Source organism: Arvicola amphibius, chromosome 3 (assembly GCF_903992535.2).
Source record: "Arvicola amphibius chromosome 3, mArvAmp1.2, whole genome shotgun sequence".
Classification (NCBI taxonomy): domain Eukaryota; kingdom Metazoa; phylum Chordata; class Mammalia; order Rodentia; family Cricetidae; genus Arvicola; species Arvicola amphibius.
Genome location: NC_052049.1, coordinates 119,642,782 through 119,714,870, shown reverse-complemented (window position 1 = coordinate 119,714,870; position 72,089 = coordinate 119,642,782).

Sequence of the window (72,089 nt, the reverse complement as noted above, 5' to 3'; positions counted from 1 at the left end):
ACGTAGATTGAGTACATGCAGAGAGAAGAATCACCAACTAAGACCTGGCAGCCGCTCATGCTTTAGTTAATCAGCCTAGCTTAGTTTGCTTTGTCCAGATCTAGTTAAGCAATAATTTTAATTGTTCAAAAGACTTGTATTGCAATGAATCCTCATGACCTTTCTGAGACATAGGCAAGGTAGGTAACATTAGTAAATTTCTCTGCCAGTTAGGAGAACAAGAATTTAGTTGAATTAGTTCACTTAATCCCTGGAGGTCACTCAAACCATAACTACTGGAGACTCTTGACCTGATGTCTTCAATTTCCAAGTTAACTATCCGTTACTATTCTATTCCCGTTACCCACAATGACCCAACTTCCGGTGATCTACCAGAAAAAAAAAGAGCAATCATAATGAATTTAGTAGTTCTTTCATGAACAATCTCAAAAATAGTTCAAATGCTGGAGGAGACTCTTGCAACAGCATTTGAAACCTAAGAACTCAGCTTGCACAATGGGTATGACTCTCTTGCTATTAAATGAAGCAAAGGGGCACAGATAGCATCTCTTGTGCTGTGAGCCGAGCTTTAATTTACAGACAATCAGTCTCCACTGGGCACCCAGCTGGATTCCTGAAGCACTCACCTTGGCAGAGACTGCAAACTGCTGTCTTCCTCATCCTAGCCTGTTCTCTTGCAGGGTGAGCATGACTGTGCAGCTCTCTCAAGCTCCACCCACTTGTTCTGCTTCTCAAAGCCCTTGGACCTTTGAAGCCTTCTAACTTTACTCCTGTACTGGCTGTTTGCTTTTGTGTGTGTGTGTGTGCGCGCGCGCGCGAGGGGGTAACATCTTTATATAACCTAGATATATCTGGGAAGAAGGAATCTCAGCTGAGGAATTTCTACCATCAGATGGCCTGTTGGGCAAGTCTGTGGCCATTTGCTTGGTTAATGATTGATGCTGTGCAGGAGAACACAGTGGGTGGTGCCATGCCTGGGCAGGTGGACCTGGGTTGCATAAGAAAGCAGGCTGAGCAAACCTCAGGGAGCAGGCCAGTAAGAAGAGTTCTTCCATGGTTTCTGCTTCAGCTCCTGCATCCAGATTCCTGCCTTGAGTCCCTTCTCTGACTTCCCGCCATGGTGGACTATAAGCTGTAAGCTGAAATAAACTCTTTCTTTTTTTGAAATAAACGATGATTATTACAGCAACAGAGCAAAAACTAAGACAAACTGCTAATTGTGTGTTTGAATCCTAAAAATTCCCCCCTCCAAAAAAAAAAAAACCTAAACAAACAAGGCTCAAATGTTATCCTCTCTAGAGATGGGATATCTCTTTAATTTCTTTTTCTTTAAGTGCCAGTATTAGATCTTCAGTAATTTTTAGGAAGAATGTGAACAAATGAGAAAAAGTAAAAAGATAGGGAGACAAAGTCTAGAGAAAATGGAGTTAGGAGTGAGGGGGTATAGGGAGGGGTCAGGAGGGGTGAGAGGTGTGGGCCGGGTCAGGAAGAGTGAGGGGTGTGGGAGGGGTCAGGAGGATTTCTTCAATCCTGGCCTGGTCTTCCTGAGCCTTGGCTCTGGGACTGTTTCCTTGACTTTTCCACAAGGCAAGAATCAAGACTCTCAATGTAAATCCCTTCTAGTTTGCTGACCTGTTTTCAACCCTTGATGCTTTCAGTGAATAACTATTATTAAAATACTTTTTGATTAGTTATACTAAAACTGCCAAGAAACAAAAGAAAAATGAAGACAAAGAATAGCTTCTACCCAGAGGCATTTTAACCATTGGTCACTGCAGTGGGAAATACACTCCTACACTTGTAAAGATTTTGTTAACTCATATTGATTTAATAAAACACTGATTGGCCCATGGCCAACAAGAAGAATGTGGTGGAGCACCAGACTAAGAATTCTGGGAAGAGGAAAGGCAGAGTCAGTCCCACCAGCCAAACACAGAAGAAGCAAGATGAGATGCCTCACTGATAAAAGGGTACCAAGCCACGTGACTAACATAGACAAGAATTATGGGGTTAATTTAAATTGTAAGAGCTAGTTAATAAGCCTGAGCTAACAGGCCAAACAACGTTTATAGTTGTTATAAGCCTCTGTATGTTTCTTTGGGATGAATGGCTGCAGGACCAGGTGAGACAAATTCTGTTTACAGATCATTAACCTGCTTCTCTCTCTGAGCCATGACCACCTTGGGAGATTTCACAGAGATAAACAGAGGTTTAAAATAAAAAATAAACTCCTCATAGGCCTTGAGATGTTTGTGAGCCAGATGCTATCTTCTGCAGGAGTTTCCTAAGACAAGGTAGATGTTATTCTTTCAGGACAAGTGCCAACTTCTCTGTGACATCCGTCAATATGCACCAAGGCTGTGTCAGCATGGTTATCTACTGTCAGCTAGATCCCACACAGTGGCTTACAAAGGTTTCCACCTCATGCCTTCAATGGAATAAGGTTTTTATTGATTGCTTATCTGACATGGTGTTAACTTCTCCTGCCTCCAGAACAAATGGTACCTGGAAGACAGTAAATGTTTATGGCTAGGCATTAACCACCATTTGTTCATTTAGTGTGTTCTGGGCTTCTTTCCAGTCCAGGGGGGTCTGCTGAAGACGAAAGACCATGGTTCTCAGGGTTTGGGGGCACGGTAGGGTAGGGGTTTGGTATCTGTGGTATCTCAGGAGTTGGTATCTGTGGTGGGCTCTGGTTCTTAGGGGGTTGGTGTCTGTGGTGGGTTTCTGGGTTTTCAGGGGTTGGTGTCTGTGGTGGGTTCTTGATTCCCAGGGGTTGGGGTCTGTGGTGGGTTTCTGATTCCCAGGAGTGTGGTCTATGGTGGGATCTGGTTCTCAGGGGTTGGCATCTGTGGTGGGCTCTGGTTCCCAGGAGTTGTGGTCTATGGTGGGCTCTGGTTCCCAGGGGTTGGCTTCTGTGGTGGCCTCTGGTTGCCAAGAGTTGTGGTCTATGGTGGGCTCTGGTTCCCAGGGGTTGGGGGTCTGTGATGGGCTCTGGTTCCCAGGGGTTGGCATCTGTGGGTGGGCTGTGACATACTAACACATGGGTTAAGACTGTTTCCTGACTCTTGAAACTCTTTTCATATATCTGTCCCAGGGAAGCCTTTCTCTAGAAAGAAAAAAGTAAAGAAAGCAAACTGTGGATGGATGGGAGAAAAACAGTTGAAAACTATAAATACCTGTTAAGAGGTTTAACTGATAAAAATACAAAGGAAGCACTTAATGGGATGGCAAAAAAGAGCAGAAAAACTTTCAATTTAATAAAATAAGCTAAGGACTTTAAAGGCAGTCTCTTAATTGGTTGCCCACAGCTGATGGTTAGCCCTAAAAACACACATACAGGTACCAGTATATGGACTGAACAGGTTCTATTTAGGACATATATCCATGTAAAATAACAATTAGCAAAAGAGATTGAACATGGATTTAAAGGAGAGAAGAAAGGGGTATATGGGGGGGGGGCTAGAAGGATAAAGGGGGGAAGGAAGAAATGTACTTTAGTTTAACTTATTTTATTTAAAAAATTAAAAAGCTATGCAACCAGCCAAGGGCATATGAATGAAGAAAGTATATCTAAACCCATTACAAAATAGTCTCTCCTATTTGTCAGGATGGCCACCACAAATAAATAAGTGCTGGAGCATGTGGATTCATGGGCCCTGGGAACTTTCAAAGATAAATTGGTTTTGTCATTATAAAAAAAGCAACGGTGGCTCTTCTGAAGAATTGATGGTTAGCACGTGATTCTGCAATCCTCCATGTAGCTATTTACCGGAGAGACTAGAAAATCAGCATCTCAGGACTCCCACATTCCCTCTGATACTGTTTATATTAACCAAGGTAAAAAAAATAACCTTAGCGGCCACTGATAGAGGCAGCAGAAAACCGCTGTGTATATGCAATGAAATATCACTCGAACTTAAGGAAGGTAGAACAGTCTGCAGTGTGTGACAGTTTGGTTGAATCTGAGTGAAATAACCCAGCCACGGAAAGACAAAACTACAGAATGGTGACACATAGTATTGGAATATCCAAAGGATTCCACGTCACAGAACTAGAGGCTGGAATGGTGGCTACCAATGCAGAAGGGGAATTTGTAATCAATGGTAAAAATTCCAGTTATGCAAGATGAGTAAATTCTATGAGCAACTGTACAGTATTGCATAGATAACCAATTATTGTACTCTTGAAAAATGCTAAGCAGGGATGTGAAAGTAGAGACATGGAAGGAATTGGAAGGGGAAAGAGATGACCTAAATGCACTGTATTCATGTTTGAAATTAGCAAGAATAAATTAAAAAATAAAGGGGGATGGGCTGTTGGTGCCCACGACTTTAATCCAGCCCTTGGGAAGCAACGCAGGTGGATCTCTGTGAGTTCGAGGCCAGCCTGGTCTATAAGAGCTAGTCCGAGTAAAAAAAAAAAAAAAAAAAAAAAAAAAAAAGCTACAGATTAAACCCTGTCTCGAAAAAACCAAAAGAATATGTGAAATATTTTGGCCGGGCAATGGTGGCGCACAGCCTTTGATCCCAGCACTCGTGAGGCAGAGGCAGGCAGATCTCGTGAGTTCAAGACCAGAATGGTCTACAGAGCTAGTTCCCGGACAGTCTTCAAAACCACAGAGAAACCCTGTCTCGGAAAAAAAAGGAATAAATCTCATATTAAATGTTATTCACTAAAATAAGTGATATTTTGAAAGAAATTAATTTCAAGGTCTTGTATACTTTATCAACTTTAGAAACACCTTTATGATGGGGCGTACACACCTTTAAATGCCAGCACTCAGAGGCAGTAGCAAATCTCCATGAGTCCAAGGCTAGCTTGGTCCTACAAAGTGAGTTCCAGGGACAGCCAGGGAAACCTTTCTCAAATAAAAAGCAAGCAAGAGAAGAAAGACAGAGGAGAGAGAGAGAGAGAGAGAGAGAGGAGAGAGAGAGAGAGAGAGAGAGAAAGAGAAAAAAAGCAAGGACGGAAGGAATGAAGAAAGGAAGGAAGGAAAGGAAGGAAGGAAGGAAGAAGGAAAGAAAGAAAGAAAGAAAGAAAGAAAGAAAGAAAGAAAGAAAGGAAAGATCCTTCAGACTATACTACCCAAATCTGCATGTAAGTACCATGCAACATCTATTACCTGAATTCAACTGAGGAAGGCTAGTCTTCCTCGCAGCATCCTGTACAGCTCTGAAATGTCACTATGTATGGGGGTGGGAATATACTAATGCTTTCCTGCCTTTGCACACCTAGCAGACCTGATCCAGCTGTTTGCCTAGTTGGGGGTGCTGAGTGGCAGGCATGCTCTCAGATATTTTTCTCTTAACTTCAAGTTGGCATACAAGCACCCAGACCCGATGTGTGTGGCTGTCACATGGGTTAGCCCCAAACATATGGGTGCCATTTGTAGAAGAGACTGCTCTTTCGTTTCCCCTGGCTGCCCAGACCTAAATAATTACATAGAGATTATACTATTTTTAAACGCTGCTTGGCCTATTAGCTCAGGCTTCTTATTAACTAACTCTTACACATCTTAAATTAACCCATTTCTATTAATCTGTGTATTGCTACTAGGCTGTGACTTACTGGGTAAAGTTATGTTCTGGCAATCTTTCAAAATGGCATCTTTTTGACTCTGCCTACTCTCTATATATCTCTTTCAGCCTGACTATTATTCTGCCCTCCCATGGTCCAAAGTAGCTTTTTTTCATTAACCAATAAAATCAACACATATACAGGAGGGCATCCCACATCACATGACCCATATGGGTTTGCGTCAAAAGGAAACCCTGTTAGTTTGGTAGAGCTGAAGCTATATATATGATATTTACTTGGCATGAAAATGAAGTGGTCTGAGGTTGGGAGGAACACGATAAATGGCTTCTTTGGTTGACTGGATTTTTCAAGAAAACTGAAGATAGGAGGCAAGGACATTGAAGGAAGTAAAATACACATGGGTCAATGAAAAGGAACACTACATATGCATATCTTTGTTACTGCATGTATTGCCACCAGAGAGGAGAAACCCAACAAGCGGTAAAGAGGAAAGCTTGCTACATGGATGTCAAACTGCCTTTCTTTGCTTCCCTCAGCTATCCTATGCTTGTTGAATGGGCCATTATGGATTCTAGAAGCTATGCCTAAAAGCATAGATAGAAATATTTTAATCAGTTGTTATCTGGCTATTACATAGGTGGAATATCCAAATTGACAGCAACATAAAGCTGCTGTAAAGCCTTCAATACAATATCACCAATGTGGAAACCATCCAGTCACAGGATACAGCCCTAGAGGGCGTAGTTTCTTCACTCTGAAAGAAAGGCTAATACCTGCTCAGTGTATGAGTCTATAACCTCCTGGCTTTGGTACCGTCTGATGGAACTCCATCCTGGGGACTTAGAGATGCCTAATCAGCAGACAAGACCTTGCACAACATTGCTTCAGACTTGTGACAATAGACACATGCCACAGCTTCACAATGATCCTCACTACCTGCATTCAGCTTGCCAAAAGTGATGGCCTACTAGGCTTGGTTAAGACAATGGTACTAAGATGGTTTCTCATCATATTTTGGAGATATTCTCAATGACAAAATAAACACATTTAATTACTAGTTAGCATACATTGTGGGATATCCAATAGCTAGAATGTTCATGTCACAAGACAAGGCTGATATAAGACTGGGCCCTTTAAAGCAGCATCTCATATATCCTCTATGGATTTCTGTGATTTCTATTCTCACACATCTGTATGCTTCCAGAGTGAATGTCTGGATCATTGGGTTGAAGTGAAAGAGACTTCTACTAGGAGAGGTTTAAGGACTCCAAGTTATGATTGTCTATGGGTTCTTCATACCAGTGGGCCAATAACAAAGAAAAGTTTGTAGTGATTATATTCAATTCTAATTAACTGTGAGAGGCTAGACCTTTGTTTGCATTGTAGGAGAGACTTGGAAAGGTTCCTTATGGTGAATTAAAGACAATTCTATGCCAGTCAATAATAATAACAAACAAGAGAAATATCCAAACCCAAAGTGGCTAAACAACTAAGATGTCACACTTTAGGGATGACAACTGTCATTTTGTAAGCAAAATTGCACCAACTGGGTGTGTGTGAATTGCAAATGGAGCAGACTTTGTGATAATAGCCTTAGAACTTTCTGGAGTGCTGGGAATTCCTCTTGTCCCACCCACTCACAAAAATTGTAGAGACTAAAAGTGGTTATAAATGGATTTTGTTTACTACAAAGTGGAAGAGGTCCAAAGGTGACCTTCATAAGGTATGGATATTATTGATTGCCTCTTTTAAAGGTCTCAAACCTATTCTTGTTTTCAGTATCCTGTGGGCTTCTGTCCACTTTGTATTGACAAAACTTCTCAGGTATGTATGCTGGCCATCACTGAAGGATAGTTAAAAGAAAGCTATTGAATAGCTTCTGGTATGACACCAAGACAGGGAAGAGTTACCACCCATGAGGCAACCCTAAACAAATGGAGAGTAGTAACCAAAGGATAACAAGCTCACTCCCCTTTTTCTTTCAGGTTGGTTGCTTCAGGCACATGGCAATACAGCCCTAAGATGATCCCAGAGGGATTCAACACCACAGTAAATAGACTGGAGTTCTAAAATATCCTTCCATCTGCATTCTCCCTCTTGTTCATGATCCCTCGTCTCTCACACTTCTTTCCCTTGGAACACATCCCAAAATAAACCATCTAAACAAGAGTCCTTGTTTAAGACAGAATTTGCAAGACAGCCTAGGCTTAAACACCCCCACAGGTACCTCTTCTACCTTAACTACCTCTCCCTTACAGTGTAATTCCAACATCACAATAGTCTCATAGAAGCTTTAGACTCAACATCTCTCAATTTTGTCCCATTTGTTTCTCTCCCCCACCACAGTGACACAGCAGCCCTTTGATCATCCGATCACCATTCCTTTGAAACACTCACCTCTGGGTTTTTCCTTCCGGGGTCCTCCCCAAAAGTTCTCAGGGAAAGACTTTCACAGTTTCACTCCCAGTGCCCATCTATTTCCCTTGCTACTAACGACGGATTTCTCCACCCCTCTCTCTGAGAGCCATCCCTTTCCACAGCTTGGTCCATTGGCACAGGTGAAACATGTGACCTGAAGCCAATAGATTTATTTCCTTACCTCTGGTCAGAGTGATCAACTCAAGAATCAACACATAAACCAGTCAAGATGAACCGGAACACATGGCAAGGGTTTTTACTAGAGAGACAAGAAGGGAGGGGAGTTTCTGCTAGGGAAACGACAGCCCGATTCAGAAGGGAAACATCTTAGAGGAGGCAGAACTGAGAAACATCCAATCCTTGTTACAGCCAGAAAGCCTCTATATCCATCTACAATAGCCAGCTAGGCAGGTAGGCTGTTCAGTTCTTCAGCTAATCTATTAGTTGCTTTAAGCTCCATTGGGTCCAGTTTTCTGTCATTTGCAATTAGAGTCCTAATTCCTCTCTCCTAGACAGGTCACAGTCCAGCATCCCAGCTTCAGTTCATGGAGATGCTTCAAATTCAGTTTCCAAAATTGGGCTGCTCTTAATACCACCTCATGGATTCTTTTCATTTATGTATGTAAGACATATATATCTCACAAATATGTGCATTGCATACATAATAAACATGTGTATATCTCTTATTAAACTTTTATATCCTTTATGGGTTTTTTTCTTCTTTAAATAGCTGTTTGTAATATTTCCAACTCTCATCTAAGCCTTCTTTTTTTTTCTTCCTTTTTTTTTGGTTTTTCAAGACAGGGTTTCACAATAGTTTTAGAGCCTATCCTGGAACTAGACCAGGCTGGCCTCGAACTCACAGAGATCTACCCTGCCTCTGCCTCCCTAGTGCTGGGATTAAGGTGTGTGCCACCACTGCCCAGCCCTTTAAGCCTTCTTATTTTCTCTTCTCAATATTCAGGACACACTTAACTGACAACTCATTAAGTAAATCATACTTATCTTCCTAAAATCTATGATGTCACGCTAAAACATCAATAGAGAAGAGAAACTTCATTGATATTTTGTTTTTTAGAAACTATGAACTATAACTCAGCAAAAAAGCCTAGTGTGTTGTCAATGTTCAGAAAATATTTATTCAATGAATAAATGATTCTTTATCTAAATATAAGCCACATTATAATAGATATATACAGTGTATATAGAGATATGCACATCCTCATATTATTATAAATGCTTAGTGTATTATTAAAATTCATCAACACCTTTCCTATATAAAGAAATATATATGTATATACACACATACATATATATACATATATGTATACATATATATGGAACATAGTTATGTTTTCCTCTCATAATATACAGAACACAGATTGCAGCCAGGGTTTTTGTTTGCTTGCTTGTTATTTGCTTAGGGTGTGGGTGTTTATTAACAATTTCACCCAGAGCCTCATGTGTATGCTTTAAATTCGTCAGCTGTGGAGTGAACGATCTCCTTTATAGAGTCCTCCCCATCTTTAATTCTTTTCCTGACACCTCGCTGCCCCTCTGTTGAGATTACTCCATTTTGGAATAAAAGCTCAAGGCTGTACTAGATGAGTAAATTAAACACACACCACACACACACACACCACACACACACACAATTTCTTCTATCTCTGTCCTAGAACTAAGAACCATAGCTGTCTAGAGCTGACCAGGACCTCAGGAGGCCAATCTATTCCAATACATTGATAAACGAGGAAAACAATACTCAGGGAAGTTAGATGTCATTCCTCAGGGTCACTTGGAATAAATAGATCAATTCAACTTCCAACCCCAGGGTCCTTGTGATATTACTACTTCCCTTCACGTGGCCTAATAACCCCTTAGGCTCTTATAGGACTGGAACAGTTTTGGAAAAGCTGGACTTAGTCATTTGCCCTGCTAAGTCACCAAGTTGGAACACAGAATACAGTGAACAATCATGTTGACTGTGATCCTCTTTTGAGTCTTTCTGTTTGCTTACCTACTTCAGACCTTCATTTACACTTGTAACAGGAAGTGGCTGGAAGAGGAAATGATGAGGACACAATCGATATTCTTTCTCTTGTCTCACCATGTTGTTTGCACAGGCACCAATTCCAAATGTTAGCGCAATAAATAAGGGTGTGCTTCTACCCGTGACCCAAGCTAAGCACTGAAATCCAAACCAGCCTAGAAAAGCTATTAATTTAGAGGCTGAAACTGTCTCAACCTATAAACTTTTAAAAATCAAAGAACTGTGGAGGATATAAATGTTTATTTGCTCATAATAAAATGAGAAAAAATATTTAGAACTAAAATATACTTTAAATACAGGTTTAAAAGAAAGCTTGTAATATAAAATAGCCATTTCTGAGGCTATCTGCAAGCTATAACATGAGATAAGCCTTCCGTTTATCAGTAGTTATTAAGGGTCTACCTATGTGCTGGGATTGTGGCGAGGATGCTAAGGGGAGCCCTCTGTGAACTTCTACAGTGCTGATGCTGTTTTCTCTACTGGGTTTCATTACAAGCTAATGGCCTATCTTCTATTCCTCATCAATTCTTTATCTCATTCCTGTCACATTCTATTTAATCCTCAGTCATTTTTCCCTGGGTTTGTCGTTTGCTCTTTTGATTGGTTTTAGAGGTAGCAGTCTGTGGTTCTGAGATAGAGCCTCATGTAGCCTCTAACTCACTATATATGTAGACAAAGATGACCCTGTATTTCTGATCTCCTGCCTCTACCTCTAGAGTTCCCAGGACTATATAGTCTTGATCCATGACACCTGGGCACCTGGGTTTATAAGGTACTGGGAATCGAACTTGGGGTCCTTTTTCATGCCAAGCAGGTACTCAGCCAACTGAACCACATCCTGAGGCCAGTGGGGTTTTTTGTTTATTAATCATTAGGTTAAGCATCTCTTCCCTGAATCTTAATCTATAAATGTAGTGTGTTCTTGTCTAGTTATAGCCCAGGCTATGCTAGTTTTCTCTCCAAGCATTTTTTGTTGATTTTTTGTTTGTTTTGTTTTGTTTTGTTTCTCTGGCTCCCTGCCTGACCAGCCTCTGAGACTGCTTTTCTTTAAAACTCAATTGCCCTCCTGTCAGATTCCATCCCCCTCTCCTCCTCTTATCTATTCCATGGTCTCAAGAGCCTAAAGTTAAAGTAACTCCTAAGAGATTCGACTCCCTTTTCCCATTCTCACTCCAAGAGTTTTCTTTCATGTTTCCAGAGTTTGGAATTACTGCATCTTCAGGCTGCTTTCCTCTGGTTCTTTCTAACACGCAGCCCTAGAATTGCTCACCATCTGTATCCAAGAAAAGCTACCTGGCCATTCCCTGCCAAGCTAGAGCTGACCTGAGACAGAGACTAGTCATCAAAATCAGACAGCTTCAGGGACAGAGTCAAATAGTAGGTGTTGCAAAGAGGGTGCTCCAAGGAGTCGCCTGGAGCCCCCTTTCCTCTTTGTGTGGGATCATCTGGGTTTTTCCAGGCCATGCTGGCCCTGGCATAAAATGGGATGATAACAGGAAAACAAAATCCCTAGGATTTCCCCACATTTGATCTTTAAACAATCCAGAGGCCCTGACATTCCTCTCAAATACCTTTGGGAAAGCTCAAGATCCATTCTTCGGGTGGCACATAGCAGCCCTTAACTTCCTTTCACTTTGATCTTCCCTTCTAGAGCACAACCATGATGGCTTCTGTCACCACCAATGACACAGGGCAGCTGTGGCGATGGCTTCCACCAGCCCTATCTACCGTGCTTCTGCCAATGCTGCCAGCTGTTTGAGGATGACTGTCATCTTGATTCTCTGTTCTTGACCACAGGAGATGCTGTTCTTACTGCCAGAGGAGAAACTGGTTCTCATCAATGCCTTCACTGCATTTGTGGCCCCATCTCCAACTGGCACCACATTCACCCCACTTCAGGGACACGAATGTCACTGCCAAGAGTACTATCTCCAATTTGGGTGGCACCAATTCCGCAGCCACCTGAACACTCTGGGGCCCATGAAATCATACGAAACCCTCCTTCTTTCTTTTGTATTTTTATTCACTTTATAACAGGGCTTTATAAACTTAGGACTCAGAGATTGCTCTAGGGTTGCTGAATCATTTGCCAATTGAGTGGTCAACATTTAGGTCTTTCCTTCTGCCATCACCTAAATTGTACCACACCTAAGTTCTCACTCATCTCTCCTTCTTTAAACCGAGCTCTTCTCTCATGTGAACAGAGCACTGGGTGTTTGTATGAGCTAGTTTCATGTCAACCTGACACAAGATAGAGTTCAGTGGGAAGAGGGAACTTACTAAGAGACTGGCTCTCCTAGAATGGCCTATACACAAGCCTGTGGTGCACAACCTTGATTAATGATTGATGTGGGAGGGTCCTGCTCACAGTGGCCAGTGTCACTCTTGAGATGGTGGTCCTGGGTGCTACAAGAAAGCAAACTGAGCAATCCATGAGAGAGCAAGCCAGTAGGGCATTTCTCACCCAATGGTCTCCTGCCTCAGATCCTGCTCTAGGCTCCTATCCCATTGAAATTCCATCCTTGGCTTTCCTCAAAGATATATTGCAATGTAGGTAGAACTGTAAGCTGAAATAAATCCTTTCTTCTCCAAGTTGCTTTTTGGCCATGATATTTTATCACAGAAATAGAAACCCAAACTAAAACAAGGTTTAATCAGCTAGGTCCTCCTAGCATGAAATACAGAAACGCAGAAACATAACAGAAAACATCTAAGGGGAAAGTAAGATGAAGGAAGAGCCACCCATCCGTCTAGTGTTAGAGAGGACCTTACAGATGCATGTGGCCTTACACACTGGTTTTCAACTGGTGAACTGCCCCAGAAAAAGAAAATTGCAGCAGTTATGAATAAGAATCCATGCTTGCCTTGCCATTTGTATCCTCTCAAGGAAAACTTTGACCCTTTACCGGAGTTCTCCATGACTGGCAGCTATTGCATAATTTCTTGTATTCACCCTCATGGCTATGAACAGCCAATATTTTACCAGCTCAAAGTTCTTAACATTTGAGACCTTCTTTAAAATAAAACCATTAACTGTAGCTTCAAGAGGCACAGGTTCACATCATTCACAGACTTCCTGCATTAAGTTGTCAGCTAGATATATCTGCAGGAGGGACAACGGGTTAGGTGTAGGATATGAATCTTTTAAGTAATCCAAGTTTTTCCAAGACACCTACTCACTATGTTTATTCAAACACTTTAAACTCCTCTTTCCTAAAAAACAAATTAATTTTTGCTAATCATTTTTCAATAAGCTGTATATCTGCCAGAAGCTCTATTCATTGTATAAACTGTCTCCACGTTTTCAAGTGGCCAAGCTCTGCTAGAGAAGGTTTCTCTTTGTCTTCTTACTCTCGGCTTTGTGCTTTGCATGCTTAGCTGATATATTTCCTAAGATCCCCTTTCCCCCCCAAGTGTAGCATTGCTAATGACAACCATGGAAAATCCCCAGGAGCCAGGGATATCTGAGCAGAGACTGTAGTGTTCTTGCTGCTTGTTGTGCGGCCATGGATATGATTTGTTTCTGTGAGATCAGACTCAAGCAGAAGGCCATATCCACCTACGCTACCCAGGTTTGATTACATCGGTTATGTGTCACTGGTTCTACAACGCTTCCACATTTAACCTCGCTCTCTGAGAACCTGCCTGCAGTGGTTTATCAGGAAATTGCACACTGACCTGAGCTTCAATAACTTAGCAACAGCTTTCTCTCATCTCAATTTCTGCCCCCTCTGTAGACTTTTAAAGACTAGAAGACAAATAGAAAGGAAATACGCAAAACTGGGACAGAAGAATCTTACAGAAATTGTTTATAAGGTAATATATATATATATGTGTGTGTATATATATATGCATACATACATAGAGGTAATATGTGTTCATATGTGTGTACATACACAAACTATATATGGTATGGTAGTTTGAATGTGATTGGCCCCCATAATCTCGCAAGGAGTGGTAGTGGTACTATTAAGGAGAGTGGCTTTGTTGAAGAGGCTATGGCCTTGTTAGAGGAAGTGTGTCACTGTGGAGGTGGGCTTTGAGGTTTCCTATGCTCAGGATACCAACCAGTGTCTCTGCTGATTTCCCGTTGTCTACAAGATGTAGGACTCTCAGCTACTCCTCCAGGACCACATCCGCCTGCTTGTTGCCAAGTTCCCCACCATGATGATAAAAGACTGAACCTCTGAAACTGTATGTAAGGCTTCTCAATTAAATGTTTTTATTTATAAAAGTTGCTGTGGTCATGTATCTTTTTATAGCAGTAAAACCCCTCACTAAGAAGTTGGTACCAGGGACTGGGGTATTGCTGTGATAGGCCTGACTATGTTTTGTTTGGAGGAATTTGGACTTTTGGTTAGGAAAGCAGTGGAATGATCTAAGATCTGCTTAATGGGCCACACCAGTAGGAGCATGGAAGACAGAGTGCTAGGGAGTTATTTGAACTGTCAGGACTCAACCAAGTGGTTTCAGAAGGGAAGAATTTTAGTATGTTGCCCAGAAATTATTCTTGTGATATTTTGGTAAAGAAGTGTGCTGCCTTTCACCCTTTTATTCAAGAGTCTGTCTTAGGGTTAGGTGAAAAGTTTTGATTAATTCCATTGGCAGAGGGAAATTTTGAAATAGCCTAATATAGACTCTATCATTTGGTCACTAGGTGCTCATAAAGATTTATAATGAAAAGGATAACGCTGAGCAGGGTAAAATTAAAAATGTAAATTTTAAGGAGAAAAAAAAGAGTACCAGAAGTGGGATGGAGTCATAAGTCCTGTGCTCAAAAGAGATAAGTGGATTAATAAAGTGAAATCTAGGGAGTGGCAGCCTGAGGGCAGGATCCACCCGATAAGGTCCCAACTTGTGGAAAATAACTAAAGAAAAGTTAGATCGAGTTGATATGGTGGTGCACACATTTAATCCCAGCACTGGGAAGGGCAGAGGCTGGGTGGATTTGTGAATTTGAGGCCAGCCTGGTCTAGCAGAGAAAAGTTTCAGTGACAGCGAAGCTTAGGTAAGTAAAAAGACAGAAGCTGGTGAGACGTAATTGAATGATGGGGGCCATGTTCCAGTCCCAGAAAGCAAAACTTGACACTTTGGTCACATGGGTTTTGGGTTTAGAGTTAAGGGATAGAAAAAAAAAAAGGAGTTATATAATAAAGGCTCTGAGGCTAGGCATGTGTCAGGGGTGTCCCTGAATGGAGGCCTAGTAGAAGCTGTTTGTGTGAAATTATGAAGTTGAAGCCTGGATTGACTTGGAGAACCCGACATGTTAGAGATGCCAGAGTTGTGGGAATATCTTGCCAAGGAGAGCTGCTATGGAATGTTGGAACCAGCCCAAGGGAAGAAGTGTGTTGTGTCAACAAAGCTGAACAAGTTGGAGATCAGAAGAGCAGACATGGGATGCAGAGTGTGGAGTGTGCCCAGCTAGTTTTGGGTCTTGCTTTGGTACAGTATGTCTTCACTATGCTCCCTTCCCTGCACTTTGGAATAGTAATGCATATTCTGTGCCATTACACGCAGGAAGTATGTGATCTGCTTTTTGAGTTTGATTTTTATAGGTGATTTCAGTTAAGAGATCACATGAATCTCAGAAGAGACTTCAAACTTTAAAACATTGTTGAGACAGTGGGGACTTTTGAAGTTGGACTAAATGCATTTTGCAATATGATATTGTTATAAGCTTATGGGGACCAGGAAGTATAATGTGATAGTTTGAATGTATTTGGTCCCCATAAACTCATAAGGAGTGGCACTATTAGGAGGTGTGGCTTTGTTGGATTGACTATGACCTTGCTGGAGGAAGTATGTTACTGTGGAGGTAGGTTTTGAAGTTTCCTCTGCTCAGGATACCACCCAGTGTCTCTTTTAAATTTCTGTTGCCTGCAAGATAGAGGACCGCAGCTACTCCTATAGCAGCATATGGATTGAATATCTGAACTGTAAGTGAGACCTCCTAGTAGATGTTTTCATTTATAAAAGTTGGCCATAGTCATGGTGGTCTTTTAATGCAAGAAAACCCTAACTAAGACATGTGGAGAATGTGATTTCCTAACAAAATGTATTTTAAAATACCCTTATGATATATATTATGTATGAGTATTCTGAAGTTTTATTTTTCAACCCTTATCTTTTGCCTGAGCTTGCTGACAAACTTCCCAGAGGCACCTGATTCCCTTCCTCCTGCCACTATCCTGCACCTTCACGGGAGCGGCATCATATGAGACAGTCAGACAGTCATGAGTATTTTGAAAACACATTAAGGTCTATAAACCTGTAATGAATTTGACACCGTGATCATTAGCAGGTGGAAAAGAACATCTCCAGGGGGAAAAAATGGTAAGTCATTTTCCTCATGAAATGATAACTTTTTGCTCTCAGAACTGGCCATCTAATAAACATGAACAGTTCCAGTATGGTAAAGGTTCAAAGATACTTGGGAAGCATTCCGAAGCCTTGCCCCCATTCACTGCTATCTGAATTACAACCAATCAACAAAAGGCACATTCAGAGATGGGCGCTGGCAAGAAGAACACTGGCAGCAGCACAGCTGACAGAAGCTCAAATCTATGGCATATATTAAAGCCAATCTGGAGCCTGGGATCGGGACTAAATATGAGGGGAGAAGGCAGTCTTCACACAGCATACCAACTCTTAGAGAAGATCTATTTGATACTCTTTCACGGGAGGTTTCTTGTTCTTGATTAATTTGTTAATTATCAAAAATGGCATTTTAAAAGGTATACCAAGATGGCAGGGTGCCCTTCCAATGATCACGACTAAGGGCTGACTAATGAGATTCACACCACTATTAAAGGGATGCTGGTTGATTTGATATGCCCATTGGTGGGGCTGGAATATTCAAAACCCCTTCCAACACCACTCCCAAAATCACAAAATGTCAGAACCAAAATGACATCTTAAAAGCTAATAAGGACTCGGTAACTTAAAAACACACAGGGACCAAGAAAGAGAGAACAGTCCATGTGTGATTAGGGGTGGTGTGAGAAATAATGTACGGAGGAACCAGTGCCAAAACAAAGAATTTGTGTCTTGCTATAGGATCTTACTTTAAACCTAAAACTTAGCGATTGACACTGCAACACATCTACAAAGTGACCATAACCAGTCAACCAGTTGGCCAGTCTGTAACTTCTGGACCCAACCCTTCACTGCCTGGGTGACCAGATGGCACAACTGTCATCACTGAGCCTGTAAGGTATAGAATACCAGTGCCATCATCACGGTGAAACTTCAGACTCCCACTTTCAGGTACTCCTGGCTCACATCATTCTGTCTTAGTCTCTGGGGCTGTCTACTCTTCCTCTTTTAATTTTTTTCAATGGCTTTATCTCCTCCTGGCGGTTCCAGCCTTAATGCTGTGGAAGTAACTTCACTGTAAGTTAATACTGGTGGTGCTTTTATGAGCAGTGGTACTGTTCCAACATACTACCCCAGTGCCCTCAATGCCAACTTCCAGGCTGCAAAGATAATTATTTGCTGTCCAGCTCAGCATAGCACTCAGGCACCTAGGCTCCAAAGCCACACTGGGTGAGCCCAGAAATGCAGAGGCCCCTTTCAAAGCAGCCACTTGGCTCCTTTTCTCTGTGTTGTCTCTCATCTGTACTTTTAAGACAAACACAAACATCATCCATCAAAATGAGCCACAGCACAGGCAAGGTGCAAACTGGGCCAAGAAACATTTCTCCCCACCCACCCCACCACCAAATAAACATAAGCAAAATTAGCCAAGAAATTGCTTTGACTGAAACAAACCCAGGAGTTTACATGAGCCCAAGGAACTCAGCTACTCTGTTGAGAGCCTCAGAGTGAAGAAAACTACCTAGTTGGTGAAGGGATTCAGGGCGTGGTTTTTATTTATGCAGCAATGGAACTTACTCGGTTGTGTTATGGCAGAGCAAAAGGGGCAATCTTCCCCAAAAGCATTGAATCTTGGCTTTCAGCGGCATGTTGTTAACACTACTGATAATGTGGCTTCATATATCAGAGTTACAAAAGTTATGTTGAGGTAAACTCTTGTCTCAAAATACAGTATTCTGTGTAGAAGACTTAGCAACCTCAGATACTGCTCTTTCTCTTTATTTTGGAGTTAAGGTAGTTCCCATTTTTCACCTAAAGAAAGCTCTTTACCACTTATCTGGATGCAATCAAATCTCCAGCATCTGAAAGCCTTTACTAAGAAAGATATGGACTACTTGAACACGAACACTTTAAATCCACAACTGTTGGCATGACGACCAACACATGTGACTAAGGGGGCAGGTAGGACATATATCGTGTATACACTGACAAGAGATGTTTCACATCCTAGGGTCCATGATTGAGATGTGTGGGACTTCTTCACACTATTCAAATCACAAGCAATTTAAAACTTATAACTGTTGCTTGAGAACGAAAAAAAATATAAGTCAGCCATAAATTAATTTGATGTGGCCAAGAGGTAGAAAGTTGTTAAGACAGTGACTTTAAAAAATACAATGTCAAATTAAAATGTTGGAAAAAAAACCTAAGTCACTCTGGGCATTAATTATCAACTTTTTAAATTAGTGAATGAAATTACAAGGTAAGAGGCTGAGCATGGAATAATAAATGTGTCTGGTAGGTATTGTCTAAAATCACTGATCGATAATATAATTGCCATTCCTAGAAGTGAGATAGTCAAAATGCTGTCTGTCCTGTGATGTATGGTAAGGACAACATGGGGACCTTAGCCTATCCTTGTAAAGAAAAATAACTGGCCACAATCCAGGCAAGTGTCTATCTTACTTCCAACTTAGAAAGAAGTTTTAAAAAATGTAAGAAATACATCAGATTTAGAATGTAAACTACTACCTACCAGACTATTAACGTCTCCAATAAGTCAATAGCTTAAAGAAGAGGAACCGATCTGTTATAAAGCAATTACAAGTCACAGCCGGAGAAATGGTTCTGCTGTTAAGGTACATTCTGCTCTTGCAGAAGACTCAAGTTCAGGTCCCGGCATTCATGTAGGTAGCTGACAACTGTCTGTTACTGCAGCTGCAGAGGGCTCCAACACCCTGGCCATCTTGTGCCCATCCATACGATGTTACATGCCACTTAGATAAATACACATACACACACACCACACACAACACACACACACACACAACAAAAATCAAATTTAAAAAGAAACCAAAGTAAAAATACATTGTACGAAACATCAAGTCTTAAATTAAAAAAAAAATGCATCAAGATTAGTGGAAAATTTCGAACAGGCTTTATTATTAGTGGAATCAAGAACACATTGAGTGTTATGTAATTCATTCTTATAACCATGGGTATTTTTTAATCTTAAAGATTTATTGTTTTGTATGTATGTGTTTTTTTGTAGGAGTTTATTGAGCCATGTGTTTAGGAGCCCACAGAAGCCAGGAGTAAGTATTGGATAACCTTGAATTGGAAATAGATGACTGTGAAACCACCATGTGGTGCTGGAAACTAACCTGGATCTGCTGCAAGAGCAACAAGCACTTTAACTGCTAAACCATCTCCTCAACCCCGAAACAATCACTTTCATGTGGAATGCATACATGTACACTTAGCATAATGCTCAGAATCTCCGATTTGCCAAAAATTTCTCATAGTTACAAACAAATAAAGAAAATATGGCAAATAAGGTCTGACCAAATATTGATATTGAAGCAGGATAAAGGCAATGATTATTATGCCACTATCTTTATCACTGTGGTTGAAATTGTCTATCAAAAAATGAATGAAATTAACCCACCTTAACTTAAAAAATATGCAGATATTTCCTAAAAGTTTATTATTGGAGATTCTAAGTATAAAAAGACCAACTTAAAATTTCCGGCAATGGTAGATTATTTAAACAAATCATGTTCAGCTGTTCTATGGATTTCAGGGAAAATAAAGACTGCACACACATGAAGTTTAGTTAATGTATTATACTATACATTAAATACTATAAATACTATTTATACTATTTATAAAATACTATAAATAAAGTATAAATACAAAATAAAAATATAATAGGCACAAATATAAGCTTTATATTGGTTACTTCTATTTTTATTTTTATTATTTTAAGTATATATCTTATAGGATTCGATATGATTGATTGATTACATCGTATACTACATCTAATGATCCAAGAAGGAGCTAATATACTTAAATAGTTAAAATGCATAACTTCTGAATTATTCATCTTTGAATTTTCAGTTCAGTATTTCTGAGTTGCAGGTGACTGCACTTGCATAAAGTAAATCTGCAGGCCACTGGAAAAAACATGATATAAAATACCTCACTTCGGCAAATCCACAGAGACAAAAAGGTTAGTTGTCTAAAACTTGAAGGGCGGCTCCTGGGAGTGTGACAAGTGAATGTAGTGGGTATGGATTTCATTGAAAAGTGGGTTGTTATAAAGACTTGGAAGACATCGGAAACCGCCCCCCAACTGCCTTTTAAAGGTGTTATTACATTTTGGATGTTTAAACACTTGGGTTGCAGTTGGTGATCATTATTGGGAGGGCCTATAGCCTTTGGGAGGTGGGGTCTCACTGGAGAAGTGTCCCTCCATGACCAGCTTGGAGTTTACAAAACCTACCTGGCTTCCTGCTCCACTACCTCTGGATCCACCCAAATCTGAGGAAGTCAACTCCCTGTTCCCAGACTTGCCTTGAGCATACTCCCTAGTATAACTGACCCTAACACAGAGGGTCAGCTCCTCTTTAGAGATGGGTCTCAGCAGATGCTTGGTGACAGAAACAAGAAAAAGTAACACAGGTAGATTAGACCTCCCAAGGGGTGCGGTGGGAGATGGGTTTAGCTGTTATAGTTCTTGTTATGTAACATGGGGAGCTATAGTTCCCGGAACCCATGGCAGGAAAGCCAGGTATGATGGTAGAAATAGGCAGTAAACCTGAGGTTGGCTAGGCAGTCAGCCAGCCTACCCTAACTGGCAAGAACCAAGTCCCAGAGACTTTGTCTGAGGTTTTGGGTTTGGTTCCTAGCATCCACATGCTGGCTCACAGCCATTCATAACTCCAATTGCAGAGAATCCAAGGCCTTTTCTGATCTCCATGAACAACCAGACACAAAACACTGAGCACAGACATACATATAGGGCAAAAACACTCATATGTGTAAAAAATGAATAAATTTTTAAAAGAGGAGGAATGACTTCTGAAGAAGAATACCTGAGGTGGATCTCTGACTTCTACATGCCTGCACGTGCATGTATGCTCACATTCGCATGTACACACATACACACACAGAGGAAATGCAGTATGTGAACATTCAAAGGGTATGTTACTAAGCTAAGCTGATCTCAATCTTCATTTGCAAATCTCCAGTAAAATTATATAGATATGAATATCCAAATAGATATAAAGACATAGTTTAATAACTTAGATAATTATCAATTTCTATAGTGAAGTGCTATTGCTGACTCCAGAGAAGTTTGTAGGATTGTATGACCTTTGTATTCTGTTCCTATTTCTCCTTAGATCAGTGTTTTCACAGCCCATGGGTTGTAACACCTTTGGTGGTCAAATGACCCTTCACAGTGGTTGTATATCATATATCCTGCATATTTGATATTATGTGACAATACATACAGTAGCAAAACAACAGTTATGAAGTACCAGAGAAAATAACTTTAAGTTAGGGGTCAGTGTTTGATCAGAGGTTTATGTCCCGCCTGGTCCTGCTGTCATTTAGTCCCAAAGAAACACACAGAGGTCTACATTAACTATAAACTGGTTGGCCTAGTAGCTCAGGCTTCTTATTAATTAATTCTTATAACTTATATTAGCCCATAATACTTGTCTGTGTTAGCCACGTGGCTTGGCACCTTTTTTGGTGAGGCGGTCACATCTTGCTTGCTCTGTGTCTGGGTGACAACTGTAGACTGAAACTTCCCTATTCCCAGAATTCTCATTGCCCCACCTTTACTTCCTGTCTGGTCATACCTCCTATACTTCCTGCCTGGCTACTGGGGGCAATCAGTATTTTAGTAAAAATAATACAAATGACAGGGTACAGACCATTGTCCCATAGCACTCCCCCCTTTTATTTTCAAAACAAGAATCTGAATTGAATTTCCTTTGTTTAGTTTTGGGGACAGAAACCTCAGTCAACAGAATGGTGCCAATGTGGACAACTGAATCCACATAAAGCCTGAGAGAGCTTGGGAATTAATTCTAGACATAAAATAATAGAGTTTAGCACAGTTTATTGATAGTAGCACTTTCTCAGGTGGGCTCTGCTTGCTATAGGCAAGAGCTCTCATTTAAGAGAGGCTCCCTGACTAGGCCTTAGCTGCAAAACCTTGCAGCTCTTTAAAAAGGTCCTTCCACGAAACACTTAAATGGTGTTGATGAAAAGCTGACTGCATGTTTTATGGTGGTGGCAGGGACCTTGAAATGCCATAGAGTTGTGGCAATAAACATGGCTCCAGACAGTACCACTGCCATGAGGCTAGACTCTCAGAAAAAAGCTAAGGAATGGGCTGGATCCAGCTGTCAAAGCCACGGATTTAATCCTAACCATATTGCTACCAATTAAAAGACTGATGTGGTCAGTAAAAGAGAGATACAGTAAAGATGGTTTCAGAAGAAAAATCCTCTAAACAGTTTACACTGTGTTTAAAAATTATGTAGGCTTGAGAGTTAAAAGAAAAAGGATAAAGTCCTTAAAATTAAAAAAAAGAATAGTTGGGTATGGTGGCACACACCTTTAATCCCAACATGTGGGAGGCAGAGACACACAGATCTCTGTGAGTTCAAGTATAGCCTGATCTATGGAGTCAGTTCCAGGATAGCCAGAGATACACAGAGAAACCCTGTCTCAAAATCCAAAAAATAAAAAGAAAAGAAAAAGAGGTTAAAATAAACCACATAAAGATGAAAAATACATAGAGAATCTGGATACTGTACGTTACTGTGTTGTCTTTAAATTGTTTGATGACTGAGGAAGGAGCAACAGCTGCTAAAAGACATTTGATTATAAATGCTGTTGGATTAATCCAAGATAGGTATTTTGAAAATGCCTTGACTTCAAAATTGAAGCCAAAAGATATCTTACTTTGTTGAAGAGGTTTTGCTTTTGTTTCCACAGGAAATGATAGACTGTGGATTCATTTTGGATTAAGAAAAATCAGGTTTGATCAAGGAAGATCCCCTGCAGATGGCCCAGATGTCTGAGTTCTACATCCAGAACAGATTCAAGACTGCTGCCTGAAATGATCAAGCCTCACAGGATACTTCAGTCAGAACCTGAACATAATTCTAAATTTTCTTAAGGTCCCTGTAAGATTATAAGTACCCTCAATAAGCAGGAAGCAGCCTGGAAAACTATGTCCACATTCCTCCCCCAAAAAAAATATGGATTATAGATATCTTTCTTTCTTTAGAGTGTTGGTTACAATTTGTATGGATATGGTCAGGAACAAAGCTAAACAAAGGATATTAGATTCAGAGTTCTTGTTTGAAAAAAAGGGGGAAGTGCTGTGGGACGATGGTCTGTACCCTGTCAATTGTATTTTAATAAAATGCTGATTGGCCAGTAGCCAGGCAGGGAGTAGAGGCAGGGCAAACAGACAGGAAGTAGAGGCAGGGCAAGGAGAACAGGAGAATTCTGGGAAAGAGGAAACAGTCAGTCTACAGTCATCACTCAGCAGCAGAGGAAGCAAGATGTGACTGCCTTGCCGAAAAAGGTACCAAGCCATGTGGCTAACACAGACAAAAATTATGGGCTATTATAAGTTATAAGAGTTAATAAGAAGCCTGATCTAATAGGCCAATCAGTTTATAATTAATGCAGGCCTCTGTGTGTTTCTTTGGGACTGAACAATTGTGGGACCTGGCTGGACAGAAACCTTGGTCAACAGGTCACCCCAACACAAGGAACTGTATTAAAGGGGTCACAGCATAAGGAAGGCTGAGGACCACTGCTTTAAATGATGCCTTCTGAATACAGACTGAGAGTTTCCATACACACAGGTTCTTAACTCTCTTCTGTGTACTCTTCCCATACACATTTCGCCCAAGCTGTTTCTCTGCCGGGCCCTCAAATGTGTCAAAACAGGATAAAAGCTCTTCTCACTACTGGATGTCAGGCTTTAAAATAAAACTAATGTATACACCATACTTGTCCTGTATCTTGAATTAGCTTCTTGACCTCAGTTTCCTTATCTATAAAAATGTAAGTTGCAGTAATAGTACCTTTCCAAGAAAGTGTTTCTGAAAAGATGAAGGTAAGGGAACTCTATGATCTGTCTCCACTCTTTCCAGACTATAGAGGGCAGGGGAAAATATTTTGAAGGCAATCAAAGAACATTAAACAGATTATCTCACCAGTATGTTTTACAATATGTGTGTATGTGTGTGTGTACATAAATGTATATATTGAGTACATTTAATATATTTATATTGGGTACATTAATATATACTACCTTAGTATCATCAGGCTAGATGAAAGTTTGTTGGTACAAAGCAGAAGCAGAGATATATTTCTCTCACCCCCCCTCCTCTACACCACCATTAGTAGAAAGCAACGATGGGATGCTGGAGAGAAGATGGTTTGAAGTGACTGTGGAAAGAGGTACTTGAAAGCATTCTGGAAACTGCATGAATTTCAACTTCAGACCAAGAGTGAAGAGAGCAGGTGGATTGATCCAAAACTACAGGACCCCCTATTTCACATGACTGCTGCGTTCAGTAGTTTCTACCCACACAGGTACAAAACCTTCGGATTCCCTTTGCATGACTCATTCAGCAAAGATAAGGTCTACAGATACCAAGGCAAACTGGAGACAGCTGGGAGCTGGGGGAAGGGAAGAGTGGAGGGGAAGCTGGTTATGGCATTGGGGGCTCTATCTTAGCGTGACAGAAACGTCTGAGAACTAGCTAGACACAAGTTTTGCACAATATGTTTAATGTACCAAGTACTACCTAATTGTTCACGTTCAAAATGGCCTAATTTTATGTCATAAGAATCTCATCTTAATAGACATATTTTAAACATTTGGAAAGAATTGTCTTTTTTTTCTGCTCTTACTCATATCCAGATTCCTTTGGACCGAATACAAATCAAGCCTTCACATCCACCACTTTACTCTGACTGCTATTGTTAAGGTCCTCCTCCACCCCAGAGCCCCATATCCCACAGACATTGTATCCATGTGTAGCCTCAGGGGGAGCAGAAAACATGTGGTCTTCATTCCAAGCAGCCATAAAGCACCAAAAATCAATTTATTGCCAGAAAATCAGAGAGAACTGGACAATAAGAGATAAACCAGCTGTTTCTATTTATTTTAGAGTAAATGTTTTTAATGAGTAGAATCACAACCTCCATACCCTGGAAGGAAAGGGACGCTTGTATAGGAAAGAGAGTAATTTCTAAATGTATGAATAGTCTTCTCAGTCTGTATAACTTTATTTCTATGTATATATTTTCAGGGATGACCATTTCATATTAGATGATCTATTGCTCTTCCCTGGGGAAGCTGGCCATTTAGTTGTCTGTAGTTCTTTGTCTAGAGTTAAGGACCCATGGTCTTTCCCCACCCACCTATTTTAGCAATGTTCATTACTGTTGCCTGTGTTCAACTCATGTTTAGGCTTCATGTTGGTAAGACTATATGGCCGTAGCTTCTAACTAGGAAGGAAGGCGAAAGAAGAGGTGGAAATTATGTAATTATATTATCTCAAAAATAAATAAAAATACTTTTTAAAGGAGGCAAATGCTATGAACACATAAACTCATTAGTTGTAACACGTGGGCTCCTTCAAGTAACTGGTCCATTTGGCTAAAGTATGCACACATAGATTATTATATAGGAAGGCTTCTTAAGCTGTTTCCACTTATGGCCTCTGCCTACCCAAGAAATTTTTATGACCCTAAGTATCTAGATACAAAAAATAAGTATAAAAATCAACTAATTAACTGATAATAAATCATAAAAATTTTATGCAATATTTAATACACATATAATTTTATCACTTAGTTCTAAAAAATATTTTAATTTATATATATGTGTGTGTGTGTGTGTGTGTGTGTGTGTGTGTCTGTCTGTCTGTCTGTCTGTCTGAATACATGTATATGAGTGTCCACTAAGGCCAAGAGATGACATCAGGTTCCTTGGAGCTAGAGTTACAGGCAGTTGTGAGACCACCTGATGTTCTTAAGTTCAGGGTCATCCCTACAGCTATAATTTTAGCCTTTTAAAAGAGAAATAAGAATGTTAATCACATGATAAATGTTTTAACTGTATCTTCATAAAGAATCTTAGCTGAAGATTTGACTACTGAAAAGCATTAAAACATCCTGAACATTTCTGAGTTAAATGATATTTCAGTTTTTATGGCCTTGCTGCGGGATGCTTCCCATAATTACACATTATAAGCTGACAGAAGTATGTGTAAGGCTACCAGAAATCATTGCAAATTGGTATCAGCTGAAAGAAAAATTCATTTACTTTTATGAAACTGAAACCAGAAACCCAAATAGCCTATTTTTTTTGTAATTGACATTCTAAAACAATCCAATCCAAAGAAACACTGGTTGGAATACGCATGCTAGAGATGCTTGTATGCTAGAAGCACATAATATTACATTTCACCACTGTATGAATCAAACAGAATGGGGCTCACAGAGGCTGAGGTGACAAGCATGGGGCTTGCATAAGTCTGCAACCAGGTCCTCCGTGTATATGCTATGGCTGTTAGCTTGTGGCTTTGTGAGACTCCTAACAGTCGGAGCAGGTGTGCTTCTAACTCTTTTGCCTGCTCTTGGGACTCTTTTCTTCTTATGCAGTTATTTGCTTGCCCAGCCTTGATATGAGGGCTTTTGCCTTGTCTCATTGTATCATGTTTTGCCCTGTTTGACTGTTGCCTCTTGGAGACTTGCTCTTTTCTGAAGTGAATATAGAAGGGGAATGATAGAGGGGAGATGGGGGATCCAGTGAGAGTAGATGGGAGAAGAAACTGTGATAGGGTATGTATAAGAGAAAAAAATCTATTTTCAATGTTTAAAAAGCCTACAAAAATAACACTTCTATAAAAGCAGAGCAGTTTTTACAAGCGAAGCCACTCCAAGTGGAACTGCAGTGGTCGCAGACCTGAGCTGAGGTGTTTTTGAAGGGCCTGGCTTCTGTTGCACAGCACAGAGACACATAGACTGAAAAGTATGCATCCTTGTGTGTTTAGAAACCAAGGCTGTGGTAAAGTCCAGTTACTCAACATGAGCAAGAGTTGCCAGAAATACTGTGTGCTCACTACCATTCAATTCTGAATAATTTTTGGTCCTTGTGTGTTTCAGAAAACTGTTCATTGTTACAAATTTCCACCCACACATTATATTACATGGAATCCACTGTACAGTGATGTAGGTATGTCTTCTATCTATCTGATGATTCATTGGTTAATTAATAAAGAAACTGCTTGGCCTAATAGGTTAGAACATAGGTGGCTGGAGTAGACAGAACAGGAAGAAGGAAGTGAGGTAGATGGCTCAGTCAGATGCCACGCCTCTCCTAAGTGAGATAAGTTGCCATGCCTCTCCTCTCTGGGCCAGACTGCCATGCCTCTTCTCAGGGAGACAGATGCGATGGAGCCAGCCACCAGGTCAGACATGCTGAATCTTTCCCGGTAAGACACCACTCGTGGTGTTACATAGATTATTAGATATGGGTTAGTCAAGATGTGAGTAAGAAGCTGAAACTAATGGGCTAGGCAGTGTTTAAAAGAATAGAGTTTGTGTGTTGTTATTTCAGGGCACAAGCTAGCCAGGCAGCAGGGAGCCGGGCAGGATGAAAAGCAGGCCTGCCCGCAGTGCCTCACTACAGAGGGAATGCAGCCTGCAGCCACACAATACAGTACAGCTTAAGAAGCTGGGCTCCACAGTGTCCGTTATTATTGTTCCCACAGCCGCAGGCCGATTTTGACATCCTCTCTTTCATTCCTGATATAAGTGAGTTGTGTCATGTCTCTTTTTTTTCTTAGCCTGCCTGAGGTTTAGCAAGCTTGTTGATCTGTTCTAGGTATCAGTGTTCAACTTTGCTGACTTTATAATTTTTCTATTTTCTGTTTTGTTGGTTTCTGTTTTTTGTTTGTTTGGGTTTTGATTGGTTGGTTTGGGTGTTGATTTTGGTTTGGCTTGTCATTTCCTTTTTTCTGCTCATTTTGAAGTTAACTGGCTCTTGTGTAGCTTCATGAGGTAAATAGCATAGATGTCGATTTTACCTCTTCCCATTCCCTAAAATATGTGTTTGGTTCTACAATCCCTGCCAAGAGTTGCTCTCAGTCTGTCCTGCTCATTTTGATGAACTGTGTTTTTGCTTTTAATTCAAATCTTTACAAACTAACTTCTCATAAACTTCTTTGACCCATGTATTATTTAACAAAGTCTTGCATAAATGCCAAGTATTGGGGTATTCTCCAGTTCTCATTCTGTGCTTAGTCCCTCCCTTAATTCAACTATGACTACACAGTGCACACACTGATTTCTGTTCTCTCAACGTAAGGTGCATTTTCAGAATTAGTCCACTTTGGTGGTAATGTTCCATGTGAACATGAGAAGAGTGTGTGTACGCTGTTATCCAGAGCAGTAACATGTGAGTGTCAGTGAGATCCCAGAAGGGCAGGGTTACTGATAAGAACAACTCACCCTCCTTATTTCCTGCTCCTGTCATTTGCTGTGTTCAGTGATAGTCACGGAATTGCCTTATTTCTCCTAGATTCCTATCGGTTCTGCCTCGTGGACTCTACTTTTAGACAATAAGTATTAAGATTGTTTATCTTCTGAGAGAACTGGCTCCTTTGTCAACAGAAGATCTCTCTTTCCCTGGCCATTTCCCTGTTCTGATCATTAAGGTATAACTTATTATTTCAAATACAAGCAAAGCCATTTGTATTTGAAAAAATTGACCAAAGTTTCTAGACTGAATGGTTAAAAACACAAGTGATAAAAGGATTACTAAAGAAAAATGTCTGGTGTTTATATTATGCAAAATAGAATTTAAATAGAATTCAATAGAAATAATACAGTTCTATTCAATATAGCTTAATCTAGTTAGGGAAGCCACATAATAATAAACTTAAAATTCCACTAGAAAGATGTCTGGCGATGGATGGAGATAGAGACAGAGCCCCACATTGGAGCACCAGACTGAGCTCCCAAGGTCCAAAGGAGGAGCAGAAGGAGGGAGAACATGAGCAAGGAAGTCAGGACTGTGAGAAGTGCACCTACCCACTGAGAAGGTGGGGCTGATCTATTTGGAGATCACCAAGGGGCCAGCTGTAACTGGGACGTGAAAAAGCAATGTGATAAAAACCGGACTCCCAGAACATGGCGGACAATGAGGGCTGCTGAGAAGCCAAGGACAATGGCACGGGGTTTTGATGCTACTGCATGTAGTGGCTTTGAAGGGGCCTAGCCTGTGTTGATGCTCACCTTCCTAGACCTGGATGGAGGGGGGAGGACCATGGACTTCCCACAGGGCAGGGAACCCTTACTGCTCTTTGGGCTGGAGAGGGAGGGGAAGGGGAGTGGAGGGAGAGGGAGAAAAATGGGAGGCGGGTAGGAGGCAAAAATTTTTAATAAAAAAAATAAATAAAAAGAAAGATGTAAGCAAACACGTGTTTGTGCACGTGCACAGACACACACTCTCTCTCTCTCTCTCTCTCTCTCTATATATATATATATATATATATATATATATATATATCAAAGTAGCTAAGCATGGTAACACACACTTGTATTCCCAACATTCAGGAGGCAAAGACAAAAGGATTGCTATAAGTTTAAGACCAGGCTAGGCTACATAGCAAGTATCAGGTCTGCCAGGTCTATACAGCAAGATTGTGCCCCCTTCAAAAAACAAACAAATAAATAAACAATTCAAGAATTAAAAAGTATACAAGCAAAATATTGACATACTTGCAAGAAGAAATTAATAAACTTATAACTATATTAATTTAAATACACTCTCAAAAAGAGGGCGCAAATAAGAACATTATAACAATGTATACATTTCACAATATAATCAACAAATATAATTTGACTAGAGCCTTGCACTCTGCAAAATAAGTATTTTACTTTTCAAAACAATATGAATTGTTTACCAGAAATAGCCATATGCTAGGCAAGTTTGTCCAGCTTAAGAAAAGCTAAAACTCTAGAACAGTTTATTATTGTTGTTGTTGTGATGATGATGATGATGATGAGGAGGAGGAGGAGGAGGAGGAGAAGAAAGAGGAGGACAATGATGATGATGATGGTGGTGTTGATTATAATAATGATGATGACGATGATGAAGGTGGTGGTGATTATGATGACAATGATGATGATGATGATGATGACGATGATGAGGTTTTAGTACGTAATACCACTCTTGAATTAGAGCAGGTTGTGTTCCTTCTGGCATCACAAGTGAGGAGAGTCAAATTAAATCTCGTTTGGTCATAGAGACCATTTGAAGGGAACACATTCAAAAGAGGAGACTCACAATGGTAGCATTAATCTCTTCTGAAGAAAATGTTTTGTGAATGTGTTCTCTGATAACAATTAAGCAAGATGCTTTTTGGTGGGAGCCAGGGGAATGGGACATAGAGTCTCCTTATATAGCTCAGGTTGGTCCGTTGTCACAGCCTCCCAAGAGCTGAAATTACAGGTATATGCCACCATGGCTGGCTGGGTTGAACCACTTTTTAATGTAAGCAAAACCATTAAAATCACATGGTTTTTGGCCATTTTCAGGAATCTTCAACTCACTGTCACCCACAAGAAGAGTGATTTTAATGATGCAAATATTGACTTCTGAGTCAGTACCATATATTTCCATGCTTATATCCAGGTTAACTCATTCTCCCTATTCTAGTTTCCCTTCTACCTCAGCCAGAGGACAGCTGAAAGGGTAGAAAACAACTGTTTTTCTCTTCCTACCTTTCTCCACATGCTTCCCCATCAGGTTGTCTCTGGACTGTAGAGTTAAAGGTCAGAAGTAGATTCAGCAGGAGGAAAAGAGAAAGTACCAGAGACACCCTCTTGAGTATACATAAAGAGTAACTATTTCCCCATTGGGTACTTTGTGGCAGGATTCTTAGATTCCAACTGCCCCGCTAAGAAAACAGGCTCACATTGATACATCTCACCCATTTCCATCCTGGGGGCATCTCCTCTTTTTCCTAGGTTCTCTCTCTCTCTCTCTCTCTCTCTCTCTCTCTCTCTCTCTCTCTCTCTCTCTCTCTCTCTCTCTCTCTCTCTCTCTCTCTGTCTCTCTCTCTCTCTGTCTCTCTTTCTCTCTCTCTCCCTTGCTCCCTCCCTCTCTACCCCCCTCTCTCTCTTTTTGTTTGTTGAGACAGGGTTTCTCTGTAGCTTTGGAGCCTGTCCTGGAACTAGCTCTTGTAGACCAGGCTGGCCTTGAACTCACAAAGATCTGCCTGCCTCTGCCTCCCAAGTGCTGGGATTAAAAGTGTGTGCCACCACCACTCAGTGCTTAAAGCAGTTAAGTTATCAAAAACTCTCAAGTTCCACACTGTTCATAGTGAGGCAAAACTACTTTCTGAGTGCTGTTTCTGCATCATTCCACTGAGATGAGGAGAGCTTCTGCTTCCTCCTATTAACTCAGCCCCCTCAGCTTATCTAACATCTAACAGCGTACACTCCAGTTCTATGCAGTCCCTATTCTGCCAGCACAGTTCCTGAGTTCTTCCTCTGGGGTCCTCCGATTCTCCTAAATACAGGAGAGGCAGAAGTGGAAGTGGGAACAGAAAAAAGGGATGCACAGCTCTCTAAGAGATATCCATTGCCTCTGACTGGATCCTTCCAGACTGATGATGGCCTAAGAGTACCCCAAAAGGCTATACAACGCACTTTGAATGTCTAAACACCCATTCTGGAATCTTTGCATCCAGAAAAGACCATCTTAGCACACCGTTACAAAATCATCATCATTAAGCAATGGAAGAAACAAATGAAGAAGATAGGGGATCGTTCCTTTAATGAGTCCCCATTTTCTAGAAACATGCATTATATATGTGGGTGGTGTTCTAGGGTCTCTTGACCATAACCTAAGGCATTTGTATTCTGGGAATGCCAGGAAGAAAGGACAGAAAATCATTCACAGTCAAGACAGCCTGCTCATCTGGGCTCTCTTCGAGAGAAGCCTCGTGCTGTCTGTGATTGGCTAGCACCATGAGGTCATAAACTGCTTATTTTTTCCATTCCATATTCATTGTGTCCCCTCGTGAACCTGTGCTACCATCCTAGTTTCTCTCCTCAGATTAGTCTAGGGAAACCCAGAAGAGTTAAGTTCTGTTTCTGAGTTACACAGCTGGTTCATAGCACAGAAGAACTTGAACTCCTGCCCTCTCTCCGGGACACCATCCTCAAACCTATCTGCACATGAGCCCCACACAGTCGCAGTTGCCTTGTGCCCAAAGCTGAGATAATAGTATTTCAAAAGGGGAGGAGGGGGCTAACTCTTCCTGCTAGCCAGTCTCACAGTTCAAATTAAGTTCCACTAGGTAATCGCAAATATATTTGGAACTGTATATCGCAGAGTCTCTTAGATATATGGTTTCCCGGGAATGCATTTATCATGTTTAATGTCCTAGCTCATTTCTGAGATTGTAGATAAGTCTCTGAAAAATGCTGGTCTAATAAGGAAGAAGCACCAAGCGAAGGCATCCAGATAGAGTGTGGCTCCAAGGCAGGTCACACAAAGGTTTTGATTGGTTTGTGGTTTAGCCCATGTTGTATTTTCAAAACAAATTAAAATATTTTCCCCTAGTTTATGCCCCTAACACTGTGGGGACTACTTATGACTGTCTCCTTGCCAGATGGAACAGTCTGGAAGAAATAAGTGATCTCACAGAAGAGCAGGGGAGAGAAAGCAGTATGCTATCTGTGGTCTGTGGTCAGAGTGCTATGCTCCCATGCCTGTCCCTCACAAACGGCTTTGTCAGAGGACCCATGGCAGAGTGCATGCTACCACCCCATTCAGCTGACTGTCTTATTGATGATCCCAACCCAGGTCAAGCAAGGGACATGAAGGAATCCTTAGGACATAGTTTTTAACTCCCTTGTCATGACTGCAAATCTTGTGTTTTCTCAGAAAATAAATCGGCTTTTTTATATTTAATTTAATTCAAATTGGGGGAATGGACTCTATGAATTCAGTAAGTGGTGCTTTTCAAAAGTCTCACTAAGGGCTGGATCAGGGGTTAGGAGTATTGTTGCTCTTGCAGAGGACACAGATTTGATCCTCAGCAACTACATGATGGTTTGCCACCATCCTTATTTCTAGTTCCAAGAGATATAATGCCTTCTTCTGATCTCCACAGACATCAAACACATCTGTGATACACATACATAATGCAGACAAAACCCGCATACATAAAATGACATAATTAAATCTGCTTTTTAGAGCTTCACTGCATAAAAGCAGAATCTCTGGGATTTTTTTAAATTCACTCATGGTTGTGTTTACAGCTTAACTTGGACTCAGCTGACATGGAGTATCACTCAACAAGAAAGCTGAGTTCAACAGCCTGGGCAATCAATCACCATCATGGCTATGTAATAAAGTGTCAATGAAAACTCTGAGGCTTGGGGAGCAATAGCTTTTATAGACTGACTCCATGGTAGAGGACACAGAAACTTTCTTACCCTGTGAGTCTCTGTCCTACACATCTCTTCCTTAGACTGATTTTATTCCAGTATTTTTTATTAAACCATAGCTATGATAACAATGAGTCCTATATGACTTTCTGATGAATTACAGATTCATTTAAAAATAAATTTAGAGTGTGTGTTTAATATGCACATGTATGTGTGGGTATGTGTGTGTGTGTGTGTGTGTCTGTGTGTCTGTGTGTGTGTGCACGTGCACAAAAGGAAAGGTCCATGTGTGGAGATCAGAGGGAGTCGGTTTTCTCCTTCTACCCTGTAAATTCCAGGGATAGAACTTAGGTCCTCAGGCTTGGCAACCCACTGATGGATCTCCATAGGTTCTGAGGGTAAAGAGGTAAGAAGATTTGCTCCACAACACCTCCCCCCACATGATGTTTAGCATGGACATACTATTGCTTATTCTTCAGATTTTATGAATTTTAGAGACATGGCAGACAGGCTAACAAAAGTAATGGGACAAGACCATAGAAACCATAAATTGAGAGTTTAATTCTGAGATTCTTGGAGACAAGATCGACATTTGGAGCTAAGGTAGGGAGAGATAGCTCAAAAGGCTTAAGAAGCCTCTGCTGTGAAAAGATAAGGAAGAGGCCCCTGCCCACCTGCATCTGACTCCCTCTGGAGCCAGTGAGGAAGCAACGCCTGCCCACCTGTACCCAACTTCCACTCCATCCCAAGCAACATCCTTTGTGACCAGAACCATGGCCCAAACTCCACCACAAGGAGTGACCATCTGAGCCTAGGATTCACTGGTGCCTGGAGAAGGGATCACCTGAGACACAACCCCAACTACACCAATTAGAGGAAAAGAAGGGTAGACAACAAGGTAAGAACACACCCAACTACTCAAAGAGCACCACAGCACCACCAAAAACCAGTGGCTCTACAGCAGCAAAACTAGAACATCCCAACGCAGATGAAGCAGAAGAAAATAACCTCAAAAATAACTTTAGGAAAGTGTTTGAGGCCCTTAAAGAGGAAATGAAAAATTCCCTCAAAGAAGTGGAGGAAAAGACAGACAAAAAATTCGAAGAAATCAACAAATTTGTTAAAGAAAACCAATAAAAATCAATCAAACAGATGAAAGAAACAATTCAAGACTTGAAAACTGAAATAGAGACAATAAAGAAAACACAAACTGAGAGAATTCTGGAAATGGAAATTATGAGTAAAAAAATCAGTAACCACAAGAGCAAGCATGAACAGCAGAATATAAAAGATGGAAGAAAGAATCATAGGCATTGATGATACAATAGAGGAAATGGATTCATCAATCAAAGAAAATGTTAAATCCCACCAAAGATTAACACAAATATCCAGGAGATATGGGACACCATGAAAAGATCAAACCTAAGAATAAAAGGGATAGAAGTCTAACTCAAAAAAAAAAAAAAAAACCACACATGATGATCTCATTAGATGCTGAAAAGTCTTCATCAAAATTCAATACCCCTTCATGATAAAAGTCTTGGAGAGAAAAAGGATACAAGGAACATACCTAAACATAATAAAAGCAATATATAGCATGCCAACAGTCACTATCAAACTAAATTGAGAGAAACTCAAAACGATCTTACTGAAATCAGGAACAAGACAAGGTTTCCACTCTCTCTGTATCTATTCAATATAATACAACTCATAAACACCTTCATTAGTGTATCAGGATACATGTTTAACTCAAATAAAAAAACAGTAGCCCTCCTTTATAAAAATGATAAACATGCTGAGAAAGAAATAAGAGAAGCATCACCCTTCACGATAGCCACAAATAACATAAAATATCTTGGGGTAACTCTAACTAAAAAAGTGAAAGACCTCTATGACAAGAATTTTAAAACTTTGAAGAAAGAAATTGAAGACACCAGAAAATTGAAAGACTTACCATGCTCTTGTGTAAGAAGAATTAACATAGCAAAATGGCAATTTTACTAAAAGCAATCTACAGATCTAATGCAATGCCCATGAAAATATCAAAAAATTTCACAGATCCCAAAAGAACAATGTTCAACTTCATATGGGGAAAAACAGGATAGCTGAAACAATATTGTACAAAAAAAAGTTCTGGAGACACCACAATCCCAGACCTTAAACTCTACCACTCTACTATAGAGCTACAGCAATGGAAAAAGCCTCAAATTGACATAAAGACAGGAAGAACAATGGAATTGAATTGAAGACTTTAATATCCACATATTTACGCATACCTGATTCCTGACAAAGAAGCTAAAAATATAAAAGGAAAAGAAGAAAGCATATTCAACAAATGGTGCTGGCATAACCAGGTACCAATATGTAGAAGAATGGAAATAGATTCATATCTATCAACATGCACAAAACTCAAGTACAAATGGATCAAAGACGTCAACATAAAACAAACCACACTGAACCTCATAGAAGATAAAGTGGTAAGTACACTTGAATGCATTAGCACAGGAGACAACTTCCTAAATATAACTTCAGTAGCACAGAACTGAGCAACAATTAATAAATGGGACATCCTGAATCTGAGAAGTAAAAGACGTGGTCAACAAGATTAAACAGCAGCCTACGTATTGGGAAAAGATCTTCACCAACCCTACATCAGACAGAGGACTGATCTCCAAAATATACAAAATATTCAAACTTGACATCAAAAGAACAAACAATCCAATTTTTTAAAAAAAATGGGGTACAGACCTAAACACAGAACATTCAACAGACAAATCTCAAAGGGTTGAAAGACACTTAAGGAAATGCTCAACATCCTTAGCCATCAGAGAAATGCAAATCAAAACAACTCTGAGATTCCATCTTATACCTGTCAGAATGGTCAAGATCGAAAACAATGATGATAGCTTATGCTGAAGAGGATGTGGAGTAAGGGGAACACTTCTACATTGCAGGTGGGAGTGCAAACTTGTACAGCTGCATATGTATACATATATGTGTGTGTGTGTGTGTGAGTGTATACATATACATATGTGTGTATATATATGTATATACCCAAAAGACTCTCAATCATCCCACAAGGACATGTGCTCAAGTATGTTCACTGCAGCATTATTTGTAATAGCCAGAACCTGGAAGCAACCTAGATACTCTTCAACTGAAGAATGGATAAAGAAAATGTGGTACATTTCATAATGGAGTAATATACAGCAGTAAAAAAATAATGATGTGGCAGGAAAATGGATAAATCTAAAAAATTATTGAGTGAGGTAACCCAGATCCATGAAGACAAATATAGTATGCATTCATTCCTAATTGGCTTTTAGACATAAAGCAAAGAAAAACCAGCTTACAGGCCATAACTCTAGAGAAACTAGACAACAAACAATAGCATGTCCATTTCTGTCCTCAGGAAACTCATCCAAGCCTCCTCTTTTTCACTGGATTGAATTCACAGGCAGCAAGTAGGGCAGGGAGTATCTGAAACCATGCGGAACAAGAGTTGAAAGGATACTGAAGACAATGCTAAGGTATAGATACTTCCAACTGGTGTGGGAAGTCCTTCTGTATATGTGTTGCTTTTATTGGTTAATGAATAAAGAAGCTGCCTTGGCCTGTGATAGGGAAGAGTAGAGCTAGGCAGGGAAAACTAAACTGAATGTGGGGAAAAAGGCAGAGTCATGGGAAGCCATGTATCCCTGTCTGAGACAAATGCCAGACAGAACCTTGCCAGCAAGCCACAGCCACATGGCGATACACAGATTAATAAAAATGGGTTAGTTTAAAATGTAAGAGCTAGCCATAGAAGCTAGAGCTGATAGACCAAACAGTGATTTCATTACTATAGTTTCTGTGTGATTATTCATGGCCTAGGTAGCTGGGAACAAACAAGCAGCCTCCACCAACAGATTGGAACCAACATGACCAACTAAATCCACTTAAAACCTGAGAGAGTTTGGGAAGTAATTCTAGACACACAAAAAGCAGGTTTAACACAGCTTCTTGCTCTGTTTGCTGGTGGCGTGCTGCAGCTTCCTTAAGAGTGGTCTTACTAATTCAGCAATACCAAAAAAAAAGAAAGAAAGAAAAGAAAAAGACAGAAAGAAAAGAAAAAGACAGAAAGAAAAGAAAAAGACAGAAAGAAAGAAAGAAAGAAAGAGAGAGAGAGAGAGAGAGAGAGAGAGAGAGAGAGAGAGAGAGAGAGAGGGAGGGAGTGAGGGGGAGAGAGAGAGAGAGAGAGAGAGAGAGAGAGAGAGAGAGAGAGAGAGAGAGAGAGAGAGAGAAAGAAAGAAAAACACACGGTTTTGAAATGGCGGCTTTCTGGTCTGTGTTGCCAACATGAACTCTGGCTCTTTCAGGAGGCCAAGCATTTAAATGGGATTTGTGAGCAGAGTACTACAACTTGCTTAATGGCAACATAGACCCACTGTGTGCCTAAAAATGGGGCAATGTACATGGCTCTCAGAGGCAGCAAACATGCCTTTTCCATGTTGAACTGGGCGGAGAAAACAGCCAGGGGCTTGTTGGTCCAAGCTATGCCCACATAGCATTAAAAACAAAAACAAAAAATAAGGTGCTTCTGGTCAGAAAATAAATAGATACGCAATGAAGACAGATTCAGATTTTTTTTTAAAAAAAAACGGCCTCTAAATGGATCACAGTGTTGGAAAATTGTACATGGAATTGGGAGAGAGAAGATAAAGAGTATAGAGAGTTATAAAAAGAAGTAAATCATTTAAAAAAATAAAAGAAGATAGTTAAAGAGACAGAGTACAAACAGTCATAGATTAAAAGAAGTAAATAAAAAATAAGCCACATAAAGATGAAAAATGCACAAAGAGTCTGGACTATGTATATTCTTGTGTTTGAATTTTTTGACTGTGAAGGAACTAAGTACAAAGAGACATTTCATTGTATGGGCTGCTAAGCTAAACCAACATATATACTTTAAAGGTATCTTGTCTTCAAAATTTGGGTTTAAGGATATGCTGCTTTGAAAAAGAGATTCTTCTTTTGCTTCCACAGATGATGAGAACCTATGGAATCCTTCTAGACTAATGTCGTTTTTATGGACCAAGTCCAGAGCAAGAGCTGGATGATACTGAAGACAATGCTAAGTTATATATACTTCCAACCATCCCAACTCTGTGGCTCTCAGGCACTTTATATTAGATAATGAGTTTTATTCATGCTAGAGGATGACTTACCACCTGTCATGATTGTACCACTATAGCTAGGATCTAGGATCCCTTTCTCATTAATGTTGGGGACCATATACTTGCCTCCAGGCATGAACGGATCTGAGGGCTTCATACACCCTCTCCTACTTTTAGCCACTATTTTGCTTAGTCCCACTGTGCCAGGGAAATGCTAGAAACAGAAATACTAGCCTAATTACCCTAACTAATGACCTGTCACGGCACAACAAACCGTGAAATCTCTACTTAGTGGAGGGTGTCCAAGCATGCATATTTATTCTTAATTATGACATGTCATAGAGTTAAAAGAACCTAGAATTTGTTTTGTTGTGATTATTAATCCTAACTACATCATACTTTGTTTGGGGTGAATATTCTTTTCAGACATGCTCCCTAAAGGAGATGACTATAGTTTGTCATCAAATGATGTATTACTACAACAAGAAGGCCCTTGCTGCAATCACTGGTTATTTTTAGAAAAATCAAAGGAATAAAGCAGTACCCACGGCAAGCTTGTTGTGAGGACCCAAGCATAACTCTGTAAGCATTAATTACTTATAAGTTTAACATAACCCCTTTACTTCTATTGTCTTCATTTTTTTCAGATGTTCCAATAATAATTATGATTAAGGTAAGTGGTTTCTAAGAAATTTTAGATATTCTAATCAATCTTCTGGCTCTGAAAGCATCCACACTTCTTCTTTGGAAGCTATCCTATTGAAAATCTTACAAAGAGAAGTAAACCCTAGCTCTTCCCTTCCAGGAATTATCCATTTCTAAAACAAATAAACTCCCTTTTAAAATTGATGTTGTCTTGGTTAAAGCCTCTTCTTAGTGTCCCTTACAGTATCATCTGTGGTTTTTCATGATGGCCGTACCTAAAGTGATTTCCAGATAGGCAGGTACAGGAAATGGATGCCACTCTCAGCTTTGAATAGGACTGAAACCAATCCCTAACACAAACCAGGAGTTTGGGGGAAGGGCAGCTTAAAGCCCCTGTCAAAAGATGCAGATGATTGCAGTGCCCTCTATAGAGTGTACAGAGGGGCCCCTTATTCTTAGTGTCAGCAGAAGTCCTGCAAGGGCCACCCTGGCCACTCAAGAAAGAGGATGTCATTCTAGCAGCTAGCCAGTGCACATCCGTCACTGGAACTGCCAGCAAGATGAAAACTGACAGGTATCTGACGTATTTCTCTTGGCCACACAATGGTTTTAAAAATTCATATTGGTTGCTAATATTTAAAAATTCAGAGTTCACACAAAAATTCAAGCTTACAGCTTCTTTATTTAGTCTATATTTTCCTGCCACACAATGATTGCTCGTGGGAAAGTAGACAGTATCCTTCCGAGACAGCAGGTGCTCCGTTCTCCAGCCTCCCATCCCCGTTTTGCTATAATTCATCTTTGTGACTTCTGGAACCTCTAGACATCTGGGTGTAAATGGGGCTCACATAACAAATGGTTTTTCAGGGACTCTGCTAGGCAGAAGATCTACAATGCAGAAGAGTAAAGGAGGAAAATCTGAAAAAGGAAGAGCATGGTGCTTGAGGGCTCTGACAAACAGCGTGCTTCTGGGAACTCAGAGAGAGGAAAGGGCCCCTTGCTTTGTAATTATGTCTATAGCATACTCAGGAGTCACTTTATGCCAAGTCTTTGGCCTTAGGAGACAGAGAGGGCTTTTCAGGAGTGCTTCATTTGAGTAAACATGGAAGAATAGGAAAACCATCAGATGGAAAATATTTTAGATAAAGTTGTGTAATCAAAGTCTTGTATATAGGTGAATAGAGTTCAGATAACATGGAAACCAGGGTATGGCTGCAACCTGTGTTACACAAGAGCCTAAGATAAGACAAGGGGCTATGTACCCAGTTAGAGGACAGCAAGGACCAGAGTTATTATCTTAGAGAAAACAGAATAGCATCTAATATCTTTTTTAAAACCTTAAAACATTTGGATGATGCTAATCATGATATATATTCAGAGTGTACAATAAAATGTCCAGCTTGGATAATGATTGTTACAGAATAGCATCTAATATCTTTTTTAAAAATCTTAAAACATTTGGATGATGCTAATCATGATATATATTCAGAGTGTACAATAAAATGTCCAGCTTGGATAATGATTGTTACAATAAAATTGGCCAATGCATACATGACTACACATGTTTAACCTTAGGTTCCCAGAATGTGCTCACCCACTGTTCTCTCTCCCACCCCTGGCCAAGACCATTCTACTTTTTGTGCTATTGATTTGATATCTTTAGATTTACTAAATAGTCAAATTTTAACAGTACTTTTGTTTTGATGATGTATTTATTTCGCTTAGCATAGCATAACCTATTCTTGTAATTTTTTTGTAGTTGAGTAACATTTCAACATATACTTTCACACACAAGAACACCTTCCACATAAATTTAATACATTTTATTTACATAAGCATTATAGCATATTATAAATATGTTCAAAACACTTATATTAACCTAGAAAATAACAGGAAAACATAATCTAACAAAACATGCTTTTTAATAAAGGGGTGATTACAGCATAGTACACAGTACACTGAGTAACAGTAGCTACTTCCTGTTGTGACTATGTGGTTGGTTGAATAACATCTCACTGCGCTGCTCAGTATGGTGAGGGACTGCAATGCCACACTTGAGCAACCTAGGAAAATTCAAAGTACAAATTCTTTTTTTTCTTTTCTTTTTGTTTGTTTTGTTTTGTTTTTTGTTTTGTTTTTTTGTTTCATTTTGTTTTTGTTTCCCAAGATAAGGTTTCTCTATATAACAGTACTGGCTGTCCTGGAACTCTCTCTGTAGACCAGACTGGCCTTGAACTCACAGTGATCCACCTGCCTCTGTCTCCTGAGTGCTGTGATTAAAGGCATGCACCACCACTGCCTGGTTCAAGGTATAATTTCTACAGAATACTTTTACACCATTGTAAAGTCAACAACATTGTAAATCATGGACAGTGTTATAATAAATCAGGGTCAGACTGTATGATGGGTCAGTATCTTTTCTAAACTTGATGAGATCAAAAGTTGCCTGGGAAAGGAGACCCTGTAAGGCTCTGTCTAGATTAGGATGACCAGTGGGCATGCCTGTGAGGGATTGTCTAGATTGAATGGCCAGTGGGTATGCCTGTGAGGGACTGTCTAGATTGAATAGCTAGTGGGCATGCCTATAAGGAATTGTCTAGATTAGGCTGGCCAGTGGGCATGGCTGTGAGGCTTAAGATATTGGGGTAAGAATACCCACCCTAAAGGAGGGTGACACTGTTCCTCTAAGCCTGGGTTATAGATTGCATAAAAGGAAAGAAGCTAGCTGAGCATGAGTTTTATTGCTCTTTTTATTGACTATGGAAGCAATGCAGCCAACTGCTTCAATCTCCTGCCACTATGCTTTCCCCAGGATGATAATCCATAAACTCAAACGTGAGCTGACACAAACCCTTCTCTAAGTCATTTTTACTCAAGATGCTTTATAGCAGCAACCATAAAGTAACTAAGAAGTCCAAGTCTAACATAATGAATAAGATAAGCATGGTGCCAAAATCCCTGGCAACGTATTTGAGACCATGTGGTCCATTTCCCTTTACTATGTGCTGATAATACTTCTTCCTTCCTGGTCAAAGAAGTGGTTTGCATCTCCGAATTTATTCCATTCCACTCAAAGCTATGCTCAAACACTTTTCATGAATACATGTTTTCATCATTGCTCCTTCCAGAAACTTCTATTTTTTTCTTATTATTTGTGAAACACGTGCTCATGCTAATATGCCAAGAGGTCCTGGGGATGGTCTGAGGCCACTTTGCCATGCAGATTTCTTAGGAGAAGCAATATGAGAGCCCTCTGGGAAATTCTCACATGTAACTAAATCAGAAAGTAATATCCTGTTTTGTCTGCACTGTGCACTAGTCCCCGTGTGTCCTGTGGAGGAATCCTGGAGTTTCTCTCCACTGGCTGAAAGATCAACAAACTCTTGGCTCCTAGTCCTAAGCTAGAGCCACCCAGGGAATTACCCTGAAAACAAAATGTCATCAAAACTGAACCAAAGCTAAGGAAACAAAGCCTTAAAGGTCTTAGCAGCAGCACATTGAGAAACCTGGAGCAAAACTTGGCATGCTGGCATGTAGAACAAGCACTTATACCAAAGGTCATTAACTCTCTATTTTCCCTTTAAGGAAGTCCCTGTTTTATCTTCAACTAATTTCAGGAATTCAGAATAACAGATGATCACTATTGAGCACCTGAGGAAAATATAATGATAAAAACACACCAACAATTACAAAAAAGAGACTTTTAGAGGAATCTTAATCTCTTCATCATAACAGTTTCATTATTTGCTCACTGGAAATGACCGATGAACATGCATAGCCCTGCTCCCCTTCTGCTTGGTCTAAAGTATAAGCAGCCTAACTTGATAAGCAGAGGCCTTTGAGAATTTTCTTCCCACACTTGCTACCCAACAGGAGTCCTACCCCCACAGACTGAACATCACTGTGACTCAGGAGAAACAGCAAGGACACAGTGCACTGTGTTTCTTTTTGGTTTGTTTTTTGTTTTTTTTGAAGAACAAAAATCACTGTGGTATCTGTAGGAAAGGGTTGTGTCTTGGTCAGAGTCCTGTAAGACTGCCTGCTGTCAGCCTACCTCTTCTTGAATTAGCCACCATCTCTTCTGCATTAGCCACCACCTCTTCTTGCATTATCTACCATCTCTACACAGGCTGCATTTGGGAATGCTCTATTTTGTTATAAACGTCATCAATAAACAATTGTCTTTAGGATGTCTAACTCCATCTCAAGATTTAAAGTGAGCTCTGCAGTTTCCCTGCTGAGATGTCATACACCATAAGAGATCAGCGTTATCTAAATTTAACACAAGAAGAGACATAGGAACACAGTTACAAAGATGTCCCCAGGACATCAAAATCTCCAGTTCAACACCAAATACGACCCTTATGCTATGTTTACCACATACTAAAAGTGTAACCCATCAGGTAATATGGGACAAAAATATAAAATGTAGCTACCAAATGATAAGAGGTATGAGGTAACATGTCTATGGAGGCTCAAGATCCTAAATGAGTCAAATTCCATAAAAAGCACACATGGGGCATCATAACTCAGGGAAAGGGATGAGGTCTTCCCACCAGGTGAGTTCACGGAGGAAACTGTGCTCGCATGCAGCCCTGCAAGACAGGAAGGGCTCAGCAACTCCTTAGAGCTGACGTTTGCAGCCATGTTAGGGTTCCAGTCCATTATTTGCAGTTACAGAAAGAGTAATATGGTTTTCACTTCATCAGGGAAAACTTTTCAACAAAGGGCTGAAGATTCTTTGAAAGAAGGCAAAAGGCTTAGCCATATTACCAAGCAACATTGCATATACGCTTCTGGATTGATGGGTAAGTTACAAGGATCCAGGCTCTAGTAAATATGCATAAACTACTTTTCGTATTACGGGCTCACTCATACTTCTTGGCATGTATTGCGACTCTAACCTCTGTGCTTTGTTTGCATGTACATTTAGATATCAGATCTTCAAAGATAAAATTTTGTTGCATTGAAGTCACTATGGCAGACCTTAATCCATTATAACCTATATCTTTACAGGAAGAAATGTGAACACAGAGAGTGTGAAGACTGAGAAAGATGAAGCCTATCTAGAGGTGATAATGATCTTAAGAGAAACCTACTCTGTCAACACTTTGGTCTTGGATTGATAGCCCTCGGAACTGTGAGGGAACACACTTTTATTGTTTAAATCGATCCATATGACACTTGTTACAGCAATGCTAGAAGAGTCAGCATGCTCTCTATATATTAGTTTCCTAGTCTCAGGTTCATCAACTAAAGGAGTATTTTTACATCTCTGTGCAAAGAAAAGCCATTGGCATTTTATACCCAACCACCTCTCTGCCCCATCGTTCTCCATCTGTCCCTCTGCCACCCTACCAGCATCCATCTCTGCTTGTTCTCTTTATGCTTAGCATTCACACTTGCACCTGCTCAGAGAAGTCTGCTCTCACAAGAAAGTCCTTGACCTAAAATATTTGCTGTTTCTCCTCCACCTGGAATGTCCTTGTGTCTTTGTATTTATTTTTTATGATCTTTAAAGCTCTGTTCAGAAAGCATATTCTGGGTAGGCTGCCCAGGGTTGTTATACCCAATTCTTCTATGTTCTGCACATAACTATCATTGTTTATATGGTGCTATCTAACTTTCATAACAGCAAGTTCCTTTGTGGACAGTGCCTGATGCATCTAACAAAGATTCTGGCATATACCAAGTACTCAATAAATGTTTATTAAATGGAATAAATTTAGTAAAACCTGTTAACATCAAATAAATTCACATTTAAAGGACATTTCATTGGCAGCAAGCTCTAAACTAGGAAAGAACACACAATAGACATTTTTGACTGGGAGTATATTGACAGAGAATTTAACTCATTTCTTCAATATACACGAATCTGTTTATATTTATATTTGCCCATTATGGATTAAAATTATTTAAAATCTTAGATAAAGCAACTTTATTTGGAAAGAAAGCAAATGTGTCCTAAGGCACATCACTAGTGAAGCGGCATGTATGACAAATCAAATGGGAACAAAAATGCAGACACAATGCAGCTAAACCAGGATGCTTCCACCTGCTCACGTCATCATCATTTCTTTAGCCCTATAGTAAATGTCAGCTCCTTCATGAGGCCTCTTCTAATTGTTCCAATCCATGCTAATATTTCTCTTCTCTTGTTTTACAATAAGCTCCATGTTGTGTTAAATGGGCTCTTGACCTTCCTTTCTCGTGTAATGCTTCTTAACTCTCTTTTCAGGAACGAAGAAGCAATAGAGAAGACAAGTGTCCTAATCACAGCTTTTCATATATATATAAACTGGATGAGTACTACCAGAGGAACAGAAATTTCTGAGACATTTTCAAAATGGCTTATATCCCTAGGGCTATAGATAAGATATTCAGTACAAGCAGAAGGAACTCTACCTGGGGATGTGGCAGGAAGGTTCTATAGTACATTGCTTTCATGACCAGATAGATGCTCTGGTTACAAGTATGATAAAATATGGATTTATCATCTCTTCAAAAGAGAGAGTGGGTCATATACCACCATCAACAGTGTTGAATCTGTCTTGTCTTCCAGAGGGTGGATCACATACTAACAATCAGCATGGTTGAATTCATCTTCTCTTCCAGAGAGAAAGAGTGGGTCCAATACCACCAGTCAACAGTGTTGAATCTGTCTTGTCTTCCAGAGAGTGGGTCACATACTAACAATCAGCAGGGTTGCTGCTCACACCCAGCAACCATCCAGTATTAACCTAGTTTTTTATCTGACACAAGAGGGGAGGGATATGGAGGCCATGCTTTGTCATTCTTTTCACCATCCCGTGCTGACTTACATGTCTTTTGCAACATATTATAGCTATCAGGGCCCTGAAAACCTAAGACTACATTGTGGCAGCCACTGGTGTCATGTAGCTTGTTCATAATCAGGAAGACTTATATGAGAAAATGTTGTGCACGGTCATGCTGTCCTTGCCTGAAGGTGTGAGTGAGGTGTATTTGGAGGGGGGATGGATAAATTGCAGGGTTGTAGCATGAGGAGGTTTTTAATAGTCTTTTTCATAGGCAAAGAAAAGCTGGCATTAGGTTGTTCTGCCCTTAATTATGAAGTTACAATTTCTGATAAAGTCATGTCATTCTGACAAGTACAACTGCAAACAACAAGGACTGTCTTTGATGGGCTCATCCTTAAAATCAACCAATTGGAACTCTGAGCCTAAGAAGCAAAAGAGAACTGCCTAGATTCTACTGTTGGTAATAAAAACAGATTTAAATAATTGGGGAAAAGAATATAATAAAATCATTGTATTTTATAAATCAATTAGTGGCAACTATAATGATCACCGAGACTAGGGCTTTGAAAAGCTCATTTGCATCTCTGGATTACATCTTTCCTTGCAAACTCTCCAAATCACCAAAGCTGCATTAAATCTGACAAAGAAGATACAAGGAACTCTTGAGGATTTTATCAGAACTCTCTAGAGGAAGGCAGTGCCATGGGAATCAAAAAAACACAAAGATTAAAATGCTGGAAAATTGATATTTAAAATGACTAAACCACAACAAAGAAATGAAAAACACATCTCACAGACAAAGTGTGCGTTGAGGGGGTTAAGACAGAGGGTGTCCCAGCAGACGAAAACTTGAGCTGCACATTTGGCAAATGAGACAATGCTAAGAGAAGAATGACGCAGACTCCTGATCCCTTTAAATAGCAGATTACAGCCACTGATAATAAACCTCATATATGTGGCTAATACTTGGGGAAAAAAGGTGCACAAAATAGACCAAAATTAACAAAAGTAGGTGTTCCATTTGAGCTTTTAGAAAGGGTATTCAAGATTTTAGTCAGCCTGGGAAGACCAGATGTTTGAACCATTGGATCACCAAGCCCAGAATCATATTGATCATCTCAGGCATCCCCTACTCAAAGCATGCAATGCAGACCAGATATCTCCTATAGCAAATCCAAACCCCATGGCATTAGTTCAGCTTTTCATTCTAGAACCAGCTCTTCCTCCAGACAGGTAAGGGTTTACCCTACTGTTCATGACTCTGCTAATTTCTCAGAACCAGCCTCATTCACAAGTTTCCTTAAGCCTCCTTTAATGGAGCATGAGTGGAGTCCAGTCAAGTAGACAGTAATACACTCTGGGATATGTATGTCCTTCAATTCCGCCTCTCAGTCACGAAACAGGATCATTTACTTACCCTCGGCTTCATTTCTTGTATCTCAGTACTTAAGTGGGTACATTAACTAGAAAGTGATTCATGGAGCATGATCAAAAGCTGAATCACCTCTTCTCACCCTACTGTAATAAGCCTATATAAAGCCCCTCAAATTCCTTCCTACACAGGAAGTACTCTGGTACATTTCTTCTGATGAGTCCTTCCTTAGGGAGAAACCCCTGATATCCTTGCCCCTCCCCCCACCAAATGTCATATATAGCACCTGGAAAGTAGTAATAAGAATCTTGGTGCTGACTCCATGCTTGGGTGAGCCTTCTTACAAGCTTCCAGACCCAGAAAAGGAAAGATGTTTTCTTTTCTTTTTTTTTTTTTTAATTAAAACATTGCTTGGCCCATCAAGATATTGCTAGCTATATCTTATATCTTAAATTAACCCATTTCTATTATTTTATATTTTACCACTAGGCTTGTGGTTTATCAGTACCTGCGCGTAGGCGTCTTTCTTCTCTGGTGGCTACATGGTGTCTCATTGACTTTGCCTACTCTGTCTCTACATCTGTCTGCTTGGAATTCCCACCTTTCTCGATTCTGCTAAGCCACTGGCCAAAACAGCTTTATTTATTAACCAATAAAAGCAACACATATACAGAAGGACTTCCCATACCAATTGATGCAACAGAGAATTAGAGTATAGAGCACACAAAATGCTTAAATATTGATGATGCAGTATAACACCAATTTTCTTTCTTTCGTCGTGTAGCAAAGATTACATTTTGTTTGGTAAACAACAGTGTAAACTGTTGTTTTTGTAAGCAGTGTCCTGCTATGTAGCCCAGGTTAGTCTTGAACTCACCATCTCCCTGCTTTATCTGTCTGAGTGTTGGGATTACAGATGTGCTTCACAGTGCCCAGCCATCCTCTAGATTTTATGGGTTTTGATTTTATAATTTACAGTTAAAGTTGCAGTTAATTTATGCATGTATGCACACAGTGAGGGATGAAGGCTGAAGTTTATCTTCCCCTTATACATGTCCTCAAGCATTCCATTTGTGAAAGATTTTCATCTCTCCTGTGGCACCTGCTGCTGCTTCTGGACTTGGTTCTGGTGATATCTGATTTGAGTCTTTTAAAAAAGGACATAGCCATGTAATAAGTCATAAAGTCAGGTAAGTTGTCCTTCTTGCTTTGTCTTTTTTTTTTTTTCCTCATGGTTTATTTTTTTTATATTTAAAAATTTACATCTCCTTCCCTCCTCCTCCCCCCTCCCTCCCCTCCTCCTCCCCCTTCCCTCCCCTCCTTCTCCCCCTTCCCTCCCCTCCCCTCCACCCATACCTCCCCTCCCTCCCTCTCAAGGCCAAGGAGCCATCAGGGTTCCCCACTCTATGCTAAGACCAAGGTCCTCCCAGCTCCCCCCAGGTCCAGGAAGGTGATCGACCAAGCTGAGAAGGCTCCCACAGAGCCCGTCCATGCAGAAAAATCAGAGCCCAGAGCCATTGTCCTTTGCTTCTCAGTCAGCCCCCACTGTTGGCCACATTCAGAGAGACGGGTTTGGTCGCATGATCCATCAGTCCCATTCCAACTGGAGTTGGTGATCTCCCATTAGTTCTGTCCCACCGTCTCCATGAGAGAACGCACCCCTCTCGTTCCTGACTTTCTCCCTCATGTTCTCGCTCCTTCTGCTCCTCATCAGGACCTTGGGAGCTCAATCCAGTGCTCCAATGTGGGGCTCAGTCACCTTCCCCATCTGTCGCCTGATGGAGGTTCCCTCACGGTCCTGACTTTCTTTCTCATGTTCTCTCTCCTTCTGCTCCTCATCAGGACCTTGGGAGCTCATTCCGGTGCTCCAATGTGGGGCTCTGTCATTTTCTTCATCTATCGTCAGGTGGAGGTTCTGAACACATTGAGCTTGATAGAGGAGAAAGTGGGAAATACTCTACAACAAATGGGCACAGGGAACCGTTTCCTATGCATAACCCCAGCTGCACAGACTTTAAGGGCAACATTGAATAAATGGGACCTCCTGAAGTTGAGCAGCTTCTGTAAAGCAAAGGACATTGTCACTAAGACACAAAGGCAGCCTACTGACGGGGAAAAGATCTTCACCAACCCTGCAACTGACAAAGGTCTGATCTCTAAAATATATAAGGAACTCAAGAGACTAGACAGTAAAATGCCAATTAACCCAATTAAAAAATGGAAAGATGTTTTCTAGGGTCACTTTGAATGCTCCTCTTTCAGTTGGGATGCTTGGTTGAAGCTTATTAGAATCATAGATCTTAGCATGACATTTCTGAGAACAGAGATGACAAAATTAGGAACTGATGAATAAGTCTTATTCTCTTTAGGTACTGTATCTTGGTTGGATTAATCAGACTACTCTAACATAGCAATGATGTCATTTTGCATGAGCAGTTAGGTAGCAAAACTATCATTTATCAAGAACCACATTTTCTGAGGTGTGAAGAAGTATGAGTAGAAGATGCTCATTTATTTTAAATAAATAATTATTAATTCTATACAACTCATCATAAAATCTTGGGTGAAGAGCAACTAACAGTCAATATTTCCTTAACATTATCTGCACACAGGGAGCTCTGAGCCCGTAAACACTATGGAATAAAAACTATGAATGAAATGATCAATAAGACTTTTTTAATTGTTCTTGCTTTTTTGTCTCTAATTTCATCTTATTCATAAATGGATTTTCTTTCTTCTTTTATTGAAATTGATATTTTTCATACAATTTATTCTGATTATGGTTTCCCCTTCCCCTACTCCTCCAAGTTCCTTCACACCTCCCCTCTGATCTGGATCTCATGTAAGAAAGCAAACAGGTATTCATAGAATGAAAATGTAATAAAATAAGATAAATTAAAATCATACAAATCAGAATACAACAAAATAAGAAAGAGAACCAAAGAAAAGGCACGAAAAATGCCTGTAGATGCAAAGACAAACACATTCGCACTCAGGAATCCCATAAAATATATGCAAAGGACCTGTAGAGTGGGAAATCCACCCTGACTTAATTTATGAGACAAGGAATCTCCAAAGGTGCTGCTGAGTTTGTTTTCTGTAGGCATCTAGTACTGGGCATGAAACCTACCATTGAAACTTGAGGGATAAGGTTGTAGGTGGTCAAGGAGGGACAGAGCTGAGAGAGATGACTGGAAAGGAAGACTTTGCGGAGTCTGCTAGAAGCCTAATGCAAGGGAAACTTTCATGAGTCTAGAACAGTGGCCCCAGCTAAGACTCCTGGCAGCAGTGGATGCATAGCCTGAACTGGCCATTCCCTGTGATCAGACTGGAGACTACCCTGGTTGTCAGCAGAGAGCCTTCATCCAGTGACTGATGGAGGCAGATTCAGAGACTCAAGGTTAAACATTGGCAGAGCTTGAGCTCTGGAAGTCCTGCTGAGAAGAGAGAAGGGATTACAGGAGCCCAGAGCATAAAGGACATTGCAAGAAAATATACAGAAATAACTAACCTGATTCATGGGAACTCACTGAGTCTGAACCAACAACAAGGGAGTCTACATGGGACTGACCTAGGCCCTCTGCATATATGTGACAGTTGTGTAGCTTTGTCTAATGTGGAACTCCTGGAATGGGAGCAGGGGCTGTCCCCAGGTGCTTTGACTGACTCTTGGAAAACTACTTCTCATGCTGGATTGCCTTGCCCAGCCTAAATATGCTTGATTTTATGGCAACTTGATATGCTATGCTTTGTTGATGCCTATGAGAAACTTGCCCCTTTCTGAGCAAATTCAGAGGAGGGGTAGATTGAGGAGGGGCAAGGGGAGAGGAAGGAAATGGGAGGAGTGAAAGGAGGGGAGGCTGCAGTTGGAATTTAAAATAAAATAAATAAATAAAAGTAGTGGCTTGTTTCCCCAGTGAGACTCTCTTGAAGAAAACTAATTTCTCATTTGCAAGTTGAAACAGTTTCTGGGTTAGGGATGGGGATATGTGTTCACCTCTCCTTTCAGCTTTAGGAGTCCATCTGGTGCAGACCTGCGCAGGCGTTGTGTATGCTGCCTCGGTCTCTGTGAGCTCATTTGTGCGCCAGCCATTTGTGTCTAGAAGACCTTGACGCCTTGACACCTTGCTGTCCTCCATCTCCTCTGGCTCCTACACTTTTTCTAGCCTTTCTTTCACAGAGACGTCCCTTTTAGAGCTGGGTGTTCCATGGTCTCTCACTCTGCATATTGTTTTGACTGAGGGTCTCTGTACTTGTTGCCATTGCTGCAGGAGGAAGCTTCTGTGATGGTGGCTCAGGAAAGCAGGGATCTGTGAGTATAACAAAATGTCATTAGGAGTCATTTTCCTGTTATGTTCCTTTAACAGAACAATAGGATGTGGCTTTCCCCCAGGTCCCTGACCTATCTTCTTGGTCGCACAAGCAGTGTTGGGTATGGGTTATATCTCGTGGAGTGGACCTTAATTCAAATTAGATATTGGTTGGTTACTTCTATAAGCTTTGTGCCACTACTGCACCAGCATTTCTTGCAGGTAGGTCATTCTTATAGACTGAAGGTTTGGTAGCTGAGTTGGTGTTTACCTTTCTCCTTTAGTAGGATGCAGAACTCTTCCAATACCATGAATACAAACAAGTCTGTAGGGTTGAAGGCTCTAGGTAGGCACTGGCTCAACTTCTTCAAGCTCAATGACTGAAACTGGGGGAAAAATCATCCTGGAATCAAACTAGAAAAAAAATCATCCCGATGAGGTAACAGGCCCAGAAAGACAAATATGGTATGTGTTTACTTACATGTGAATGCTGACTGTTAAGTCATTGATAAGCGAGCTACAAGCTATATAACCACAGAGGTTAGGTAGAGAGTAAGGAACTGGGGAGGAGGGATGGTGCTCCCCAGGAAGAGGAAATGGATAATTGTGAGTGGACAGTGAGGGGAGAGGCTGGAATGGGAGTATCAAACAGGGGGGACAAAGGAGTGAAGAAGGGACAGTTAAAACTAAGGACCATTTGAGGGTTCATGTGGAAACCTAATACTGTAGAAGCTTCCTATAATGGTAGAGATAGAGCCTCAACTGGATATCTCTAGTCACCAAATGAAGCTTCTAGTAACCAGAACGAGTTACATATAATTCAGTTGTTGGCCAAAGGGATCCCATTATAATCCTCAAACAACTCAGGATATTGCCAAGGCCATTGGTGGCTCTCAACAAACTGACAGCGAGGCCCTAGGGCCAAAAACAAGACCTACATAAAATTATTTTCTAAGTTATAAGGCTAACTATTCTAAAACACAGCACTAGCATTTCTTGGTTGGTTCATGGTCAAGACTAGAATTGCTTCTGTTTCCTAGCCCAACCTTTGCTGTTGACAGTGCCTAATGTACATCACTGCAGGTCTATTCTAAGACTGTTGAGTATTAGTCCAGTAATTAAAAGTGCTAAAATTAAATTAATGTTGGTACTAGACACCGGATGTAGAACATTGTGCTATCCAATTTACATATATCAGTTTTGTGAGCTCTGAAATATTAGGGTTTTTTTCTTCTTGATCATTAAGATACGAGAAACCTAAAATAATGGCAAGCAAATAAATAGCTGTGCTTTGAGCTGTCCTCCCCCAACCTTGTTCTCTCTCTCTCTTTCTTTTATCTCTTTTAGCTCTTACTATGTTCTACTCACCTCAGTAAGGACAGAATACACATTCATAGGACACAGTGTCTTGAGCATAAGAAATAAATGTTGTATAGTGTCACCTTGTAAGGACAGACACTTTCAGTTCAATTATGTAATAGCACTTATGGCCTTGGGCCAAGTCAGTTTGCTTAAGCTGAATTATGACCTATAGTCCATGTTCACTGATCAAGATGGATAGAATTTACTTCAACAATATTTTAACTCAAACTTGGGTCCTTAATATGGATCACCACCTTCACTAATCCCACTAACTATACATCTGAGAGAGTATCCAAATCCCATTGCAAAGGATAACTTCAGTCTACAGTTATTGACCATTGGTCAATCCTGGAAAATATTAAAAAAGATTTTTACCAGGATCATATTTAATAGGACAGAGTCAATGCTGAATGTCCCTTAATGGAATCATATATTTTTATGTGTGGCAAATTTCAACATTACATTCTTACTTAATCTTGTTCCAAGTAAGGAGTTCCAGTTGAATGAATTCATTTCCAGTTTCCATCGAGGAAAGGTCTAAGGAAATTCCATGAAATTTCCTTTGTCTACTTTTCTTTCACACAGAAGATACTGCTGATTAAACTGACTAGCTATTGGGTATTCATATTTTTATCACTGATTACAACATCTCCAGTGATATTAGGTTCCAAAATTTACACTGAGAATAAATTCACTTTAAAATAGAGAAGAAAAGAAGGGGGTCTGGTTCTTCTTAAGTCATTTTTAGATTTCCCTGACCATTTGCTCTTTTCTTAGAGTCAGCTTCCAGCAATTAAAGGGATCACAAGTTTACACCCCAACTCTTTCCCAAATAAAGTGAATTCTTAGGCTATAAGCTTGTGGACAACAGTGACCAAAGCAGAACATCTTTAAAAGAGACATTTTTTAAAGGGAGCTAGAATTCCAGCAAAGTCGAATGATTTGTTTGTTGTTAATAACTGACTGGTACAGGAAGGAACTGACCATGCCAGATCAATGCTTTGGAAACCCATAGGAATGTCTGCTTTTCTGAACAAATTATGTAGTAGGAGGCCGTTTGTTTGTTCTCCGCTGCTCAGCCTGGAAATAATCATACAGAAACCATATTACTTACAATACTGTTTGGCCAATAGCTTAAGCATATTTCTGGATAACTCATATCTTAAATTAACCCATCTCCATAAATTTGTGTATCACCAGAAAGTTGTGGCTTTCTGGGTAAAGTTCTGACATCTGTCTCTGGCGGGGCTACATGACTTCTCCCTGACTCTGCCTTCTTTCTCCCAGCATTCAGTTTAGTTTTACCCACCTACTTCTGTTATGTCTTGCTATAGGATCAAGCCAGCTTTTTTTATTCATTAATGGTAATCACAGCATACAGAGGGGAATCCTACATCAACCTTAAACAGTCACTTTGGAAATCAATATGGAAAAAAAAAAGACCCAGCAATACCACTTTTGGGTATATACCAAAGGATGCTCAATCATACCACAAGGACATGTGCTCAGCTATGTTCATAGTAGCATTATTTGTCATAGCCAGAACCTGGAAACAATTTACATGCCCCTCAACCAAAGAATGGATAAAGAAAATGGGGTACATTTACATGATGAAGTACTACACAGGGAAAAAAAATAATGACATCTTGAAATTTGCAGGCAAATGAACAGATCTAGAAAACATTATATTTTTTTTTTTGATTTTTCGAGACAGGGTTTCCCTGTAGTTTCTAGAGCCTGTCCTGGACCTAGCTCTTGTAGACCAGGCTGGTCTCGAACTCACAGAGATCCGCCTGCCTCTGCCTCCCGAGTGCTGGGATTAAAGGCGTGCGCCACCACCGCCCGGCTTAGAAAACATTATATTGAGTGAGGTAACACAGACCCAGAAAGACAAATATAATATATACTCACTCATAAGTGGCTTTTAGGCATAAAGCAAAGAAAAACGAGCCTACAATTAACAATGTCAGAGAACCTAGACAACAAAGAGGATCCTAAGGGAGAAATATATGGATCTAATCTACATGGGAAGTAGAAAAAGACAATATCTCTGGAGTAAACTGGGAGTGTGCAGATCATGGGAGAGGGTAGAAGGGAAGGGGGGAGGAAGAAAGAGGAGTAAAGAAAAATATATAGCTCAATAAAAACAAAAATGAAAAAAAAAAAGACTAATCTCACAGACCAACCTTTCAGCCTGGGTTAGTTCTTTCTTACACTCATTGTGAGATTACTGAAACACTTGCACAGACAATGCCCAGATGCAAGTGAGGACAGAGGCTAGATCTCTGGGTTCCCATATGTACCCCCTTTGCCAGTGTTGGAGAGAAACAAGACCTGAACACTGAAGGAGAGATTGCTGGCGAAGCCCAGTCAAGAGCACCGGGCCCTCATGGAAGTAACTGGAGAGAAGGCCTGCCTCTCCTAGCGCTTCAGGGATGCTTTGGAGAACCCCACTTTTTTCCTACTTCCTAACTGAAATCTGTGTATCCTCATGTTACTACACAAGCCCTACACAATAGACAAGATGAAACAAAAATAAGAAAAATGGGAACTGTGCAGGAATCTGGAAATTTTATAAGAGTCTTTAAAAAAAACACCTCAACTTCCACTGGGTTTGGGTTTTTGGTTGTATGGTGGTGGTGGTTGATGCTAGAACCTTGTGAATACTAGGTAAGCATTCTATCAAATGCCAGTCCTCAGCATTCATTTTGAAATAAATGATATTTAGTAACTCCTTTGTGACCAGTGGTGTGTGTGTGTGTGTGTGTGTGCATGCATACATGTGTATGTGCATGTGTGCACAAATATGCATATATATGCATATACACTCACCTATGAATATGGAGACCAGAGGCTGATTTCCGGTACCTTCCTTTATAGTAATCCACTTTATTAAAATAAGGCATCTTACTGAACCAGGAGCTTGCCATCAAGGCTAGCCCACCTGGCCAGTAAATTCATAGATTTGACCAATCTCCACCCCCCAGTACTTGGGTTTACAGGCATACAACTCTAGCTCTGGCATTTGCGTGGATGTTGTGGATTGGAACTCAAGTCTTCAGGTTTGCCCTTTTCCCACTGAACCATCTTCCCAGCCCTCAGATCACTTTTACACACTAATATTCAAATCCAAGTAACACAAGTGGCTATTAGGAAACAATTCTCCATGGGTTTCTTTCATGTCTGCACATTTTGCAAGTAGAGGCACTGATGACCCTTAACTGTGAACCACCCTGTAAAGTCCTACGAGACAGCCTTGGAGATGTGTTGCCCTCCCAAGGGAACATCAGGTGTAATTGCTGCTATATCATTACCAGGTAGGGAAGGCAGCTCCTCTGTAATTCTAGCTGTAGAATCCCCATCATGCCCCCAAGGGGTTGGCTAGCAAGACTATCCCTATCCATCACCATGCTATGGTCTGAAAGGGTCACCTTCTCCAGTGGTGCAGCTACTGAAAAGTTGCCCTTGACCCACTGACTAATCTCTCATATGTGCTCAGGAAAGAAAATCTAATTAAACCCAGTGGGCCGCACACCAAACAGACATGGGGCTTATTGAGAAGAAGGGTTTTCCTGAAAGAGGAATGGGGACAAGAGAAAAGAATAGGGGTAAAATAACTAAAATTTAGTACATAAATGTCTGAAACTAAAATAAAAATAATTTACAAAAATAAAGACTCCCCATCAATGAACAGGTAAAAGAGAAATCCAGGATGAATTCTGTCACCAACCTCAAACTTCTACATGTACATGCATACATTTAACATGACCACATACATGCATGCACAAATATGCACAAGCAGACATGTATATGCAATGTACATGTAACAAAAATAAGAGATAAAAACCACAACATATGTGGGTATATACAAGGAGCAGATAGGAAGGCTGAGAAGGCTCTGGGGGCAGGCTTATTTCTAGAGGATCTATCTAACCAGTGGGGTTAGATGACTCCAGTACAAAGGAGATGTTATTTGGGGCTTGCTCTGAAAAATTTTCTATAAGGATTCACTCTGAAGACAGTCAGAAAAATTCTCTGGGCAGGGGGTTGTCATGTAGTAAACCCAGATGTACAACTCTGCCTTCCTCTTTCCCTTCTCTCTCCTTCTGCTCTCAGCTGTCACAATGAAAAATTGAGCAGGGTCACCAAGTCCAAGACTGTCCTTCTGCATGGCATTTTCTCTGTGAAGAGGGCTTCCTGCTGCAAGCAAGAAGAAGCGACTCCTGGGGAGAACAGCTGTTCCTTTCACTGCTCCCCGGCACATGTTGGAGATGAACACACAGGGAGTACACAACATCTTCATTCCATTTTCTGATGTGCCTGGCACAAATGCCAAAGACAGCTACAAGTAAATTGCTCTCCAGGCTCCAGTGAACTAGAACATCTTCATTTAAGTCATGCATAGCCTGGAATTTTTTTTTTAAGAAGAGAAAGATGACTTTATGTGGTAGTTGCTAAGCAGCCAGGCTCTCTTGGGGGAACTCAAACATACAGCAGTTTGCAGAATCTCAGTGGGAAGCCGTACAGCCCTCTTTAAAACACTCTCCTCATGTAACCCTTACTATCTTCTACCGCAGCCAGCCTCCATTTTCCTTGCTGCTTGTTTTTAGCCTCCCTCTATTCCTACACCTCATTAACTAGCGATGAACTGGAAGAGGATTTGTGTTGCTCATAGCCTGCCTCATTGAAAGCCCCTAAGGCAGCTTAATTTGAAAATAACAGTGAAAGTAAGGACGCATAGCTTTTTATTTATTGCTTTATATATACATGGGAAAACTGTAAAATACAGAGAAGTACAAGGCAATATAATAAAATAAAAATGTAATTTAAAGACAGAACAGTCAGTGATGAGTTTGGTGCTATTTCTCTCTATAAATACATCGCCAAACTGTGATGGGACAGGTCTGGAAACCAGTAGGCACTTCCTTTCAATAAACAATTTTATTGTCCGTAAGAACATAATTTTATGTCAGTTTTTGCAATGAATATCTTCACATTACAGAATTTCCATACATGAGCAATATTTTGCCACATATATGGACATACACCATTTTCTCTATTACATTTTTAATTTTTTACTAACTTTTGGCTGAATAATCCTTTAGCGAAAGTCTTTACATGCTATTTTGGTCAATTATAATCTCAGTTAAGGTGTTTTCAAAAACCCATCAGCAGTAATGACATCATCTGTAACAATAATTTTTACTATAGTAGCGTGTTAATTACCTTTAGGTGTCATTTTGACATTATGTTCAATAAAAATATAATCTGTTGCTAAATGTACATTATTTCAATGTAATAGTAGACCTTTTCCTTACATTTAATGTCTAAATAACTTTATTCTCTTATGGATTTAAAACCCATGACCTTACTGGGTTTTATTTTTCTCATCTAGAGAAGGGAATACACAAAGGCTTGGATACCAGGAGATAAAAAGTAGAAGTCACCTTTGAATATTTCTACCAGACATTTCAACACCAAAAAGTGGCGCTCAATTGCACCTAGACACCAGCTTGCTGTGGGAACTCCTTCAGCCAATAGCCTTTAACATACTGGTCCACTTTGGGCATGCTCAAATGTACTGTATATGAGATGTAAAAACAGGGAACATGCCTCCACCATGTTGGATTGGGCAGAGCAACCAGGCAGGGCCTTGGTGCCCTACCCATGACTACCTACCATTGAAAACAAAAAGGTGCTTCTGGTCAGAAAATAATTACAGATGCACAATAAAGACAGATTAAGATTAAAAAATCCTCTAAACGGGTCTTGGGAGAGAGAAGAAAAAGAGTACAGAGAGTTATAACAGAAGTAAATCATTAAAAAAAAACAAATCCTCAATAAAATACTGGCAAACCGAATCCAAGAACACATTAGAAAAATTATCCATTACGATCAAGTAGGCTTCATCCCAGAGATGCAGGGCTGGTTCAACATACGAAAATCTATTAATGTAATCCATCATATAAACAAACTGAAGGAAAAAAACCATATGGTCATCTCATTAGATGCTGAAAAAGCATTTGACAAAATTCAGCACCCTTTTATGATAAAGGTCTTGGAGAGATTAGGGATACAAGGGTCATTCCTAAATATAATAAAAGCTATTTACAGCAAGCCGACAGCTAACATCAAATTAAACGGAGAGAAACTCAAGGCTATCCCACTAAATTCAGGAACACGACAAGGCTGTCCACTCTCTCCTTATCTCTTCAATATAGTGCTTGAAGTTCTAGCAATAGCAATAAGACAACATAAGGGAATCAAGGGGATTCAATTTGGAAAGGAAGAAGTTAAACTTTCATTATTTGCAGATGCTATGATAGTATACATAAGCGACCCCAAAAACTCCACCAAAGAACTCCTACAGCTGATAAACTCCTTCAGTAACGTGGCAGGATACAAGATCAACTCCAAAAAATCAGTCGCCCTCCTATACACAAAGGATAAGGAAGCAGAGAGGGAAATCAGAGAAGTATCACCTTTCACAAGAGCCACAAATAGCATAAGATATCTGGGAGTATCGCTAACCAAGGAAGTGACGGATTTATTATAAAGAACTTTAAGTCTTTGAAGAAAGAAATTGAAGAGGATACCAGAAAATGGAAGGATCTCCCCTGCTCGTGGATTGGGAGGATCAACATAGTAAAAATGGCAATTCTACCAAAAGCAATCTATAGATTCAATGCAATCCCTATCAAGGTCCCATTAAATTCTTCACAGAGATTGAGAGGACAATAATCAACTTTATATGGAAAAACAAGAAACCCAGGATAGCCAAAAAAATCTTATACAATAAGGTACTTCTGGAGGCATTACCATCCCTGACTTCAAACTCTATTACAAAGCTACAGTATTGAAAACGGCTTGGTATTGGCATAAAAACAGAGAAGTTGACCAATGGAATCGTATAGAAGACCCGGATCTTAAACCACAAACCTATGAACACCTGATTTTTGATAAAGGAGCCAAAAGTACACAATGGAAGAAAGAGGGCATCTTCAACAAATGGTGCTGGCATAACTGGATGTCAACCTGTAGAAGAATGAAAGTAGATCCATATCTATCACCATGCACAAAACTCAAGTCCAAATGGATTAAAGACCTCAATATTAATTTGAACACATTGAGCTTGATAGAGGAGAAAGTGGGAAGTACTCTACAACAAATGGGCACAGGGAACCGTTTCCTATGCATAACCCCAGCTGCACAGACTTTAAGGGCAACATTGAATAAATGGGACCTCCTGAAGTTGAGCAGCTTCTGTAAAGCAAAGGACATTGTCACTAGACACAAAGGCAGCCTACTGACTGGGAAAAGATCTTCACCAACCCTGCAACTGACAAAGGTCTGATCTCTAAAATATATAAGGAACTCAAGAGACTAGACGGTAAAATGCCAATTAACCCAATTAAAAAATGGGGGCGCTGAACTGAACAGAGAATTCCTCAACAGAAGAAGTTCGAATGGCCAAAAGACACTTAAGGTCATGCTCAACCTCCCTAGCTATCAGGGAAATGCAAATCAAAACAACTTTGAGATATCATCTTACACCTGTCAGATTGGCTAAAATCCAAAACACCAATAATAACCTTTGCTGGAGAGGTTGTGGGGTAAGGGGCACACTCATCCATTGCTGGTGGGAATGCAAACTTGTGCAACCACTTTGGAAAGCAGTGTGGCGGTTTCTCAGGAAATTCGGGATCAACCTACCCCAGGACCCAGCAATTCCACTATTGGGAATCTACCCAAGAGATGCCCAATCATACAACAAAAGCATATGCTCATCTATGTTCATAGCAGCATTATTGTAATAGCCAGATCCTGGAGACAGCCTAGATGCCCTTCAGTGGAAGAATGGATGAAGAAACTGTGGAATATATACATGCTAGAATACTACTCAGCGGTAAAAAACAATGACATCTTGAATTTTGCAGGCAAATGGATGGAAATAGAAAACACTATTCTGAGTGAGGTAACCCAGACCCATAAAGATGAACATGGGATGTACTCACTCATATTCGGTTTCTAGCCATAATTAAAGGACATCGAGCCTATAAGTTTGGGATCCTTGAGAAGATAATAAGAAGAACCTCCACCTGACGATAGATGAAGAAAATGACAGAGCCCCACCTTGGAGCACCGGACTGAGCTCCCAAGGTCCTGATGAGGAGCAGAAGGAGAGAGAACATGAGAAAGAAAGTCAGGACCGTGAGGGAACCTCCAGCTGGCGACAGATGGGGAAGGTGACTGAGCCCCACATTGGAGCACTGGACTGAGCTCCCAAGGTCCTGATGAGGAGCAGAAGGAGCGAGAACATGAGGGAGAAAGTCAGGAACGAGAGGGGTGCCTTCACTCATGGAAACGGTGGGACAGAACTAATGGGAGATCACCAACTCCAGTTGGAATGGGACTGATGGATCATGCGACCAAACCCGTCTCTCCGAATGTGGCCAACAGCGGGGGCTGACTGAGAAGCAAAGGACAATGGCTCTGGGCTCTGATTCCTCTGCATGGACGGGCTCTGTGGGAGCCTTCTCAGCTTGGTCGACCACCTTCCTGGACTTGGAGGGAGTTGGGAGGACCTTGGTCTTAGCATAGATTGGGGAACCCTGATGGCTCCTTGGCCTTGAGAGGGAGGGAGGGGAGGTATGGGTGGAGGGGAGGGGAGGGCAGGGGGAGAGGAGGGGAGGGAAGGGGGAGGAGGAGGGGAGGGAGGGGCGAGGAGGAGGGAAGGAGATGGAAATTTTTAAATATAAAAAAAATAAACCATGAGAAAAAAAAATGATAATCTTACCAAAAGCAATCTACATATTCAAGGAAATCCCCATCAAAATCCCACCATAATTCTTTACAGAACTTGAGAGAACAATACTCAACTTTACATGGAAAAACAAAAAATCCAGCATAGCCAAAACAATTTTGTACAATAAAGAAACTTCTGGAGGCATCACCATCGCTGACTTTATAGAGCTATAGTAATAAAAACAGCTTGGTATTGGCATAAAAACAGACATGTGAAACAATAGAATTGAACCAAAGACCCTGACATATATCCACACACATATGAACACTGATTGATCCTGCTCTCTCTGTGGCCCATTTGTGTGAATCTACTTAGATTATTCTTATTTTTTTTAATTCAAATTTTAATTTGTCCATTAACCCTTCCAGGCTTTTCTTGTGAAGTCACACTGGTATAATCTATTGCCAATATTCATTTTGACATTAAATATCATTTTCAAAAATACCACAAACACAGACCAGACAGACAGACAGACAGAGAGACAGACAGACAGACAGACACACACACACACACACACAAACACACACACACCACTCCCTACTGATCACTATAAGGTTGATGAAAAATGAGACAATCACGAGCTGGTCAAGTAGGTTATATTTTATTTATTTAATGAAGTAAACTGAGATAATTAATAAAAGAACAATTTCTCATATTCCTTTTCTGGAATTATAGTTCTCTCAAAATGAAACAATGGCCCTTCCCTTTATTTCTATGGTTTCTAACAATCAGTTTGATATGCTGCTACTCAAGGAATATGACCATAAAATCTGGATAAATCACGATATTTAATAAGTTCTTGCTCTGACACAAATATTAGTCATGATTTATAAACTGCAGAGCAAAGAGAACAAATCAGCCAGACTATATATGGACTCTATTGTACTATTTACTTATTTTCTTTCTTCAATATAATGTGTGCTTTAATAAATTAAACAAGACCAATTTTCAAATAACTTGACAGAATAATTAAACAATTTGTGCCTGATTTCCTCTTCCTCTGTTAAGTATTTCTACCTCTAATTATACTTGCTGTCCTTTCCAGTTCAAGCACATTTTTTTCTCTGTGAGTAATGAGGAGTCCCAAGGTTGTCAGTCCCATTGTTGCAAACAAGTATATGTATTGTGAATATACATTAGATATGGTTCATTGGGGGCTATTGCTTATAGCCAGTGTCTTTTTCTATCCAATACTCCTTTTTACTGCACTCTAAAACTGAAAATGCTTTTAAAAGCCTCTGTATAGAATCACATTGTTATTTCTTAGGATAATCAGTCAATCCCTGAGTTTTGGGGCAAAAGTCATAACATCTATGAAAATCTCCTGAATTTCCATAATTTAACAATACTCCTTTAATTTATACACAGGTAGGGTTTAAATGAATGTTATCATAAATTATATGTTATGATCACAGGAAGCTTTCTAGAAAGGGAACACTGACACATGTGAATGCTCATAAGAACACAATGGCACACTTCACTTCCATGGCATCATTGTTTTTAGACCTTTACTTTCCCTAAGTATCTTCTAATTATGGTAATAGAATCCAGGATAATGTGGTCAACAACAGCTTCCCAGACACACATTCATGGTTGGCTTCGTCAGGTAATCCAGCACAAAAGTGTAAAAAGTAGGCATGCATTTGGAATTTTCCTTAGGGCTACAGTAGTTTCTGAGGTCACTGTAAGATCAGGGTTCTGACTTCAGTCCTAAAGGAGTTACAGAGTTCAATGTGTGACTAGGATTTTGACTCCACCCACTCAGTCACACTGGCAGTTGCCGTGGGATCTCCTTCAGCCAATAGCCTTTAAGATACCAGCCCAACTGGGCATGCAGCTGTAAAGTTTGTGGATCCTCTTTCTCCCAGCATTCAGTTTGGGTTTCCCGCCTTCAGGTTTTACATAGGTGAAGTCAGTCAGGCCCACATTGGTGTTCCAATCTGTTGTCAACTACATCTATTTAAAACCTGAGACAGCTTGGAAGGATATTTTAGACACACACAAAACCAAAGTTTAGCAGCATTTTTGTTTCTCCAAGGGTCTAAGTTTGATGGTGGCAAACAGGGCTGCTATGGCTCCTCTAAGGGATGTCTTCTCAGTTCAGCATTAGCAGAAAAAAAACTGTGCAGTGGCAGCTTCGTGGTTCATGCTGCCAGAACAAATTTTGGCTCTTTCAGAAGGTTGAGTACTTAAATGGGGTTTGTGAGCAACCTTTTACAAACTGCTTAATGGTGCACCACAGACCTGCTGCATACCTAGAACTGGAGCAGTGTGCATGGCTTGCAAGGGTGGTGATCATGCCTCTGCCATGTTGGACTGGGTGGAGCCAAAGGGCAAAGCAGCCTTAGTCCTAACTAAGATGCTGCTTAGCATTTTAAGAAGTGGTCCTGGTCAAAAAAGGATTACAGATGTACAATAGAGACAGATTCAGACATAAAAGACATCTAAATGAGATAAAGTGTGTTTTGAAAATGTGCATAGGCTTGGGAGAGAGAAGAAAAATATATAAAAAACCTAAAACAAAGTCTTTAAAGAGACAGAGTACAGACAGTAATAGATTAAAGGAACAAAGAAAAATGAGCCACATAAAGATAGAAAATACACTGAGAATCTGGATTATGTATTTTATTGTGTTTTGTTTAATTTAAGTACAGGGAGACATTTCAGTGTACAAGCTGCTAAGCTAAACTAACATATATACTTTAAAGGTATTTTGACTTCAAAATTTGGGTTTAAGGATATGTTGCTATGGAAAAGAGGTTCAATTTTATTTCAACAGAGAATGAGAACCTGTGGATTCCTTCCAGACTAATGTGATTTGATGATCCAAGACTCCCCCTGAAAGCAGTGTGAAGAGAACTAGGCAAAAATTCTCAAATATTGTTTATAAATGTCTGCTTACATTTAAAGAGGGATATGCTATAGAGATGAATAATTTGCATTGGTATGAATCTTGTTTTATAGATATAAATTTAAGGTCAATTATGTTATATGTATATTTCTGCTCTTCATTAAGGCATTGTGTTTATTCAGCTCATTTAAAAATGTAATACATAATTAAGAAATACATAATTAAGAAATACAGGTTAATAGATAGTCCTCTATAATAGTCAATCTTATAGTCATGCTTGTTAGGTTTTCTAGATGTACAGATTTTATATATATATACTTCAGATGGATAGTTATTCTTAAAACCTTTAAAGGATTAAGAGAATATGATATTTATATTGTTTTAGAAACTTAGGACTTTTCATGACAATGAGACACATCTGCTCTTGGCAGCACAAATCTACTTTAAAAGGATGATGGTCATCGAAGAGGCTCCTTATGAAGTCTGCTAGCCATTTGGGCAAGAAACTGCTCTTGCTTGGACTTCTTGATGTTATGCTGTATGAACTGGATATGTAGGAACCACAGAAAAATGACTGCTGAACTTGCCTAAAGGTGAAATATTCCTTTGGGCTTCCTGTTTCATGAAAGAGACTGCCAGACATTCTGCAGGACATAGAAGAAGGAGACTGACAAACTGCCAATAAATATGGAACTGTCTTTGAAATTTCCTGCTTCATGGAAAGTCTGCCAGATACTATGTATCTATAGGCTGAAGAAGAATTCTCCAATGTTACTTTGGGTGACTGTCCAGGCAGCAAGATGTCTCTATCAATTCCAGAGTTTTGGAAGTATATTATAATGTACTTAACTATGAATACTACATTAATAGGTAATATTATATGCATCTTAGGTCTTTGATGGAGTTGAATAACAGTTATTATTTTAGTTTTGCTTAGTTATGATAAAAGATATCAGAGATATAAATATTGTAACTGTAATTCTTGGTTGATATCTGTTTTGTTGTATGTAATTTTGCTATGTTAAACTTAAAACCTTCCTTTTTATTTATACAGGAAAGGGGAAGTGATGTGGGATTCCCATCTGTATGCTGTGAATACCATTTGTTAATAAAGAATCTGTTTCCAGCCAAAAAAAAAAAACAAAGTCTTTAAAGAGACAGAGTACAGTCATATATTAAAAGGAGTAAAAAAAATAAGCCATGCGATTTAAAATATACAGAGTCTAAATTATGTATATTATTGTGTCTTCTTTGAATGTTTTGATTGTGAAGGAGCTAAGTACAGAAAAACATTTTATTGAATGGGCTGCTAAGCTAAACTGACATATGTATTTTAAAGATATCTTGACTTCAGAATTTGGAACTAAGGATTTTTTCCTTTGGAAAAGAAGTTCTCTTTTATTTCCACAGAAGATGAGAACCTATGGATTCCTTACACACTAATGTGGTTTGATGGACCAAGATCCCTCAAAAGGTCACCGTGAACACCCCCAAAAACTACTTTGCCCAACAAAAGGCAGGAAGCAGTTTGGAGAGAACTATGCCCAAATTTCCTAAATGATTGTTTATAAATGTTTGTTTACATTTAAAGTAGGATATGATATAGATATGCATTGGTATTGCTCTATTGATACAAATTTAAGGTCAATTTTAAGGTCAATTTTGATATATATATATATATATATATATATATATATATATATATCTGCTCCTGATTACGGTATTGTGTTTGTGCAGCTCATTTAGAAATGTAATGTATAATTAAGAAATACAGGTTAATAGATAATCATCTATAATAGTCAAGCTTGTAGTCATGTTAGTTAGGTTTTCTAAATATATAGAGATATATTTTAGATAGATAAGCTTCAAACCTTTCAAAGACCTATAGAATATGGCATTTAAAATGTTTTAAAATCTTAGGACTTTTCATGACAATGAAACACATCTGCTCCTGGTAGCACCAAGAGGAAGATGGGCACTGCAGAGACTCTTTATGGAGTTTGTTAGCCATTTGGGCAAGAAATAGCTCTTGCCTGAACTGTTTGATGTTATGCTGTGTGAACTGAACATGCAGGACCCACAGAGAAATGGCTGCTAAACTAGCCTAAAGGTAAGACTATCCTTCAGGGTTCCTGCTTCATAAAAGAGTCTGTAAGACATTCTACAGGACACAGAAGAAAGTGACTGACAAACTGCCAATATAGGTGAAACTGTCTTTGAAATTTCCTGCTTCATGGAAAAGCATGCTGGATACTATGAAGTATCCAAGCTGAAGATTGGATGCCCCAGTGTTAAAGAAGAACTTTGGGTGACTGTCCAGACAGTGACATGTCTCTGCCAATTCTAGAGTTTTGGAAGTTGATTACAGTGCACTTCCTGTTTACTTAGGTGATATTATATCTTTCTGGAGTCTTTGATGGAGTTGAAGAACAGATAGTTATAGTATTCCTTAGCTATGAAAAAGATAAAGTATGTATAAATATTGTAACTGTAATTCTTGCTTAATACATATTTTGTTAATGTAATTTTATTATGTTAAAGTTAAAACCTTCTTTTTTATTTAAACAGAAAAGGGGAAATGGCGTGGGAAGTCCTTCACATATGTGTTGCTTTTATTGATTAATGAATAAAGAAGCTGCATTGACCTGTGATAGGGCAGAGTAGAGCTAGGTGGGGAAAACTAAACTGAATGCCGGGAGAAAGAAGGCAGAGTTAAAAGACACCATGTAGCCGCCAGAAGGGAAAGACCAGAGCTACCAGCTGGAACCTTGCTGGTAGGCCACAAGCCTCACGGTAAAATATAAAATAATAGAAATGGGTTAATTCTAGATGTAAGAGATAGCTAGCAATACATTTAAGCTATTGGCCAAACAGTATTACAAATAATATAGTTTCTGAGTGATTATTTCATGGTCTGGGCAACTGGGAATAAACAAGCGGCCTCTGCCAACACCCTGAAGGCTGGAAACAGGCTATGAAAAGTTGAGCCTATTAGCTTCCTTGGAAGATGGAAGTGAGAAGGGGCTACCCTCAACTGACAACACTATCTTCCACTTGGAATCAGAAGGACAAGGAGCTATGCTGACTCCTGTCCGAGGGTCTGCCTGTCAGATGACCCCATGAACAAGGGAGTGTGGAAGTCCAGGGACTGAGGAAGAAATTAAGAGAAAATCATGGCACTTCTCCAAGCACCCCAATCGGAGGGCTCAGATGCTAGTGCTTCCACAAACTCAATCAGAATGCTGCCTTGGATGGGAAGATGACTCAGTGGGTAGAGTGTCACACAGCACAAGAACCAGAGTCAGATCTCTGGCACCCATAGGAAAGAGTGAAGATGCACTGCCTACAATTCTAGTGTTGAGGACAGAGAGACAGGAGGATCTCTGTGTCTTGGACAATCAAGGCTATCCGAATTTGTAATCCAGGTTCAATGAAAGACTCTGTCTCAAAAAAAAAAAATCAAAGTGGAGAGCAACTGAGGAAGACATCTGACATTGACTTCTGGCCTCTCTCCAAACACACACGGACCAGCACACACACAAGGCCACTAGGTCACAACCCATGAGTCACCCAGTAATCATTACTACACCAGGCCGCAAGACCATTCCTATCCCTCATCTCTGCCTTCTCCTCAGGACACGCTGTAAAGCTAAGAGCTAGGAAGTAAGCAAGACTCCTTACAATGAGGACCAACGGGCACTCTATCCCATTACTGGAACTTCTGCTCCATGTTGAAAAAGAAAATATATTCATAAATAAAACATTTCATTGTGAGCTACATGTTTTGACACCTGGGTACCTGAGTAAATATCTAGTCTTTATATAGCTTAACGTTATTTTATAAGTTTGATCAATGTGCTTAGGTTTTACTAAATCCATATAAAAGCAATAAACTGAAAATGGAATTAATACTCACTAGAATTCTGTGGTTACTTTTCAAGATAGGACAAACGAAACATTTTTAACACCATAATTGTTAATAATACCCACTAACATTTTTCACTCTTGCGAGTATTTAGAGATGAATAAAGTTGTTACTAAGAGTCATTTGTATTCACTGGGAATAACACACACTAAGTTCAAACACATACACCTCCCTCCCTCTCTACCTCTTTCCCACCCCCACACACATGTGCTCATTCCAAGGTAATGGGCACTACAAATAGAACTTATGGCTTTTTACATGCTAGGCAAATGCTCCACTATGATTCAGTCTTCCGAACAGTTTGGAACTGAGGCCGATGTCACTATGCATCTATTTTATTTTTGGATAGAGTTACTAGATGAGGGGATTTCCACAGACAGGGAATCTTAACTTCACGAGTTCATTTATTTCAGAAACGTCACTCCTGGTACTCTTCTAAGGCTATAAAATATGTCTATTTGAAATTCAATCTGAACAGTGGTTCTGTGTTCCAAGTAGGAATTCCTAGATTCCTAGGAAAGAATCTTAGTGTTCTCTATCAGACGCTTTAATCAATTTATAGAACAAGATATACATGTTAAATTTTAAAATGCCACAAAGTTTTAAGAGATAGAAGAAACCAAATAGCCAAATTATATCAAAATTGAGAGGGGGGGGAATAAAGTTGGGTGGGTAGGAAGAAAAAAAGGTGGGGAGAATATGAGAGGAGTTGGGGAAGAGGAAAAACATAATCAGAAAATATTGTCTAATTTTTAATAAAAATGAAAAGTAAAACAAAGCTAAATTATCTTAATAGCTTGAAACAAAGTATCAATCTATTAAACTGAGAAAATGGGTGAGGTCTTGCATAAGGAGATGGGTCCCACAATGATAGACTGAGGAGAATGACAACTCAGCATCAACAACAAAACACTTCCTGCACATCCTAAAATACGAGACCAAGGTTGATGCAGAGGGGACTGGTGTGATGTCACTGATTTGATGTCCAGGAAGCATGTGGCACAGAGTAGTTCACCCATCAGGAGTGCCCTCAGAAACAGTGCTTGTGAGATCAGGAGCGGCAGAGAGAGAGGTGGAGTTGGGGGTCAGATCAGAACTAGAATGGATTCTCACAACTGCCCCAAGTGGATGAAGACGGTAAGCGCTTTATACTCTGACATTAATCATTTGTTGGATGTGGACTGCTCAGGGAAAGAAAGGGACATGACCTTGGAGGAGGAAGATCTTTGCAGCTGAGCAGACTCTGAAGGGCTGACAGCTGAACCTATCTACAGGCAACACTGCCAGCAGCTGGGTCAACAAATCCTTCAGTGAAGGGGTTTCTGGGCCGTGCATCACAGTATCCTCCACAGTGGGAAATCCCAGTGCCTGCTCCAAACCCATAGAAATGTTGGGAGAATATATTTTTAAGATGTTTTTAATACACGGTTAAGCATAAAAGAGCAAGAACAGATGCCAGGAGTGGAGAAAGGACTGAAAGGCGAAACACAGAGACGCACGCCTCGAGAGAACAGGACTTCAGCTCCGCGAAGAGGACTGGAATCTTTCAGACTCTGCGGCCCGTGTCATGCTGCCAGTGGGGGTGTGGTTCAATGTTTACTCCTCTCAAGGTACAGATTCTAAAATGAAACCTCGTCATAAAATTGATCCAAATGGTGTCTTGTGCACAAATCCTCATCACAGGAAGAACTCCAACATTCCATGTGGTGTCCCCACCTACTTCCCACCTGAGCACCCCCATATTAATTAATGCCACCAAACATGACTTCCAGAGAGCACTAACAAGTACAGGACAGAGAACTTGCAAATGCCAGCGTGTGTTAATCCAAAATTTAGATTGTCCCACCAGAGACTTACAACTGCTCGAAATACTAAAGAGAAATAAAAGAAGGAAAAAAATACAGGAAAGCAAACACGTTGGAGAAAAAGGTTACAATTGATAATTCTAGAAAATAAGGCTCCAGACCCTGAAATTATTATTGTGCTAAATGAGAAAAATAATTGTGGAGCCCTCCTGGCTACAGCCTAGAAAGACTCATCATGGGAGAAGATTCATTGGCTTCAAGGAATCATAAGGTGTTGGAAAATCCTTTTAATCTATTACACATATTTTGAATACCTACTGTGTGCTATATATTATATACTATACTATGTATTACATGCTATACTATGTATTACATGCTATACTATGTATTACAATAATGACCAGGGAGAAATTATATGGACTCAAAATACTTATGATCGCTTCATCAAATGTAGTTAGATTTCTAATCCATGACGCCTACAAAATTAAGCAAACTAACAAATGTTAGACCTCCCTAATAATACAGCTTTTTATTTTGTCCAGATGATGAGGGAAAAGACTGCATTCCATTCTGTTTCTTACTAATTGTATCTGAAGTAATATGAACCTTGTTAGACACCAAAATTCCAGGCTGAGTGTTGGCCGGAATCAAGACTCAGTCATGGATGTGAGATCTCCTGGAATATGTGCCATTTAATAAGCAATTGATTGCTCTGATCAGAGAAAAAACTAAGTAGATACAAAACTCTCGAGTTTCTAATCCTGAAGTATTTATTTGGCTCAAGCCTTCTGCATCAGAGATGAATAGTTCTTTGCTCTACCTTCAAAGCCAAACAGTAACTTTTGACATTTCCTAGAGCTAGAGACATTCTAATTAATTACTGTGGCACATGTAACTGGGTGCTGCTTCCAACCTGGTCCTTAAAAGCCCCACAAATGCAAAGAAGTTCTCACCACCTGGTGCAGGGCAGAGTCCCCGTGGCCAGTGATGAAGATGAAAAGTGTCCCAGTCCCTAAGCCACTGAGTAGGTGACGCTTCCAACCAGCAGGTTCAACTCTGTGGGCTTTGCATCATTGAGAAATGAATCGTTTTCATGTTTGATGCATATCTTTGCTCATTTTCTTTTTCTCTTCATACAGGTAACAGCACATCCACATTGTAGTAAGATTTAGGGAAGGCACATGATGCTCAGTGTATAAGCACCCAATTCTTACACTTACCAACCACTAAAAGGTATCTGTTCTAAAATTAGCTGGTCTTCTTCCTAATACAAGGTCTTTACAGAGAATTCCCAACCAATTTTCATACCCAGTTCCTACCTGCCTCATCCTGGTGCATGACTGTTTGCAGTGATTCTGTCGCCCTTCTATCCCGTGTGCAAGCTTTGTTTCTGTCCCCATCCATTTTGTTACAGAGTCTGCTATAGCATCTTCCAACTGCTTTCAATGGA